This window comes from Mauremys mutica, unplaced genomic scaffold, assembly GCF_020497125.1.
Source record: "Mauremys mutica isolate MM-2020 ecotype Southern unplaced genomic scaffold, ASM2049712v1 Super-Scaffold_2380, whole genome shotgun sequence".
NCBI lineage: Eukaryota > Metazoa > Chordata > Testudines > Geoemydidae > Mauremys > Mauremys mutica.
This window is the reverse complement of record NW_025423354.1, coordinates 1292053-1363335: the sequence shown is the minus strand read 5'-3', so window position 1 is coordinate 1363335 and position 71283 is coordinate 1292053. Positions and strand designations below refer to the sequence as shown.

The 71283-nt window shown below is 47.2% G+C and overlaps 2 protein-coding genes across 2 annotated transcripts; both read left to right on the top strand.

The window, feature by feature from the left end:
• Window positions 1-11640: 11640 nt before the first annotated feature.
• Window positions 11641-49249, top strand: LOC123361493 (fibroblast growth factor receptor 3-like). Its single transcript, XM_045001447.1, has 14 exons — window positions 11641-11808; window positions 16743-16866; window positions 17305-17492; window positions 18086-18230; window positions 19883-20034; window positions 20988-21172; window positions 21260-21381; window positions 35735-35845; window positions 43247-43434; window positions 45210-45332; window positions 46032-46102; window positions 46780-46917; window positions 48740-48845; window positions 49142-49249. Exons 1-14 carry the CDS (start codon window positions 11668-11670, stop codon window positions 49247-49249), a joined length of 1902 nt encoding a protein of 633 aa, XP_044857382.1. The 5' UTR covers window positions 11641-11667.
• A 6276-nt stretch (window positions 49250-55525) lies between these two features.
• On the top strand, window positions 55526-58672 carry LOC123361492 (SKI family transcriptional corepressor 1-like). The gene is made up of 2 exons (XM_045001446.1): window positions 55526-55566; window positions 56659-58672. Exon 2 carries the CDS (start codon window positions 56675-56677, stop codon window positions 58670-58672), a length of 1998 nt encoding a protein of 665 aa, XP_044857381.1. The 5' UTR covers window positions 55526-55566; window positions 56659-56674.
• Window positions 58673-71283: the final 12611 nt, after the last annotated feature.

Genomic DNA, 71283 nt, shown 5'->3' with positions numbered 1-71283 from the left:
AATTACAGTTTAGAAATGTAGCACTGGGTAAGAAAGCCGGTAGCAGCGTTAGCTGTAGTAGTAAATATGTATATTATAGTGGCAACCAAAGACCTCAGTCAGCATTAGTGCCCCATTGCGCTGGGTACTGCACAAACCCAGGAAAAAGACAATCTCTGCCCTGAAGGGTTCGCATCCTTCTCTAATATGCATCCACATAAAAAATATAGACACGTGGTCAGTGCTGGCCTAACTCTGCTCCCTCTGAAATCATTTAAGCAGCCAGACCAGTGCTGAGTGCTTTTGAGCCTAGTGCATGGTGACCCTGATCCAAAACCCATCGTAGTCAATGGGCGTGTTTCCATTGACTGCAATGAGCTTTGGGCCTTGGCTCAGCCCCACTAAGAAAATATGTGTAAAGATTATTATATTTATAAGGCCATGTCTACACTACCCTTTGTATTGGCAAAACTTAAGTCGCTCAGGGGTGTGAAAAAAACACACCCCTGAGTGACATAAGTTTTGCTGGCATAAGTAATAGTGTGCACAGCGCTATGTTGGTGGGACCGCTTCTCCCGCCGACATACCTACGGCTGCTCGTGGAGGTGGTTTTATTGTGTCGATAGGAGAGCTCTCTCCCATCGTCATTGAGCGGCTACAAGAGCGATCTTACAGCGGCGCAGCTGCATCGCTACAGCTGTGCTGCTATAAACCCGCTAGTGTAGACATGGCTTAGTCTGGGCTAGATTTTTCCATTAGCCCCCTCTGCTGCCTGTAAGCATTAAGCTCTTTCCTTTCCTTGTCAGCTTAAAAAAGACATAAGAATCATCTGAACAAAACTGTATCTCAGTTACCTGTCTGAAGACCACACAGGGGAAAAGTCCACAGTGAAAATTAGATATGAAAAAAACCACATGGCAGAATTCATGCCATTGTTTAATTTTTGAAGCAGCTTCAGAATGTAAGGCTAACTAAAATAACTGTTAAAATGTTTTAAATCGCCTCAAACCATCTGTGCATTTGATCAATGGCACTTCAGTTTAATTATGTCTGTTGTGTGGATGGACTATACCCTTGTTTTCTCATTAAAAGCAATAATAAGAAAATCAAAAGTGTTATAAAGGTCTTGTAAACTTTACTCATTTTCTCTCTTTTGAATCTGTGGTTTGGGGCCCAGTCTTTGGAAGCAAGAGAATTTTATTAATTTAGTACAAATTGTAAATTTCCAGTTCTGAAATAGTATTAAAACATGTTACATTTAAGACAGAAAATGTTAATTTGTAGTTTTGTAATATGATTTTTCTACAAAAAAATAAAGTGCACCTCAACTCAGCTCTATAATACTAAGATTAGAATAGACACTAAAGTGTAGGCTGCCACAAAGTTATAACCAGAATATTAAAATCAAGCAAAATCATTCAAAGACCCTCTTATTTGCTTCTTTTAATCCACAATATACTATGTGTTGCATTAATAATCCCTTATTATGTGTTACATTTAGTCAGTGTTTTGCATATATACTTGCCACTCCTACCAGATTATAAATTAAATTTGATTTACCTCTTGTGATATAACCACATATTTTTAAAAAAAAATCTTGGAAGATTCAGGAGTATGATCCTGTGGTAAACCAGGCAATATTGAATTGACGGACTATTACAGAAAACAGATACTAGAACTAATCATTATTTTCATACCTGATGTTATTTCTGTCCTTGGTAGCTTTAATGTGGTAAAAGTTAATGGCTGTAATGGAGTTCACTACTATTGTGGTTTCTTTTCAAGAGATACTGTGGCTTTAAAACCAGGTACTTAGTGCCTGCAGTTTATTTCCAAGCACAACTTGAAAGGATGCTGAGCAGATGACTTTACAACAATGACAGATGGTTGGCACTCTTCTTGTGGGGCTGCTGATTACGATTATGTTCCCTCTAGAGCCCAGTGGAGTAGTCACTGACTCACCCTTCCCAACCTCAGTTTTGAATTGGCATAAACTGTATTGTACCTTTCTTGATCTTTGTTGTGTTTCTAAATATGGGACAGTCTGTTTAAGTGAAAGCAAAGGTCTCTGAAGACGCTTCCCTGGCAGCAGATCTTGTGGACAGATTAACTATTTTCTCATACTGATACCCATGATACTAATCACGTCAGCCATACCGTCAGAGGCTCATTCACCTGGACATCTCCCAATCTGATATATGCTATCATGTGCCAACAATGCCCTCTGCCATGTACATTGGCCAAACTGGACAGTCTCTACACAAAAGAATAAATGGACATAAATCAGACGTCAAGAATTATAACACTCAAAAACCAATTGGAGAACATGTCAACCTCCATGGACACTCAATTACAGACCAAAAAGTCGCAATTCTTCAACAAAAAAACTTCAAAACCAGACTCCAATGAGAAACTGCAGAACTGGAATTAATTTGCAAACTGGTCACCATTAAATTAGGCTTGAAAAAGACTGGGAGGGGATGGGTCATTACACAAACTAAAAACTATTTCCCCATGCTAATTTCCACCACTACTGTTACTCACACCTTCTTGTCAACTGTTTGAAATGGACCATCCTGATTATTACTACAAAAGATTTTTTTTTCCTCCTGCAAATAGCTCACCTTAATTAATTTGTCTGGTTAGAGTTGGTATGGCAACCCTCATCTTTTCATGTTCTCTGTAAGTATATATCTTCCTACTATATTTTCTACACCATGCATCTGATGAAGTGGGTTTTAGCCCATGAAAGCTTATGCCCAAATAAATTTGTTAGTCTCTAAGGTGCCACAAGTACTCCTCATGCTTTTATCAGTGACCCTAAAAAACTAGAATGCCTTAATCTTAATAGCAGAGTGCCTATTGTCCTTTATCATCAGAGTAAACAGTAAAGAATCTTAAAAAGAAATAGATAAAGATAAAACAAATAATCTAGTGAAGTCTGTCATTCCCCACCCTTTCATTAAAGACCTACAGAAGTACTCAACACCTTGCAGGTTTGAGCCCTGTGATTCTGTGTTGCAGCCCAAAACATCTCCATATGGAAAACCTACTCCTAGAGCATGGAAACACAGCGCTTACATGGAAAGAACAAAAAGTCACGTTTAGGACAGGAGGCATATATGAATGTAACAAACTATAGAACCAAGGTTCTGTGGTGCTCATCTTCAATACCTTCTGCACAAAGAGTGGCCCAGGAGAGATGGGGATGGCTGTTTTGTTCGGACCCTAAGTGGCATCCAATAATGCAGGAAGGATTTGGATTCAGATGTGTGAAGAAAGGAATATGACAGGCTGGCACCTCCATGGGGCAAAATGTAAACTAGAACCAGACATCCCAACTACAAGTACAACTGTAACACAACATTTCCTGCATTTCTAACCTTTTAATTGTACTGTTATCAATAGGCAATAAATATACTTTCAAACCACTGATGTGCCTGCTACCTCAATTTCAGTGTTAAAGTTTTTCTTATGGGCATGCTTTTATAGGCTTGCATTCAACATGGAAAGAAGAGCTGCACATTGTTCTTTATCTGCAGTATTTTCTTTTATTTTTGATTGTTACTTGAAAACAACTTGTTTTCTGCAATACTGGCAACAACTGAGATGTTTTACCAATAAGCTTTGCCAGAATGTAGAGACTTGACATGGAATTGGGTGTAACTCCCCCAGTGGTTTGTTTATTAATCCTGATTACTCATGCTGTCACTGAGAAAACATGAGTGAAACTAACTTAGACTTGGGGAAACTGAAACTTGACACTATATTAACAAATATTCTTTTCCTTAATAAAAAAGAGTCCAGGTCCTCAGTTGGTGTAAATAAGCCTAGCTCCCCTGGTTGCAGTAAGTCTATGCTGACCTACACCAGCTGAGAATCGGACCCAAGACTTGTAAACTTTTTTGATTAATGAGAAGCTGCCATGTCATTCCCTGATCAACTTTCAGAGCAATATTTTGGTTCTGGCAACACCAAAGATCATGGATTATCACAGGTTAGAAAGAAGTCAATAGATTTCTCTTACCTATTGTCTTAATTCTATAATTCTATGAATTACAGATCTGTGAACATTGTCAAGCACATTAATACCCAACGTTCACTGAACTAACATGGCTCATTTCTATTTAAATTCACACAGTATGTGTAATAACATGGTTGGGACTGTTAAAGCAAGACTAGTACTTTGGGCATGCAACTAAGAGTCAGAGCTTTTGGGTTTTTTTCCCATCTCTGTAATGGATGGCTTACCAAAGAGCCCTATATGAGTCAAGGTCTGAAAGTTTTGGCCTTAACCTCTCTGGGTTTGTTTACCTATCTCAAAGGTTGTAAGAGACTCTCTGGGAACTGATCCTGTCTCTCGGTGGCATGGCATGCTAATCATAGAATGTCAGGGTTGGAAGGGACCTCAGGAGGTCATCTAGTCCAACCCCCTGCTCAAAGCAGGACCAATCCCCAACTAACTTCAAAGCCACCTCATGGTGGCAAACTTAACACGTAACTACCAAAATATTTGCTTGAATAAGAAATATTGACCCTAATGTGAACTGTAACTTTCTGCACAGCCAGTATAAACCATATCTTTTCAACTGAATGAGTGCGGTTGTATGTCTGTGAGGCTAGTAGGCGCAGTCCTGCACTCTCTTTCAGAGCCCTAATGAAGTCTACACTCCCATTGTTTTCTGAGGGAGTTTTTTTCCTGGTGAGTACTACAAAACTTGGCGCCAGTTCAGGGAACAGTTATCAGGAAACTAGATGCTACCTGAGACTGTGGAATTCCCCATCCCAGTAGCTGAAGGAACAACAGTCAGAGTTCGTCAATACAAAAGTGAACACCACCTCTGCTGGTGTATAGGGTAGCTCTAGATCCTAGAGACAGCATGGCCTAGTCGGTAGGATTACTGGACTGGAACTGTGGAGATGTGGATTCTATTTGTGGCTCTGGTCTGCTAGGTGATCCTGGGCAGGCCACTTCACTGCTCTGTGCCTCAGTTTCCCCATCTGTAAAATGGGGAAAATATTACTGCCCTCCTCTGTAAAGCTCTTTAATATTTACTGATGAAAAGTTCTATAAAAGAGTTAGGTATTATTTATTATTAAAGTTAGTGGATCTATGCTGGTTTATATCAGCTAAGAACCTGGTCCAAAGATTTTGCATTACAGTAACTATTGCATTTACAAGCTCTTTTCCCTCCATAAGATGCTTATCTTACTGCACAGCAAATGTCTCAAGGTTATTGAAACTTGATACAGACACTTCGGAGGGGGGTGATTAGCTATTAATAGGAAGAATACCATTTATTTTAGCTTTAAATGTTTCTAGTCTGAAAAGTGACTGTACAAATATATTTGCAGATCCCTTTAGCTAAAAGCTCTCAACGATTTCTGTATCAAATGTGCTTCATTTACACACAAAAAGTTCTTTCCAACTTCCAGCTCTGCAAACTCATGCTTGGGTGTTTGAATCAAGCTGGATTCCTTCCATCTCATTCATCATCACCAATGATAAAGCAACACCTGTGTAATCCCATTGTCTTCAGCTGACTGGCATTTAGCAACAATTGCGTTGGTGATGCATAAGAAGGAAGCAAATCCAATAATGTTGGCTCTCTGGTTAACAGATTTACAAAAATCAGTAAACATTTATTTCACTAAAGTCAGCAGATACACCAGGGGGCAAGTCTGACTAGCATCCAGAATACCTATTCTGGAGTAAAGTCACTTTTATTCCAGAATAAAATATCTACATGGAGGAGTTCTACTAGCTGTGCTGTAGTTTTCCTGTATAGGCAAACCCTAAGTCAGAGCAACAAGAAACAAACCATTAATGCTTTACAGAGACAAGGTGGGTGCGGCAATATCTTTTACTTGGCCAAGTTCTGCTTGCAAGAGAGACACGCTTTTGAGCTTATACAGAGCTCTTCCTCAGGTCTGGACAGATATTAAAAGATATTACCTCATCCACCTTGTCTCTCTAGTATCCTGGGGCCAACACGGCTACAACACCGCATACAATTAACACTTTACAGCAGCTCAGTCTTAAATAGCAATAAGATAACAGTGTTTGCTTCAAGCGAATCCTCTCAAGGTCTATGGCAGCCAAGAACTTCTCTCCCTCATAGGCAGAAAGAGGTCTAACCATGCTAAAAACCATCTTATTACACATGGGAAGATCCTCTAAGGACAAAACTTACCTCAGTGCCCAGGGGTAAGCTTCACCCTTACAGATGTGAAAGTAGAATTAATTATATTGTAAAAATAAGAATGGATTAAAGAAATGTTGTATGTACCTTTAAGCAGAAATAAAAAATGTTGAAATACAGGTGCCAGGAAAAGAAACATTAGGCATCAACAAGGGTGCTAATGGCAAAACGTTAACAGAAGATCAGTAATAGTAAGGAAATAAGATATGCATACCTAGCCCAGGTAAACTTATCTGATTCAAATTTATATTATTTGCATCATTCTGTCAAATCAGAATTTTTTCTATAGTGCTACTTCTTTAGTGCTAGTGCATCAGCATTACAGTGTGCTTAATTAAGTTAAACTGGTTTTAATAACGTGAATGTGGCAAGTTTTCCAATACTGTATGCTTATATTTGTGTTGCTAAGAGCAGATCAGGCACAGGGGCACCAGTTTAATAATCTTGCCTAGGGCACCAGAAATCCTAAGGATGGCCCTGTTTGAAGTGCTAAGTGTAGCCACAGCCGGGCGCACCATGAGGCTGCCAACGGCCGGCCCCAGCACTGGCCAGACCTGTGGGCTTGTGCTGATCTCCGCTGTGCTGCTGCAATCCATTTGCGTGGCGGTGACTTTCCTTTCCTTCACTAATGAGCTGAAACAGGTAAGTACCACGGCGGCGATCTAGGTTGCTGGATCCAGCACTGCTCAATCTGCAGGCTGATTTGGCCAGCCTACAGGCAGTTCCTCGTTCTCTCTCTCACTCTCCCTGCAAATCTAGCCACGAAAAACCAACGCATCGTGTGTGCCCTTGTCCTGCTCAAAGGAAGGTTGTATGGGTTCCTGCACGAGTGATCCGGTTCCCACTGACGGCAGTGGCAAAACTCCCAGTGTTTGCAGGGAGCAGGATTGGGCCCAAGCTGAACTGTAGTGTGGCAGTGTTTATTGTAGCAGAAAAGCCTTAGAGATCCAGCGCTTTTGCTTTCATTGTAGGAGAAGTGGGTTAGGCTGGGTTTGTTTGTTTTGCTGGTTGGCTGGGTTTGTTTGCTCTTTATGCAGAACACGAAGGTCACGAAAAGAGAGGTTTTAAAAACTCACCTTAGACTTTTATTCCCCCCCCCCCCCCCAGAAACAGAAATGCGCTTTTCATTAATGGTCCAAAGTCGCTCTTTCTTCTCTCCAATTTGTGCCTTGTCAGCACTGCTGGAACATTAGTAGCGCTCGGGGCTAGGAGGAGAGTCAGCCTTCTCACCCGAATAGTCACACGCTTAAAGAGAAACCCAACGACACTACTTTGCTTTCAGACAGTGACTAATCCTGATAGAATTTCAGGCAGACACAAGCTGATCATTGCCCCAACGCAGAGAGTTGGGGAATGTCTGTGGAGGGGGCTGCGCCTTCCACACTCTGCAACCACAGGTTCATATATCAGCTCAGCCATTTATCTTTTCTTAAGTACGTAATTGAAGGTCCATGCAACATTTGGCTGGTTGACTTTTGCACAAGACTTTAAAAACCATGGTCCTAGATGGACATTCATGACCCCATGGCAGTTCTGTAGGGATAGTGGGTTTGTCTAGGTGTCCATCCACGTTTCCTATCCTGCCATCCCTACTATAGTGTGCTGTCCATCTGGGTGCTCTCCCTAGCTCCAGAGGTGGCTGAACACAAGCAGCATTCTAGGTATATCATTTCTGTAGGGTTTTGAGATCCTTGCATTTGAAAGGTGCTGTATAAGTATAAAATACTATTGCAACCCTTGAATTTACCACCTGCAAAATTTAGTAGTACTCTACTCACCGCTTCTTTTGAGATGGCTAAATCAGATGGTTTGGGAAATTCTTATCAGATGATTTGCACCACTCTACAATCAATACCAGACTTCTTAAGTGTATACACTTAATCTGGGGACCTGTCTGCTGAATTTGTTGCTCTGATAGCTTCATATCTGGTGAAATTAGGAATCTACAGAAACATTACATTTGTCTTAAGAAAATAGGTTACACTGTACTGGCGATAAGAGAGAAATGTAGGCAAAGTTGTTCCAACCCTCGTCTACTTGGTTCAAAGTTCTTTGTTATCAAACTTTTGAACATCAGCAATTAGTAACCACAGCACCTTCTCCTAGTTGCTTTTCCTCCAACTATGTATGGTTTGAACTTTTGAAAGAGTACTCTACTATCCTGAATAAACCACGTCCAACAATTCTTACCTCAGATATAGCTCTTATTATTGCAGGAGAATAACTAACCCTTTTGTGGTGTGAAGGCTGACTCCAGTCCTTCGGGTGCCTGCTCATGTCCATTGCACATTGTGTGAGTGCTCTCCACAAGCACCGGTGTGGGACGTTTTTCCACCAGCAGTATCCATAGGGGAGCTGCTCCGGCCCCCTCTGGAGTGGCGCCCGCATGGCATGGTATAGGGGGTGCTGCCGGCTCCCCCCACCCTCAGTTCCTTCTTGCAGCTAGTGGCAGTGCCGCTAGTTTGCCGCTCTTACTAGCGTTGCTTAGGCTTTATTCGTGTGAACTAGAGTTCTTGTAAACGGAGTGTTTTATGACGACAAGGTCCAGCTACGGCCCCACCCAGCCTTCCTACCAAAGGTGGTATCTTCCTTCCACATGAGCCGGGACGTATTCCTGCCTGTGCTCTGTCCCGGGCCACACAAGACTGGACGTCCAGGGGGCCTTGGCTTGGCAGAGCTGTATTACAGTCTGTGTATCTGTGCACTCCTACCTGCCTCCACAGGAACTGCTGGGTCACCTAATGTGGAATGGACATGAGCAAGCGCTGGCCGAAGAAAAGACGGTTACCTGTTCCGTAACTGGTGTTCCTGGAGATGTGTTGCTCATGTCCATTCCACGACCCACCCTCCTTCCCCTCTGTCAGCGTTTCCAGCAAGAAGGAACTGAGGGTGGGGGCAGCTTCCAAGTTTACACAGATCCCTGTGTGGGCAGTCAGGCCATGCTCCTGTCTCAGGGATCCACTCCGGCTTGGGATCCTTGCTGCCCTGCTGTTGTCCTCCCCATGAGGTGATCAACTGAGGTCTGTGTGGTGACAGAATCAGTTTGTAACAGGCCTGTCTTTCACATTCTCCTCTCAGGCTTGCTGGCAGACTTGTCTGAGGATCTGACAGAGGCGAAGCACAGGGACTACCCAGAAGAACACAGGCAAATCAGAATCAGTCCTCTCCTGCAGCAATGGGTTGGCTGGAAGCATCAAACTGGCAGCTTCACGTTTCCTTGATCTTGCTACTCTCCATGCACACAAAGGGTAAGGAGAAAAAAGTGTTCCGCAATGTAATTCTGACAGGGTGGTGAGCTGAAAGATAACCGCTAACTGTTCAATTTTATTAGGAAAGGAAAAGTTCAGTGTGGAGAATCGCAGCTTAAGAATCTCCAAACCACAGTGCAGTCTGGGAAAGTACAGCATTTTAGCTGTCAGTACGGCGCTCCTGCAGCGCACCCCGAAGGATCCTCTTGCGCACCCCACTGTGGAGACCGCTGTATTAAACAGTTCAACGTTCTGTGACTCACCTACAATCCTTCAGTACTGGACATGTGGTTTGTTTTGCAGGATTTTTTTTTTTTTGGTGCTTTAGGGAATCTTACTCTGGCTCCCTAATAAGACATGATACAGTTAAACCAAATGGCCAGAAGAAACAGCAGTAGTACCTTTGTGTAGTCAGTTTGCTCTCAATGATTTAATGTGTGGTAGGAAGGTAGTAATCAGTAGGAGAAAATTAACTTCATGAGTCTGCTCTGTGCACTGAGCCCCAATAAAACTTTGGATCCCAACACCCTGAACAGCTCAAGGTCCCACCTTCCCTATTGACAACTATCTTGGAATATGGTTCTTAACTTAGTGATTCGGACCCATCTCTCAACTAACATAACATTTCTTTGGTTTTAGGTGCCTTGGCTGGACCAGTTGTTGATTCACATGTAACAGCAGTTTGGGGGAAGAATGTCACCCTGAAATGCCTAATTGAAATAACACAAATCTCATGGGAGAAGATGCATGGTAAAAGTAAACAGCCCATTGCTGTTTGGGGGAGGGATAGCTCAGTGGTTTGAGCATTGGCCTGCTAAACCCAGAGTTGAGTTCAATCCTTGAGGAGGCCACTTAGGGATCCGGGGCAAAAATTGGTCCTGCTAGAGAAGGCAGGGGGCTGGACTCAATGACCTTTCAAGGTCCCTTCCAGTTCTAGGAGATTGGTATATCTCCAATTATTACCTATGCTCCGGGTGGCCCATATGCAGGGGCGGCAGGGATCCAGCATGGGAGCTGAGAATGAACAGGGGGCCCTGGGAGCTGTAGTTCCTTCGTTAGCTCCCTACCTATAGAGCCAGCCCTGGAGCAGGGAAAGAACTACATTTCCCAGCATTCCCTTGGCTGCTATCAACAGGAAAGGGAGGGGGGAGTGAGGTACTGAGACCTCATGCTGCAGCTTGGTGTGAATGGAGAGCTACACTGGGAAGGGCAGGGAGACCCCAATTCCCACCCCCTGACTGCCCCCCCAAACCATCCAACCCCCCTGATCACCCCCTGAAACCCTGCCCCTGACTGCCCCCCCGGGACCCCACCCCTTATCTAAGCCTCCCTTCTCCCTGTCCCTGACTGTCCCCTCCTGAGACCCCCCCCCACCTTAACTGTCCCCTGACTGCCCTGGCCCCCATCCACACCCCTGCCCCCTAACAGACCACTGGGACTCCCACACCTATCCAACCACTGCCTGTCCCCTGAGCCATCCAACCCCCCAGCTACCTGTCCCTTGACTGCCCCCGGGACCCCCTACCCCTTCTCCAACCCCCCGGTCCCCTTACTGTGCCGCTCAGACCAGTGTGTCTGGCTCTGTGCAGAGCCCAACACTCTTCCGCAGACACGCTGCTGCGCTCCCCTGTGGAGCGCACAGCCCCGCCCTCCCCAGAGCGCTGCTGGCGTGGCGTGCTGAGGCTTCAGGAGTGGGGGAGCAGAGGAGGGGCACTGGATGCTGCAGACCCCGATGCAAGCGGCTCAATCTGGCTGAGCCACTATGTCAGCCGTGCTGCGCTCTGCATTGGGAGGAAAATCCCGGACCTTCTGAGAGTTTGATCGCTATTTAAAACCCCCAAAGCCGGACATGTCCATGAAAATACGGACGTATGATAACCCTAGTCGTATGCTCAAGGAGTAGGCTTTGGCCCAGATATCCCCTTCAGAAGACGTCACCAGACTGGATTAGGGATACTGGTGTGACCTCGCCTTGCAGCCCCCAAAGAAGGAATTGGGGGGACTAAATGGACAGTGCCCCTCTCTATCTGAAGCCTGGCAAGGGAGGTACATGGATCCCACTAGAATTTAAAATGAAAAGTAGGGGACGGGAGGCTCTGGACCTGGGCAGCTTTAGATACAGTACCAAGCACTTAGAAAGCAGCTGCTCTACCCCATGTTATGCTCTGCAGAAATAAGCCCATTTGTTTTGTGTCTTTCACTTCTCAGGTGCTCCTTATTGGACCCATTTAAAAAGGATGGAGAAGAAGCTGCTAGCTGTGCAGGCAGCAAGTACTGTTCGCTTCCGTTGCCCTGCAGCAGGCAACCCCACCCCATCCATATACTGGCTGAAAAATGGCAAAGAATTCAAGGGAGAACATCGAATTGGGGGCATCAAAGTAAGGCATTGTGGGTCTAATCTTGGCTATGCTGTGTTCATTCATCTCTGGAGCTATTATTGATGGCTCGATCGGAGCCAGCGTTCACTGAGCAATCCTGATAGGGGCAAGCAAGCATGAGATCCCTGGCTTTACATAGTAAATATTTCCATGACCATTAGGGCTTGTGACATTTTTCTGCTCAAGATGTTTTTTCTATGATATGTACAAATTGCATTTCCCGTAGTACTGCCCATAATCCTGGCAACTTTATCATAAGTGAGAGAGAAGGATATCAGTGTGTATCTTCATAAACCACAGTCACTGTGGTTCAGAATGGGGGTATTTTTGATAACCATACTAATTGTTCAAATAACTCTTAAAATTAGCTGCTGCCCGTTCTGGTGGAATTCCAACTCTGAGCATTTGCTCATGTTGCTAGTCTCTTTTAAAAGTAACCTTGAAAAAAATAGATCAGGTGTATTGCTGTGCTCGCTGCAATAACTAGATGCAACAAGGTACAAAGAGACTGGGTTTACATTTTTGTAACTTGCATAAAAACCTGAGTGATACCACTGAAATCAGTGAAGTGATTCCTGACTTACACCCATGTAACAGAGATCAGCATCTGATCTAAGCTCTTAAGCAGACCTCTCTCTGTCATCATTCAGACGTGTAACACTAGCCCGGCAGAAATACTGAGACTCGGTTCAGTAACATTCTTGTGGTGAAATGCTGGAAGCCCCTTTGCCCTGGGTAATACCAAAGAGGGACCGGTTGGCAGTGTGATTTTGATGTCTACAAACAGAGCCCACAGACACCGAAAACCAGTAAATGAATGCCTAACCAGGCGACTTATCTGACCACAATTTCTGTGCCACCTTGTAATTGTACATCAAAATAAGGCAGTAACTTAGCAGGAAAATCAGTTGCTCTTGATTTTTTTCCCCCTCTTGTACTATACAAATGCCTTCCTGTTTACCATTTTGGGGAACAGAATAGTTGGTGGGATGGTTATAAACACAGCAGAGTCACAAGAAAGAAAGAAAAATCTCTCTCTTTCCAGACTGTTTCCTCCTCCTTCACTCAGGCTCCTCCTGAAAGAGCTGAATATGTTTGTTTCACTTAAACCTTTGAAGCTTCCTAATCAGCACATTGTGGTTTGTTGACAAGGTTGAGGGCACACAGGCAGTTCTAGATCTTTGGAGAAGTTAAGGCGAGAGGAGAATCAGGGAGGTAACTCCTCTCTGCAACTGATCTGATAATAGATAACATTTCCAAGTCACCCAGTGCAGCACAAACATTTTGTACTAATTACATGCTCTTTCAGGCTTGCATGTGCATTTATACAAAAATGTGTGACGACAGCTGCACTAAATTATGCTCGCAGAATTAAACCTAAAGGTAAAAGTAATTCCACTTCCCACTTTCCTGTGGTGTGAATCTACCCTTGAGTTCAGATAGAAAAGTTTCATCCTCTGCATCACAGTCACATCTCTTGCACCATAGCACTTTATTTTCTCTAGAGGCACCTTCCAGCAATAAGTAAATGTTTAAAAAGCTATCGGAGGCAGTGTGTGGTCTGTTAAACCAATAGGAGTGTAATCCCTCTGTCTGCCTAGAAAAAGATCTCTCTCTCTCTAGATACAGAAACATCGCTTTGTTTCTCTCTTTCTTGCCTCCTACCCTCGTAGAGCTTAGATAGATAGATATGCCCATTTATATCAGGTGAGGATTCCGCCAGAAAGAAAGTAAAAAATAAATCAGTTCAGTGTATCATTTATTGAAGATTAAACTCTTTAGGTACGATGGAGTTTCTATCCCAGGATTTAGGCCCGATAAATGTGAATGGCCAGATCAACAGCTGGTGGAGCTTGGACAGTTTACACCAGCTGAGGATCAAGCCCAGTGGATTAACCTGCAAAGACCAGAATCACAAATTAACATTTCCTCTTTCTCTTTTTCTCCAGAGTTCAGAGTAGTTTAGACTTTGCTCTTTGGAAATCCGTGGCCAGCAGAAGAAAGCTGGAACTTGCAACATGCAAGTTTGGATTTTTTTTTTTTAATATCCCATCCTAACCTCTAATTTTTACCTCTGGTAAAAGGCATTTAGATACCCCCTAATGTGCATCAAAACTCAAAACGGGGGAAGAGAAGACTTCCAAACATGGCTGAAATAAATTATATACAGTTCAATTCTTAAATGGCAGAGGAGTGAAATTCATATGACTTATCACATGAAATTTCCCAAAGAGAATTAATATTATAGAATCCTTGCTGGAATCTATAATATTGTAAGCCTGTGTGTGTTAAATGACCCTAGAAGGGAATGGGGGGCTAGAAGGGGGAGATTGAGGATTATCCCTTCCCCAGACCATTGCACCGGCTTGCGTATCAGTCTAGCAAACACAGTCTTAGTTTCTAAGTGTGTCTGCAAATGTTTGTCTCTCAAGGAGCCAAGAGTGACAACCAGGGCCACCGAGAGCGGGTTCGGGCCCCAGTCAAAAAAAAATTCAGGCCCCCCAGCAAGAGTGGACTGGCTAAATAGGGCCGATGAAGCTGGGGAAGCCAGGGTCCCATTCTAGACTGCCGGGCCACGGTAATTTGTACTGGCTTCCCCCTACCCTCTCGTCAGCCCTGGTGACACCACCAAATAAACCAGAGGGATTTCCAGTGTCTCACTGATTTGATTAAAGTCTGCAACGAGTTACTTCATGTTTCTAATGGTTTATCGAGTACACTGACTGCCCAAAATTGGGAACATCCTTCTTGTGATCCCCTGGGTCTGGACTCAGCTTTCGACTAAAACTTTTCCTTAGTTGTTTTTAAAAAACCTTTCCAGACACAGGAACAGAGCTCTGACCCACAGTTTGAATCTGTATTCAGAGCCCACTTCCCCAGAGCTCAAGTCCCATACAATGAGGTGATGGACACTTTATATCTAGAATAGGCAAGACACGTGGTTGGATGTTTGGAGTGTTTGGATCTAGGTTTATGACACATGCTTCGTATCTGGAGCCAAGCTTTACCAGAGTTCAGATCCTAGATACTACCATGATGGGTGCTTTACAAATGCCTAGGAGAGAAGGATAAAGAGGGGTGTGAAGATGCAAGGCTATGATATAAGCCACTATAGAGACAGATCAGTAACAGGTTTAGATCGAGACACCCCTCTCCCCACCCCAAGTTCTGGCATCAAATCTGGTCCAGTTTCACCTGTAAATTACATGACAGAATGCCCAGTGAAATCTCCAGGAAGAGCATCAGAATTGAACCCATCATCGTCATCAGCCAAAACCTTTCTTCAGTCAAAACTTTTCTGTCTTTCTATTATGTATACATTTAAATGCAGTGACATGCTTTGTTGTCAACACTTAGAAACAAGTTAGGAATGTAGGCCAGTCAACACTGTTACTTGAGCAGATGCCGAGATACAAAAGGTGGGGGGAAAGTATAGTTTTATGGCAAGAGCGTGACACCCTCCATTAAAACCAAGCCATATTTGCTTCATAGCCCTTACACCCAATGTCCAGTGCAGTAATGCTGCTTTTGACAGGTTAATTGTGCTCTGATCCCTTTCAAACAAGGCATGGGGATCCAGATAACCACTAGTGAAAGATGGTTACAGTGGCTCCGTTTGAATTCACCTGCTGTAGCTAAAAGTGCTGACAGCTGATTAACCACTCATTTTCTGCATCAGCCCTTGGTTTTCTGTAGTGTGCAGAACTGGCATCACTGATGCCAGTTGATTCTGTGTACCAAGAATCCGCTCCAAAACGCGTTGTTAAAATACTGTTGACAGCTGTATGGGGGCAGTTGGCTTCTAACTGATGTCCAGAGGCTTGGGAAGGTTAACTAACTCTGCTCACGGGGATTATGCACACCGAGCACGTGTGCGTGTGCGCGTGCATGAATCACTTTGAGGCAAGGACGCCAACATTCATTTTCCGCCCTGCAACTGATGGGCCCCCTGTCACCTTGGCCAAGTCACTTAAAGTGGACACCATTGGTCTGAAATCCAATCAGTTAAAGAAAAGTACTATGTACTATACTCGAGCCAGTGTCGGACACCCTGGCAGTTTTGTGCTTTACACTCATGGTTTTCCTATGGTTTTTAATGTTTGTCTCTCACCTGTTACCCACTGGAAGACATACCCATTGAGAAAGGGAAACAGATAACTATATAATGGAACTAGTGAGGCTGACTGTACATAAAGTGCTGCCTAATACCCAGAGTAAACAAACTGTAAAAAATAGAATTTTTTTTCTCACTGGTCTCTTTCAGTTCTAGTGATCGGCAGGTAGGTGTTACTGGTAACACAAGTAGGTTAAAGATTTGCCAAAAAAACCAACCCCAAAGGTGTGGTTCTTTAAGCTGATGGAGTCCATTTAACTTCTCTGGCCCTCAGTTGACTGGAGTATGTGATGCTATCTTATTTAATGTCTTTGAAGCACTTTCAGTTCCTCAGATGAAAGGCACAAGATAGAAGTGCAGCTAGCAATTATTTGTTTTATCTTAGCTCCTGTGAGCTCTAGCTGTAGACCCGGCCCTCATTGTGCTAGGTGCTGTACAAACGTAGAACAAAAAGATGGTCCATGTCCCAACGGGCTTACAGCCCATTATTTATATTGTGGGAGCGTCTACAGCCCGCGGCAGGATCCGCGCCTGTAATACAGCCCACTGTACAGTTGATTCATTGGGCTTGATTCTCACATAAAGACCACTTTCCACCAGGCAGGCAGCGTAAATTGTCCTTAAAGTGGTCATAACTTACATTTACAGACGTGCTGCAGCCGTAGCACGCTGGCAGAGTGGGGAGGGGGGGAAGAGGCCTGGGAATAAACAAGAATGAGGCCCATTGTGTTTTGCCATTTGTTCATTGATTATAATGGTCCAATGAAATATTAGCTGGTGATGTCTTATGATTGGCTGATCTGTTTTTTCCTCCCTCTAGTTACGGCATCAGCAGTGGAGCCTAGTGATGGAGAGTGTGGTTCCGTCAGACCGAGGGAACTACACGTGCATTGTAGAGAACAAATATGGCAGCATTAGGCACACTTACCAGCTAGATGTAGTAGGTAAGATTTCTCTACTTCCTCTTCACTTCTGATACACAGTCGTCATCAAGATGGCTTATGTGCAATGATGATTTTGGGCTTAATCATATAGTCCGTCCCCTGAAGTGAATGATGCGGGTCCATAACCACAAACCCAGCTGGTCCTCCTTCTCAGCAAGCGTTCAAGGAGTGAATGCACTATCCTGGACATAATGCTTCCTGTTCAGGACTGAGGCACGTTGACTGGGGCAGTGTCTGGGAAGCCTACGCTGCAGCTCCCCAGGCGTACCCTTTCTGTGGGTAAGCAAAGAGCTGTGTTCTCAGGGGTTGCTCATCCAGCACCTTTCATGAGCCCTAGCCCAAGCTCCTGTGCAGACATTGGTAGTGGCACTGAAAGCCACAGACAGGCATGTTCAGTGGGGAGAGGTGTTAAAAACGGGTTCCCCATTTTCACTTCAGAAAGGTTCTGCCACCGGCCTATTCTCCAGGCTGGACTGCCTGCCAACCAGACTGTGGTGGTAGGGAGTGATGTCGAGTTCCACTGCAAGGTGTACAGTGATGCCCAGCCTCACATCCAGTGGCTGAAACACGTGGAAGTCAACGGCAGTAAATATGGATCCAACGGGGCATATGTCACGGTGCTAAAGGTTGGTAGACTAATTATAAAGTGAGAGGCAAGTCAGCCAGTCTAGCTCCCTGATAATGTAGGAATGTTCCCTAAAGGACGCTTTGTAATGGTGATCCAGAATTACATGATAGCATCAAGAGCTGTATTAATAGATAGGCTTTTGGTGTTGAAATTGACATTAAAAACAATGTGTCCCTCCGTAAATATTTTTCTGTAGTAAGTCACCGTTTATCTGGTCAGCACTTTACCCTTTTCTCCCCCACACTCACCCTACTAACCAACAGTCAGTCCTGTTGTGGGGGCAATTTTTCCTTTTGAATTTTTCAAAACAGTCAGTCCTGTTGTGGGGGCAATTTTTCCTTGCTTGCATGCTTCATTAGTGGGACAGCGTAAGAGCCTGGAGAAGGGAACCTTTTGCTTTTACGCCAGGTTGCAAACGGGAATGAATAAATAAATGTGGAAGATGGGCCACTGAGAACAAAGAAACAAAAAAATCTTCATCTGCTTTTGAAATTTGCCTGTAAATCTGTGTGGTGTCCTCAAACGTGCTGGGAATGTGGCTTATCCTGTGTTTTTCCTCTTTCTATATATGTGTATTTTTCCCCCTTGTAGACATCAGGTGTTAACACAGCGGATGAGGAGCTAGAAATTCTGTACTTGCGAAATGTTACTTTTGAGGATGCAGGGGAATATATTTGTCTCGCTGGCAATTCTATGGGGTTTTCACATCATTCTGCTTGGCTGACGGTTCTACCAGGTATTTCCTTCTGCGCTGTGCCCTTTCTTTCCTCTTGGTGATGCTTCAGTGTTCAATTTAGAAATGCCACAGCTCATCTGCTAAGCTGGCTCACAGCCATGTAGCTTGCTGCACAGTCTGTACGTGTATGTATAGACAATAGTGTGAAAGTAGAATGAATTATATTGTAAAAATAAGAATGGATTAAAGAAAATGTTGTATGTACCTTTAAGCAGAAATAAGAAATGTTGAAATACAGGTGCCAGGAAAAGAAACATTAGGCATAAACAATGGTGCTAATGGCGAAACATTAACAGAAGATGGGTAATAGTTAGTAAGGAAATAAGATATGCATGCCTAGCCCAGGTAAACTTATCTGATTCTGCCTCCTTTGTTATCTTGTTAAGTTCTCACCCTTTTATCTGTATAAATAAGATAGTTTGTGTCTTGCATGGTGCTCACATTATCTGGGTGTTATTAGCAGAGCGCTGTGCTAATAAAACAGAGTGGTCTGACAAACTGTGAGTCCTGAGTCTAACTTTGACAATAGCCATGCCCTGATTATGGGTGGAACCCCCATTTTTCACATTGCTATGTTCCTTCATGGGCGCAGTCACTGAGAGCCTGATCCAAAGTGCAATAAAGTCAGTGGAAAGACTCATTGAAATCAATAGGCTTTGGGGTGGAGCTTGAGTGGTTCCATATCCCCTTTGCCCACAAAGGATTAGTGTTCCCCCGTGAGTTTTCTTCATTACTGTGCCCATGAGTGCAGCTGTACAACTGCTTTCAAGTCACGTGCACCCAGCTTACCCAGCTCAGCATTTAGCCCAGAGTGAAGTGACTGTGTGAAAGGAAGCAGAGTAATTTCACTATAAGAAGTTCCACTGCTGATTAAAGAATCATGGGGCATCCTCTTTCTGTTAGTATGTTTTTGGTTTTGCCTTGACCCCTTGTAAATTCAGAAGTGCCTGGACTGAAGGGAGCAGGTGGGGAATCATTCTTGATTTGCGCTTTGCTTGAGGGGGGTTGCAGGATTGAGCTCTGAGTGCATGATGCTAATTATGTTCTAGCCATCAAAATGATTGTGCTCATGCCTGTTCAAGGGGCCTACAGGAAGTTCCGACTTTCTGGAATCCTGGGGTGGGATTTTTGCTAAAATTATTGGGATCATCTGTCCTTCCTTTACTTGTCCGAACAAAATATTTACATTATGAATTATAATATAATTAAGCCAAGTTTCCCATTTATCCTCCCCCAAGTATCGTGTTTTTAACCTCACCATACTTTGGAGACAGGCGTGATTCAGGTGGGATAAACTGAAATCTTAGCTTGAGTTGCCATGTTAATCCCTTGTCTGGGGCACATCTGTTGCCAGCATTGGAGTCAAAACTGATGAGTGAAATAGAGGAAGGGCCCGATCCTGCATAGTTTGCAATGTTGTAGGCATTCAGAGTTGTGGATTTGGGAGGGCTCCTGGGTCAAGTCCAACGGGGTTACGCATAGACAAAGAGGTGTCCAACCTAGGTCTGATCCAATTCGCACTGAAGTCAATGGGAAGATTCCCATTGGTGACAGTGAGCTTTCGCTCAGGCCCTACCTGAATTTCTCGCACTACATGTGTACATGTTGGCTGCTGTCGCCTGTCCTCACTTCCGTCTCTTGTTACTCTACAGAGCTAGTGGAGGCGGATGATTCTGGCTCCGTTTTTGCTGTGATCCTCCGCTGTGGGGTTGGCTTCGTTTTCTTCTTCTTGGTGGTTGTCATCATGATTGTCTGTAGGGTGAAAATGACCAACAAAAAAGCCATGAACACCCCTACTGTACAGGTAACAGAAAGTAGATACAAGATTCCTATAGCCCCAACCTACCTTTACATTTCCTTTCTACGTTAGGAACGTGACCCTATGTTTTTACTCAGGCAACAATCCCATTAACATCAGCAGGCCCTTTGCCTGCATGAGGGTCAGGCCCCGTGTCTCAGTTTGTTTCACTTATTCATTTATTTTTTTCAGTGAAAACGTAGTGAGTGGCAGTTAACTCTCTTTTTAGTTTGCAATTATTGTTTGTCAGAGGCCAGCAATTCCCCAGAGCCCTGGGCTTACCTAGGACTAGTAAAACAGACCCTTAAACCAGCCCTGCTGGCCACTCGTAACAACACCCCAGGGAAAATGGACCTTCCAGAGAATAGCCTACAGTCCTGTGCCCGTAGCCAGCATGAAGGGGAGGAGTGGGAAAAGAAGTGCAGTCCTGGTCCTGGTCCCACTGAAGTCACTCGCAAAACTTCCACTGATTTCTGTGGGTCCAGGATTGGGCCTTCTTTCCGCAAGGGACAATGATGGCACTCTGTACAATAAAAATCCCATCCAGTCGTGCATCAGGGACTGGCACTGCAGAGCAGTAAGCGTAGGAATTGAAAAGGACTGCAAACCCTGCTGGTTCAGCCTCTCTGGCTGTAAACCACCTATTGGGACTGGAAAGCTGGGACTGACTCCATGGACACAAACACATTCCATGCATATAGGCCAGAACTTTAGCTGCTCTAAACTGATGTAGCTGGTGTAAATCAATAGAGTACTGTCTTCAGTGAGGCTGCTCTGGTTTACACTGGCTGAGGATCTGGCTCTGCCTGCCTAGATAGATACACTCCCATAATATGAGACTGATATTTTTAATTTCCAGGTTACAATTGATTGTAAGTCTTCAATAATCAAAGATTAGTTCAAAGTGATTTTCTTGGCTGGTTCCTTTTCAAGCACCGCTGTGTGTATCTGACACAGAGGCAGTTGGCAATAACATTTTATTTGCTCTATTGAAGCCGGTGTCATTGGACTCAAACCCTTCCATGAATTCTGGTACCCCGCTGGTCAATCTCACCCACCTCTCATCCAGCGATGGGCTGAAGCTAGCAAATGTCTCAGAGCTCGAGCTGCCTGCTGATCCCAAGTGGGAATTAACAAGATCTCGGTCAGTTAAACGTGTTGTTCTTCTGTCTTCATTCCAGTCCTCAGCCTGGTCACACATTAATTCATTTGTTTGTGTCTGTCACTTCAGCCTGACTCTGGGGAAACCTCTGGGTGAAGGTTGTTTTGGTCAAGTGGTGATGGCAGAAGCGACTGGGATCGATAAGGACAAACCAGACAAGGCCATCACTGTAGCTGTCAAGATGTTAAAAGGTACAGAGAACGGCACCATGAAGGAATGGCAGGAGTTGGGGCTGTTAGGCATTTCCCCTTGGCATTTATCTTGGTTTGGGGTTCATTTTTTATTTAAAAATATGACTACATAAGAAGAGCAAACCTAAGGCCAAATTCTCCCTTTGGCTTCCATAACTGATGCTTGTTTCCATAGATTTCTGTTAGGGTGGGTCACAGGAATTGGTGAGTGTTATCTTAAGGGTACCTAAGCGGATACAGCATTGGACTTGGCTACAGGAGACCTGGGTTCAGTTCAACCACAGGTTTCCTCTATGATGTTGGACAAGTCACTTTCTTTACCCTTTGTCGGAGCACCTGGCCTTTAAAATAGGGATACTGCTTCCCGATCTCATGGGGGTATTGAGTATAAAATCCATTCAGGGTTGTAAAGTGCTTGTCTACTTGGGTGATGAGAGTCATATAAGCACTTCAATAGATCTTCCTATCAAATTGAACCCTGCCTAAAGCACTGAAGCTGCAGTGACTTGACTAGCTGTGGAAAACACCTGGAGGGGAGTGGCATGGCTAAGCCAAAGCAAGAAGTGCTGAGGTTCTGCACAGTATTAATACTAACACCAGCTGCAACTTTTTTCAAATGAAAATTTTTTTCCATGAGAAAGTGGGGTTTGACAAAACCTCATTGATCAATTTTGATTAAACTTTTTTTGATGGGGAAGAATTCAACATTGCCAAACTGAAACATTTTGATGTTTTGTGTTTTGGTTTGATTTTGAAAACTAACAAAAAAAATTGGTTTTCCAATTTATTCTGGGGGCTTTTACCCCACGATTCCAGACATATTTTACCTGCCCCTGATTCTTTTCCAGTACGAAAAAAATTGGAGAAAGTTTGTTTGTATGTATGGGAAAAGGTGGGGTAGAGTGGCGGTGAAGCCCCAAAAATCCTAAAACTGAAGTTGACAATCCAATTTTTTTTTCAGTTTCTAAACATCAAAACAATACTCACAATGTTTTATTTCTGTGTCAAAAATTTTCAGAACTTTTTGTTTGGCAACAAGTTTTGATGTTTCAAGTTTTCACCCTGATTTGGGGCAAAAATAAATAGGGATTTTTAAGAGCAGGCTGGACAAACACCTGTCAGGGATGGTCTAGATAATACTTAGTCCTGCATGAGTGCAGGGAACTGGACTAGATGACCTCTCGAGGTCCCTTCCAGTTCTGTGATTCCTGATTAACATTTCCTGCAGGATGACCAGCTCTCAGAAATGCTCAGATGGCCACATGGCCAGCCTCCGTTCACTGAGTGTATAACATACTGTATAGTACTAATGCAATCTAGTTATGCTTTTACTCTCTTGACTCTAAGAAACGCCTATTCCCTTCTGTCAAAGTTAGACTCAGGACTCTCAGTTTGTCAGACCACTCTGTTTTATTAGCACAGCGCTCTGCTAATAACACCCAGATAATGTGAGCCCCATGCAAGACACAAACTATCTTATTTATACAGATAAAAGGATGAGAACTTAACAAGATAACAAAGGGAGCAGAATCAGATAAGTTTACCTGGGCTAGGCATGCATATCTTATTTCCTTACTAACTACTACCCATCTTCTGTTAATGTTTTGCCATTAGCACCATTGTTTATGCCTAATGTTTCTTTTCCTGGCACCTGTATTTCAACATTTCTTATTTCTGCTTAAAGGTACATACAACATTTCTTTAATCCATTCTTATTTTTACAATATAATTCATTCTACTTTCACAATCCCTCCTTTTGGTCAAGCTTACGCCATGACCAAAATTTTACTGGGTTCCACATATTAACCGTTCTTTATCTCTTTGTTCATCAGCAATATTCAAAATCATCATATTAGCACTCTGTTCTGGGGCAGTCACCTGGGTGGCATGCCTTACACAATTTTGGGTACAACAGGAGACTAACTGAAAACATACAAAAATTATTAGGATTCCAAACAGGATAGTCAGGGCTCCCTGAAACAACCAGTTTCCTATACCACAGAATACTTAGCCACTTCCATAAAGAACTTGGCTCTTCATGGGGAATATATGTGATTTGGTCTAAGTGGCTAGCATGATCTATTACCTCATTGGTATCGTCAGGTATAAACACACAACATTGTTTTCCAATGAGAGCACAGGTCCCTCCTTTGGCCGCCAGCACTATGTACAATGCCTGACGGTTTTGGAGGGCCACCTGTCGGACCGCCCCTGTTTCTTTGGCCAGGGCTCTTAAAACTTTCTCCAGTTTTATTTGCCATTATTTTAACTACTTCTTTTAACCTCAGGAGCCTTTTTGCCCGGTGTATTACTCCCCCAAGTGGGTTAAAGGAACTGCCAATAGTCTCTTCCCAGGTGTCATTACTGTTCCATATTGTATTAAACGGACAAGGTCCTCCAGTGGGTCTGGGGAATTGAGTGGGATAGCCAGGACAGGAACATCAGTTTGAGAGTGGGCTGGGATGTGGCTGCAGACCCAGCATTTAGAAATATTAAGGGTCTGAGCTATCCACACTTGCTGCTGGATAAAAGAATTGTCATTGTGGACTCCCCAGACCTTCAGACACCAACAGCCGAGGAACAGGCACCACATGTTGGAGGCAGGGCCCTTCTGGTTCTGACAACCTCAACTGAGGGAACTGTAGTCACAGTTTTATGTCCACCAGGCAGCAGGCGCTAGGCTCACTACTGCTTTTTCTTGGGCCTTGCTTTAGGTAGTCGTCTGCTTCTGGCAACCCTTTCGAGAACGTAGATTGTAAGGTATTGCAGGCTGTTCCTCTACGTCATCTTCTGGAGTCAAAATTGACTCTGCGTGGTCCTGAGGTGATGATTGGTTCACTGGGGTGGTGCATTCTTACACGGCAAAGCATGTATTCATGCTGCGGATGCCAGACAGTTTAGCAGCCGTCTGGGTAGTAAGCAGTGCCTGATGATTCTTTGATACTCTTTAAGTCTTTTTGCTTCTTTCCTTGACTCTGGCTATAACAATGGCCTTCACACCTTATCTTTTCCTGATGCATTCATTCCTCATTCACACAAACAGATTGAGAATACAAACAGTAGTATTTTATATCGAGCAAAAAGGCATTGCAAATTAAACCTTGCTAAGTTTTACAATGAATAACCAAGACAATTTACATTGAGACACAGGCCTTCAATGTTTCTCTAATTTACTTAACATAGACACAATAGAGAATCCTGTAAATTTGTAAGTGTAGCCCAGCCCTTAGAGAGGGCCCAATTTGTAATGCATATGGGAAAACAGAATCTTATAGTCCCAGAGGGTCATTTCTTTCTGCTATTCAAAAAGGGTGGCTAGCAGGATGAAATCAAATTATACATTATAAAGTCCAGCTCCTACATATCCCCCTTTTGACACTAAGATTATCAATCGCCAGTGTCACTTCTTATGTAGTAAAATACTGGGAGGTGATTTGGGCCTGTGGCTCTAGCTTTGCATACATTTGTTTTATCCACCAGCATATTTTAAACATTTCAATTAAACACATACAATTTAAAACCAAAAACAATTAGGGGTAGTAACATTAGTATGCCAGTAGTTGTGGGAGACCATCCAGATAATATGAATGGTTCTGTTTCCCACATTGTTTTGTTTGTTTGTTTTTAGGAACTATGTTACCTTTTTAAACAGATAATGTGTAACTGTTTGCCATTCAATGCCAAGACTGATAGAGAACTCAGCTAAATCAGTGCTTACAGTAAGCTGAGACTTTTTGGTTGTGGCAAATAGTAAATGTGATTATTGGTAAACACAGTACTTACATTACATGTACATTTGTCTACTGGTGGGTTGCTAACACTTTTATCCTTTTAAAACACTTCTTTCCAAGAATTAACACACACATTGCCCGTTATACAATACTTTGGTCTAATTATTAATTTTATCCCACATACAGGATCCTAGTGAGATGTCTTTACTACAGGGCTTTGGAGCAATAGGCATGGATAAGCATACCCACTTTTGAGGAGTCCACTTGGTACAACCTCTAGTGTCCAATAGTTTCCCTTCCTCCCAGCCCACTGGCTTGAGGTCTGAGGTAGCCAGAAGGATCCCAGGTGCAATCTGTGGAGTGGGCTAACTTTCCATATCTTTGCTTCCAGAGCCTGTTGGTGTGCAATTTTAACAACAATTTCTTCACTTAACAAATTTTGTCTTACCGTACTGGAGACATACTGCATCCAGTTATATTGATAGGTATTAAACAATAATCTTTTCCTTTGATTTAACAGATGCATTAAAACCTTAATATTTTCTGATATTACCCAAAGCATCTTATGTTCTAAATATCTGCATTTCAGTACATTCCATAGCTATCACAGGATGTTTTTTTTTTTTCTTTCCCTTGTTCTGTAGCTGGTATTAGCTTTTTATGATTTTCTGAAAGACAAAAATAACATTTTTCTACCCCTTTTGGGGTGGCATTGATTATTGCTTAAAGATCCCGTTCTTTTACAAATACCCTTGCTGATTGCCGGCAAAACAGAGGAATTACCCCCATAATTTCCTGTGTTTTTTTGTTCTATAGGCAGGCCAGGTTTTAATGGGTTCTACTTTTTAAGAGTTATGGGAAAAGTATTCCACTGTTTAGTTATTAAATCCATGAGGTGGTGGACCTCAAGTTTTTCCTCTTATATAGCAGACCAAGTTTGTAATGTTTTTCCTGCTGTGTTAAGTTTTAAGTTTATTCACAGGTAATAGCTGAGAAGCATCATTACCATATTACCTTCAAGGATTTTTCCAAAAATCATACACACTATACGTTGTTACAGGGGTACTTACTAACATTAAATTTATTTCAATGTTTAATATTAACAATAACATTTAGCATCAAATCTCTTAAAGGGATCTTGTTATACCATGTCTTTTATTTAGGCAATTTCTTTTGTGCTGGCAGTTTTCACCTTCCTTTATCAGTTAGGTAATTTGCATCAACACAGGCTTGGCTTTTGGATTCAAAGCCATCAGCAGAGCTCAGAGACTCTGTCTTAAAAGGGACACAATCAACTTCCACCAGAGTTTTGATTTCTTTCCACTTTCAACTCCTGCTTACAAAACACACAGAGATCTGAAAAAGAAAACAGTCTATTGCGGCTCTTTTTGGAGCCCTAATAGGATTTTAATTCAGTAGCATATTTCATTTGTATTTCTTTTACCCCTTTTTACAATATACACTGCACATGTCCTAGGGGAAAAGCACATTCCTTCTATATTACAACTTTTTTTTTTAGACATTAGCCATATCAATTTTTACATACGATGTAACTGTTTTTTTTTCTTACAGAGTTTTCATGTACCCTTATCAAAAGTGACAGTCTGATTACACAGAGCCATTTTAAGGCTCAGTGTTTTTAACATTGCTTCTTTTTGTTTTGTGCACCTCACCTCTGCTGTTGCTTCAGAGGGGCACTGTTAAAATATATTTTTTTTAATTCTTTCACTACAGCTCTTATCTGCTATTGTTACCAAAAAAAAACAACAACCAACCAAACAAAAAGACTCCAGAATCTCTCCCTATTCTCCTGATTTTGACTGCCCTATTGCAGCCATGACTTGGTTTTTATTTAAAAAAAACATTTTAAATTTTATAAAGAATCAAGTTACCCCTTAAGGGTTAAATGCTAAATCCCAAAGCCAAACAACACTAATTACCTGTGTCTTGCAAAAAGGTCTGTCAGTTTTGCAACTTTGAATTAAGAGTCAAATGAATTTTTAGTGGTATTAAAAATAAAAACAAAACTAATTTATCTTACACCTACAAAACAGGAGTTTTACAAACCAGATGTGCTGGTTTAGATTCTTAGAACTTTACATATTTTCACAGACAAATAGATACATACACATTTTCACAAAATTTAACTGCTTAATTCTCTCCAGCCTTTGTAGAGTTAACTTTTCACTCTCTTTCCTTAAATCACTTGTTTATCTCCCAGAATGACACCTTTATCACCTCAGATTTCACCATTTAAGTATTGTTCCAGGGGTTCATGCCTGCACTTACTGCTTTTCTTACTCCTTACACTATGCCCTTAGGGCTTCCAACCTGTTTTTCAGTTTCTTTATCTGTTGCTTGCCTGCTTTTCTGGGCCCGATCCTGCTTTTTGTCCTTTTTACAATGAGATGGGAGTATTAAGGGGGTTGGATCGATCCGGGGTGGGTTTTTGAGAACGGGGTAAAGGGGAGCGCTCGGTCTGGTGGTGGGAGAGGAGGCTTTTAATAAAGCTTTTAACTTATTATTTGAATATTTGAGAGAGGCGAGTTTTTTTATTTTGTCCAGCTACGATTTGCCTCTTCCCACCACTGAATGAAACAATTAACCTCTTCTTTAGCCAATTTAGTTTTAGGTTGGCCGAGTTTGTCCTTTAAGATGTCCACTCGGTCTTTGTTCCAAGATTTTAACAGTGGCCACTGAGTTTTGGAATCCCCCTGAGTTAGCCTAGACCATTTTTCCAGAAATTTACAGGAGTCCGGACCCATCCTAAATACATAAAATGAGCCAGCGTTCGTTTAGGGAACTGTTCCGACTTAGACGTCTGGTTACCAGTACAGGAGGACTTCACACACCAATCGCACAAGAAGGAAATTCGGGTTCGTCAGAGCAACACACAAAAGGAGGCCACAGGCTACTGCCTCAATTGCCCTTGCTTTCACACCAGGGGTTTTACCCAAAGTGTGGTGCGGCTGTGTCATAAGTAGTTAGTTAAGGGTTAAGGTCTACCTGTAAAGGGTTAACACAGACCTGGTGAAACACCTGACCAAAGGACCAATCAGGGAAGAGAATTTGAAAATCCCAGAGAGCGGGAACTTGGGTCTCTGTGTTCTTTGTTCTGAGTTCTTAGCCGTCTGGACCTACACCAGACCAGACGCTTAACCAAGTCTGCTCATCTTTCTGAACTAATTTCTTCTATTCAAGCTAGTGAGTATTAGAAGTACTGGGTAATTGCATATAAGAATCCTGTGTCTGCAATTCTGTGTGTTTGCATTGATTATTCGTAATTTTGCCTGTACTGTTTGTACTGAGGAAAAGGGAGAAATTTCTCCAGGGATTAATAAGATTAGACCCTATGAATGTCTATCTTGGATTCATAGAGATTGTGTATTTTTTCTCTTCTTTCTTTTATTCTTTTAATAAACTCTTTTAAGTTCAGGACTTGGTTAAGTTCCTTACCTGTGGATTCAGGGGAAGGAAGCTAGGCACCACTCGGTGGAGACAAGGGTTTTCTCCAAGCAGAGAGAGAGCAGGAGAGGGAGGGGGGAAGTGGGCTGCTTCCCTGTGTGTAGAGATTCAAGGGGTTTGAATCTGGGTTCCCCAGGGGAAGCTTGGGGGACAGGCAGTGCGTCAGACACGTTAACCTGACTGGTGGCAGCGAGAAGGAATCCTACCCTAAGGGTTAGGGTGGGGGGAGAATACCTGCGGGTCCCCATCTTTGAACCCACAAGCTCAAAGTGGGGGTGAGATCCCAGGACATGGTGGCAGCGGAGTTTCGAATCCATTGTTAGAAGGAGTTTTTTCAGCTGGGCTACGCTGAAGGAAGCTATTCTCTTCTTCTAGAGCAGGAAAGCAACCTGAGAGAAGAGGTAGTTTACTAGTCTTCTGTTTCTAAGTGGTATTGTTAGAAGCAGTTCCAGCAGTTTGGCTGGAGGGAATTAAGTTTCCAGCAGGCTTTGGTGAAAGCAGTTTCTTTCGGGTGGCATAGAAAAGCACCTTGGAGGAAAAGAAAGTGTGTGCATTCCTTAGGTGGGGGGAAGTGCCCTCACAGGTTGCAAGGAGGTGTGTCCCTCCTTTGTGTGATCAGGATTCCTTGGGTGGGGGGAGTGCTCCTCTGAGCTCATCCCGTCCAACAGGGAAAACAGGTTTGGTGAGGAGAGAGAGCTCCTGAAGCCAGTTTTTTTGTCCTGTGACTTTTGAAATGCAGAAGCCAGGAAGCCGAGATTTTCACTAGTCTTTTCTCACAGAGAGACAGAGAGTTTTTTAGATTTTCCCTGTTGCTCAGTACAGAACAATAGAGAGTTGCAACACACAATTTGCTATACACAGAATTAATTACCCTTTCTCTACTCAAGTTATCATAAACAGGGAGGGGGTGTCCAGCACCCCAAGGCACAGATATGACAGAAACAAGTGACCAACTAGAGCTTGCTCGATTGCAAATAAAAATCCTGGAAGCCAAAGAGAGAGAACACCAGATGGCCATGGCGGCCATGGAGGCAGACCAGAAAGCCAGAGAGGCAGACCACATCAGACAAATGGAATTAAGAGAGAAAGATCTGGAAATCCAGAGGCAGGCTCTGGAAGTAGAACAGGCTAAGCAGCATAATCCACCACCCCATCCACCTACTGATCACACTTTTCGGAAAAAATTTCCCGCCTACAAGGCAGGGGATGATGTTGAGGCCTTTTTAGAAAACTTTGAGAGGGCCTGTATTGGATACCATCTTCCTAAAGACCAATACATGATGGAGCTGAGGTCACAGCTCAGCGGACAATTATCCCTTGTGGCAGCTGAAATGCCTAAAGACCAGATGGACGACTTTCCACTGTTCCTAACCAAGGCCAGACTCAGAATGGGCATCACCCCTGATCACGCCCGTCAGCGTTTCAGAGCCCAGAAATGGAAACCAGAGATGTCATTTCCAGAGCACGCTGCTTACCTGGAAAGACACTATTTCTCCTGGATATCAGGATCCAAGGTTGAGGAGCTAGACGACCTACACCTCCTGATATTGATGGAGCAGTTCCTAGATGGTGTTCCTGAGAACATTAGACGCTACATCCAAGATGGTAAACCTAAAACTCTCACTGAGGCAGGAGAGATTGGAGCCAGATGGATGGCATCGGTAGACAACACGAAAGCTACTGCCAAAGGGAGCGATTCACACAAGGTACCCACCGAGACTAAACCTTACCATCGAGGGCCAATCAAGCCCACACCTACAACCCAAGCACAGTCACACCCTACCTCTTCTTCTACCTCACCAGTTTCCAGTAAACCAACACCACCCCGTGACCCATCAAGTGGGCGATGTTTTGGATGCAATGAACTGGGGCATATCAGAGCCAAATGCCCAAAGAACCTGAACCGGGTCCAACTCCTTGCACCTGCACACCAAGGAAACCCGGAAGTAGATATCTCTCAAATACCCATATGCTTTAGGGAAACTTTGAGAGTGGACGGAAAGGCAGTTGTCGCATGGAGAGACACTGCAGCACATGTGTCAGCTATCCACCGAACCTTCGTGGACCCCAAATTCATCAACCCGAAAACCAAAGTGACAGTTCGCCCCTTCATGTCAAAACCTGTAACATTACCTACAGTGCGTTTACCTGTCCAGTACAAGGGCTGGTCAGGGACGTGGACTTTTGCTGTCTATGACAATTATTCTGTCCCCATGATACTGGGCAACCACTTGGCCCATCACGTTGAGCCGCCAGAAACAGAGGGAGTGGTTACACGCAGCCAAGCCAGACGAGCTGCTGCACCCATACCTGTTCCTGAGCCATCCACCAAGACCCCGTCTGTGTTACCAGAGACCCAGACAGCGGTGGTGGAACCGGATCCCATGCCAACACCTACAGCAGCCATACTACATCCAGTCCCAGAACCGGAACTGGAAGAGCAACCAGCGCCAGCACCGGCGCCAGCGATTACAACTCCACCGCCAGAGGGCGACAACGGGCCTGAACTGGAAAAACCAGCACACAAGCCTACCCTAGAGGCTCAGCCGGAGCCTGAAATAACACCTCGTGGACCAGCGGAGAGCGGTTCACAGTCAACAGAAACAATCTCATCACCTACATCACTTCCAGAGGAACTGGTGTCTCCCGCCTCAAGGGAACAGTTCCAGACGGAGCAGGAAGCTGATGACAGCCTCAAGAAAGCATGGGCGGCGGCACGCAGCAACCCACCGCCTCTCAGCTCCACTAACCGATCCCGGTTCGTTGTGGACCAAGGACTTTTATACAAGGAAAGTCTTTCTGGTGGACACCAGGAGGGCTGGCATCCTCAAAAACGGTTGCTAGTTCCGACAAAGTACCGGGAAAAGCTCTTAAGCTTAGCCCATGATCATCCCAGTGGCCATGCTGGGGTGAACCGAAGCAAAGACAGGTTGGGAAGGTCCTTCGACTGGGAGGGGATGGGCAAGGACGTTGCCAAGTATGTCCGGTCTTGTGAGGTATGCCAAAAGGTAGGAAAACCTCAAGACCAGGTCAAGGCCCCTCTCCAGCCACTTCCCATAATTGAGGTCCCATTTCAGCGAGTAGCTGTGGATATTATGGGTCCTTTCCCAAAAAAGACCCCCAGAGGAAAGCAGTACATACTGACTTTTGTGGACTTTGCTACCAGATGGCCGGAAGCAGTAGCTCTAGGCAACACCAGGGCTCAAACGGTGTGCCAGGCCTTAACTGACATTTTTACCAGGGTGGGTTGGCCCTCTGAAATTCTTACAGATTCGGGAACAAATTTCCTATCAGGGACCATGAAAGACCTGTGGGAAACTCATTGGGTGCATCATTTGGTTGCCACCCCGTACCACCACCAAACTAATGGCCTAGTGGAAAGGTTTAATGGAACATTGGGGGCCATGATCCGCAAATTCGTCAATGAACACTCCAATAATTGGGATCTAGTGTTACAACAGTTGCTGTTTGCCTACAGGGCTGTTCCACATCCCAGTTTAGGATTCTCACCATTCGAGCTGGTATATGGCCATGAGGGTAAGGGGCCATTACAGCTGGTAAAGCAGCAATGGGAGGGGTTTACACCTCCTCCAGGGATTAACATTCTGGACTTTGTAAGCAACCTTCAAAACACCCTCCGGGACTCTTGGGCCCTTGCTCGAGAGAACTTAAGAGATGCTCAAGCAGAGCAAAAGGTCTGGTATGATCGACATGCCAAGGAGCGGGCCTTCAAGGTTGGAGACCAGGTCATGGTCTTGAAGGCGCAACAGGCCCATAAGATGGAAGCGTCCTGGGAAGGACCATACATGGTCCAGGAGCGCCTGGGAGCTGTTAACTACCTCATAACATTCCCTGATTCCTCTTTAAAGCCTAAAGTGTTTCATGTTAACTCTCTAAAGCCCTTTTATCCCAGAGAATTACAGGTCTGTCACTTTACAGTTCAGGAAGGAGATGACACCGAGTGGCCTGAAGGTGTCTACTACGAAGGTAAAAGAAATGGTGGTGTGGAAGAGGTGACCCTCACCACAACCCTGCAACGTCTGCAGCGTCAACAGATCAAGGAGCTGTGCACTCACTTCGCGCCCTTGTTCTCAGCCAACCCAGGACGGACTGAGCAAACCTGCCACTCCATTGACACAGGTAATGCTCACCCGATTAGGACCCCACCCTACAGGGTGTCACCTCATGCCAAAGTTGCTATTAAACAGGAGATTGACAACATGTTGGAGATGGGTATCATCCGCCCTTCTACCAGTGCATGGGCATCTCCAGTGGTTCTGGTTCCCAAACCAGATGGGGAAATACGCTTTTGTGTGGACTACCGTAAGCTCAATGCTGTTACTCGTCCAGACAACTATCCAATGCCACGCACTGATGAGCTATTGGAAAAGTTGGGACGTGCCCAGTTCATCTCTACCATTGATTTAACCAAGGGATACTGGCAGGTACCACTAGATGAACCCGCCAGGGAAAAATCTGCCTTCATCACCCATGCAGGGGTGTATGAGTTTACTGTGCTTCCATTCGGACTGCGGAATGCACCTGCCACCTTCCAAAGGCTGGTGGATGGTCTACTAGCAGGATTGGAAGACTGTGCAGTTGCATACCTCGATGATGTGGCCATTTTCTCTGATTCATGGCCTGAACACCTAGAACATTTGAAAATGGTTTTTGAGCGCATCAGGCAGGCAGGACTAACTGTTAAGGCCAAAAAGTGTCAAATAGGCCAAAACAGAGTGACTTACCTAGGACACCAGGTGGGTCAAGGAACCATCAACCCCCTACAGGCCAAGGTGCAGGCTATCCAACAGTGGCCTGTCCCAAGGTCAAAGAAACAGGTCCAATCCTTCTTAGGTTTGGCCGGATATTACAGGCGATTTGTACCACACTACAGCCAAATCGCTGCTCCACTAACTGATCTGACCAGGAAAACCCAGCCAAATGCAGTTAAGTGGACTGATGAGTGTCAGGAAGCCTTTATCCAGCTTAAGGCGATGCTCATGTCTGACCCTGTATTAAGGGCCCCGGACTTTGACAAACCCTTCCTAGTTACCACCGATGCATCTGAACGTGGGGTAGGAGCGGTACTAATGCAGGAAGGACCGGATCACAACTTCCATCCTGTCGTGTTTCTCAGCAAGAAGCTGTCTGAGAGGGAAAGCCACTGGTCTGTCAGTGAAAAAGAGTGTTACGCCATTGTGTATGCCTTGGAAAAGCTACGCCCATACCTTTGGGGACGGCAGTTCCAGCTACAAACCGATCATGCTGCACTAAAGTGGCTTCATACTAACAAGGGAAACAACAAAAAACTTATCAGATGGAGTTTAGCTCTCCAAGACTTTGATTTTGAAATTCAACACATTTCAGGAGCTTCCAACAAAGTTGCTGATGCACTCTCTCGTGACAGTTTCCCAGAATCTAGTGGCTAAAAAGTGTTCTTTACATGTTATATGCTTAGTAGTATATGTAATAGTGCATGTGTTTATTACTCTGTTGGTTTTGCAGTTTAGGAGGAAATCGCCGCCAGTGGATCCCACTGTGACGATTTGGGGGGCGTGTCATAAGTAGTTAGTTAAGGGTTAAGGTCTACCTGTAAAGGGTTAACACAGACCTGGTGAAACACCTGACCAAAGGACCAATCAGGGAAGAGAATTTGAAAATCCCAGAGAGCGGGAACTTGGGTCTCTGTGTTCTTTGTTCTGAGTTCTTAGCCGTCTGGACCTACACCAGACCAGACGCTTAACCAAGTCTGCTCATCTTTCTGAACTAATTTCTTCTATTCAAGCTAGTGAGTATTAGAAGTACTGGGTAATTGCATATAAGAATCCTGTGTCTGCAATTCTGTGTGTTTGCATTGATTATTCGTAATTTTGCCTGTACTGTTTGTACTGAGGAAAAGGGAGAAATTTCTCCAGGGATTAATAAGATTAGACCCTATGAATGTCTATCTTGGATTCATAGAGATTGTGTATTTTTTCTCTTCTTTCTTTTATTCTTTTAATAAACTCTTTTAAGTTCAGGACTTGGTTAAGTTCCTTACCTGTGGATTCAGGGGAAGGAAGCTAGGCACCACTCGGTGGAGACAAGGGTTTTCTCCAAGCAGAGAGAGAGCAGGAGAGGGAGGGGGGAAGTGGGCTGCTTCCCTGTGTGTAGAGATTCAAGGGGTTTGAATCTGGGTTCCCCAGGGGAAGCTTGGGGGACAGGCAGTGCGTCAGACACGTTAACCTGACTGGTGGCAGCGAGAAGGAATCCTACCCTAAGGGTTAGGGTGGGGGGAGAATACCTGCGGGTCCCCATCTTTGAACCCACAAGCTCAAAGTGGGGGTGAGATCCCAGGACAGGCTGCAATTGTGCAGATTCCACTCACTCAGACCGCAGGGACAGGAACCCCTTGGTCGGCCGATCCCCGGACAGAGATGGCACCCAGACTCAAACACTCCACAGGAAGACGGATAGACACAGAGACAGGACAGTCCTCAGTCCGGACAAAACACAGAAATAATTACCTGACCAGATTCCTGATGTCAGATCCCGGGATCCCTACCAGAACAGAGTGGGAACCAACAGGTTCAATGGCGTAGACTTCACTGTGGTCGTGCACCTTTCCGTTCTGGTGGAGGACCGCTCGGGCCAAATGCCCAGGTGCCAGCTTCCACGGTCGTCCTACAAAAACAGTCAGGAATCACACAGCTCCAGTGAAGACGGTTGCCATCTCGGTGGGACCTCCAAATTGTCAAAGTTAGACTCAGGACTCACAGTTTGTCAGACCACTCTGTTTTATTAGCACAGCGCTCTGCTAATAACACCCAGATAATGTGAGCCCCATGCAAGACACAAACTATCTTATTTATACAGATAAAAGGATGAGAACTTAACAAGATAACAAAGGGAGCAGAATCAGATAAGTTTACCTGGGCTAGGCATGCATATCTTATTTCCTTACTAACTACTACCCATCTTCTGTTAATGTTTTGCCATTAGCACCATTGTTTATGCCTAATGTTTCTTTTCCTGGCACCTGTATTTCAACATTTCTTATTTCTGCTTAAAGGTACATACAACATTTCTTTAATCCATTCTTATTTTTACAATATAATTCATTCTACTTTCACACTTCCTAACAGTTTCTTTCTCTTTTTTCCCCTCGTCTTCTCCAGATGATGCTACTGAAGAGGATCTTTCTGACCTGGTGTCCGAAATGGAAATGTTGAAAATGATTGGGAATCACAAAAATATCATTAACCTCCTAGGCGCCTGCACGCAGGATGGTATGTTTCAGAGAAGGCCATATGCTACCATCGTACTTCATGATTTCAGTGGGAAGCAGTCCCATTCTGCTCTGTGGTGCACACCGTACTAGCTCAGCCTTATGTGTACACAGTTGCTTTTCCATACCTGTACTGCAGGTTTCTGGCCCAGCAAGCAGAGCGGTTTCCCCCTGTAATGTAATATTGTGCTCCTGGAGCCTCTTATTCAGGCTGTGTAGAGGCCAGGAGGATTTCACCCTTTCTTCATGCATCTGAATTGGCCCACAAGATTAATTGTGTGCACAGACATAACTAACTGCTTTGCTCAGTGAGAAGTTGGGTGGCTTTTAGATGTTGGAGCAAATATATATATGGCTCTACCTGTTATCGATACTGGTTTTTCAAAAGCTTTTCCTTATTGTCCTCCTTTTTTGGGAAAAAAATGGAGCTGGAAGCAGAGAGAGTGGTGGTTTGACTGTCATTTATTATTATTTACTCCCTGAATGCCCAAAATATGCTGGCTTTGAGTCCCAGCCCTGTGGGTTTAGGCAATTCACATAATACTCTCTATGTCTAAGCCTTCCCAGCCATCAAACGGAAAGGATAATGCTCGCCCACAGGGCAGTGAGGCAGTTGAGTTAATGTTTGTGTGTCGGTTCTGGAGATGTTTGTCAGTGGCCGCTTGGCTAGGGAACCTGACCTGAGTCCTGTCCCTATCTAACCTTCTTAGGTACTTCGGTGGCCCTCAATACTATAGTATCTGAGCACCTCATAGTCTTTAATTCATTTACCCCCAGAACACCCCTGTGCGGTAGGGAAGTTCACAGATGGGGGAACTGAGGCACAGAGACAAAGTGACACACCCAGGGTCACACAGGAACTTTGTGGCAGAGCTGGGACTTGAATTTGCATTTCCTAAGCTAGTGTTCTAACCATTGGCCCTTCCTCTTCAGTGCTACATTTGTGGCTGACCTGCCTCATAGACTCTGCATCAGAAGGGACCATCATGATCATCTAGTCTAGGGGTGGGCAAACTTTTTGGGGCGAGGGCCACATCTGGGTGAGGAAATTGTATGCAGGGCTGGGGCAGGGCGGGTGGAGTGCGGGATGTGGAGGAAGGGGCTCAGGACAAGGGATTGGGGCAGAGAAGGGGTGCAGAGTGTCAGAGGGGGCTTAGGGAAGGGGGTTGGGGTATAGGAGGGGTACGGAGTGCAGGATGGGGCTCAGGGCAGGGAGTTGGGGTGCACGGGGTGCAGGGTGCAGCAGGGAGCTCAGGGCAGGTGGTTGGAATGCACAGGAGTGCAGAAAGGGGCTCAGGGCAGGGAGTTGGGTGCAGGAGGGGTGCGAGGTACAGGCAGAGGGCTTAGGGCAGGAAGTTGGGGGGCGGGGGCAGGAGGGGTTTGAGCTCCAGCCCGGTGCCGCTTACCTAAAGTGGCTCCGGGGTGGCAGTGGCGCACACCAGGGCCAGGGCAGGCTCCCTGCACGCCTGCCCTGTCCCCACGCCACTCCAGGAAGTGCTGCGGCCCCTGGGGGGGGGGGCAGAGGGCTCTGCGTGCGCACATGGAGCCCTTTGCCTCCCGGCCCAGGGGCTGCTTCTGAGAGCAGCACCAGGCCCGCAGCACCACCAGGGGTAATCCCGCGGGCCGGATCCAAAGCCCTGAAGGGCCGGATCCGGCCCGCGGGCCATAGTTTGCCCATCCCTGATCTAGTCTGACCTCCTGCACAACGCAGGCCACAGAATCTCACACACCCACTCCTGTAACAAACCCCTAACCTATGTCTGAGTTATTGAAGTCCTCAAATTGTGGTTTGAGGACCTCAGGGTGCAGAGAATCCTCCAGCAAGTGACCTGTGCCCCATGCTGCAGAGGAAGGCGAAAAACCTCCAGGGCCTCTGCCAATCTGCCCTGGAGGAAAATTGGTTCCCGACCCCAAATATGGCGATCAGCTAAACCCTGAGCATGTGGGCAAGACTCACCAGCCAGCACCCAGGAAAGAATTCTCTGTAGTAACTCAGATCCCAACCCATCTAACTTCCCATCACAGACCACTGGGCATACTTACCTGCTGATAATCAAAGATCAATTAATTGCCAAAATTAGGCTATCCCATCATACCATCCCCTCCATAAATGTATCAAGCTTAGTCTTGAAGCCAGATATGTCTTTTGTCTCCACTACTCCCCTTGGAAGGCTGTTCCAGAACTTCACTCCTCTAATGGTTAGAAACCTTCATCTAATTTCAAGTCTAAACTTCCTAGTGTCCAGTTTATATCCATTTGTTCTTGTGTCCACATTGGTACTAAGCTTAAATAATTCCTCTCCCTCCCTGATATTGGTCAGGCTAAACAAGCCAAGCTCTTTGAGTCTCCTTTTATAAGACAGGTTTTCCATTCCTCGGATCATCCTAGTAGCCCGTCTCTAAACCTGTTCCAGTTTGAATTCATCCTTCTTAAACATGGGAGACCAGATGAGGTTTCACCAGTGCCTTATATAACGGTACTAACACCTCCTTATCTTTACTGGAAATACCTCACCTGATGCATCCCAAGACCGCATTAGCGTTTTTAACGGCCATATCACATTGGCGGCTCATAGTCATCCTGTGATCAACCAATACTCCGAAGTCCTTCTCCTCCTCTGTTACTTTCAACTGATGTGTCCCCAATTTATAACCAAAATTAATCCCTAAATGCATGACCTTGCACTTTTCACTATTACATTTCATCCTATTACTATTACTCCAGTTTACAAGGTCATCCAGATCTTCCTGTATGATATCCCAGTCCTTCTCTGTGTTAGCAATACCTCCCAGCTTTGTGTCATCCGCAGACTTTATTAGCACATTCCCACTTTTTGTGCCAAGGTCAGTAATAAAAAGATTGGTTCCAAAACCGATCCCTGAGGAACTCCACTAGAAACCTCCCTCCAGCCTGACAGTTCACCTTTCAGTACGACCAATTGTAGTCTCCCCTTTAACCAGTTCCTTATCCACCTTTCAGTTTTCATATTGATCCCCATCTTTTCCAATTTAACTAATAACTCCCCATGTGGAAGCATATCAAATGCCTTACTGAAATCGAGGTAGATTAGATCCACTGCGTTTCCTTTGTCTAACAAATCTGTTACCTTCTCCAAGAAGGAGATCAGGTTGGTTTGGCACAATCTACCTTTTGTAAAACCATGTTGTGTTTTGTCCCAGTTACCATTTACCTCAGTGTCCTTAACTACTTTTTCCTTCATTTTTTTCCCAGGACCTTGCATACTACAGATGTCAAACTAACAGGCCTATAGTTACTCGGATCACTTTTTTCCCCTTTCTTAAAAATAGGAACTATGATAATGAGCTTGCAATTTCATGTGCCAGTTCCTTTAATATTCTTGGATGAACATTATCTGGGCCCCCCAGTTTCATCCCATTAAGCTGTTCGAGTTTGGCTTCTACCTCGGATGTGATAATATCTACCTCCATATCCTCATTCCCATTTGTCATCCTACCATTATCCCTAAGCTGCTCATTAGCCTCATTGAAGACTGAGGCAAAGTATTTGCTTAGATATTGGGCCATGCCTAGATTATCCTTAACCTCCACTCCATCCTCAGTGTTTAGCGGCCCCACTTCTTCTTTCTTTGTTTTCTTCTTATTTAGATGGCTATAGAACCTTTTACTATTGGGTTTAATTCCCTTTGCAAGGTCCAACTCTACATGGCTTTTGGCCTTTCTCACTTTATCCCTACATGTTCTGACCTCAATAAGGTAGCTTTCCTTGCTGATCACTCCCATCTTCCATTCCTTGTAGGCTTTCTGATTTTTCTTAATCACCTCTCTGAGATGCTTGCTCGTCCAGCTTGGTCTACAACTCCTGCCTATGAATTTTTTCCCCTTTCTTGGGATGCAGTCTTCTGATAGTTTCTGCAACTTTGACCTGAAGTAGTTCCAGGCCTCCTCTGCCTTTAGATCCACAAGTTCTTCAGTCCAATCCACTTCCCTAACTAATTTCCTTAATTCTTTAAAGTTAGCCCTTTTGAAATCAAAAACCCTAGTCCCAGATCTATTTTTGTTTATCCTTCCATCTAGTTTGAACTGAATTAGCTCATGATCACGCGAACCAAGGTTGTCCCCTACAACCATTTCTTCTATGAGGTACTCACTACTCACCAAAACCAACTCTAAAATGGCATCCCCTCTTGTTGGTTCTTCAACTACTTGGTGAAGGAATCCATCAGCTATTGCATCCAGAAAAATCTGAGCCCTATTATGATAACTAGCACTTGTCCTCCAGTCCATATCTGGGAAGTAAAAGTCTCCCATGATCACACAATTCCCATTAGTGTTTACTTCATTAAAACCTTAAAGAGGTCTCTATCCATATCCAGATCAGATCCTGGCGGTCTGTAGCACACCCCAAGCACTATCTCAGGGGTGGCTCTAGTAGCTTTCTTCCCCAATGTTATTTTTACCCAGACAGACTCTATCTTATCCATTCCTTATTTCTTTAGTCTACCTCATCATTGATATACAGTGCTACTCCACCACCTTTGCCTTTATTTCTGTCTTTCCTAAACAGCACATACCCTTCAATACCTGTACTCCAGTCATGACTACTATTCCACCATGTTTCTGTTATCCCTATAATATCCGGTTTCACTTTCTGCACCAGTAGCTCTAGTTCCTTCATTTTTTTACCTAGGCTCCTTGCATTAGTGTACAAACATCTTATTTTTTGCCGTTTGGCTTCACTGACATTCTTTACCCGATTAGGCACAGACATTCTACCACCAGTATCCAGGGACGGCTCTAGGCACCAGCAAAACAAGCTGGTGCCTAGGGCGGCAAAATATAGGGGGCGGCAAAAGGCTGGGGCCCCAGCTCATCCTGCTGCTGCGAGCGGAGGAGCAGCCCGTCCCCTGCAGCCGGGGCAGGGCCGCGCTACCGGCTCCGCTTCGGGGAGAGGGATGGCCCCTTACCGGTAGCGCGGCCCTGCCTGGCTGCAGAAGACGGGCCGCTCCTCCTCCACTTGTTTCCCAGGTCCTAAACAGCGCTGCAGCCGCTTGGCTGGGGGAGGGGGGCGGGGCTGGGGGGGGCGGGGCTGAGCTCCGCCCCACTCAGAGCCGTGTGGGGAGGGGGCGGGGCTGCGAGCTCCGGGCCGAGCGGAGGCAGCTGAGCTCAGCCTGGAGCTCGCGGCCCCGCCCCCTCCCCACGCGGCTCTGAGCGGGGAAGAGCTCAGCCCCGTCCAGAGCCATGCGGCTGCCGCGCCGTGAGCCGGGGGTAAGCAGCCGGGGCGGGGGGAGTGGCTAAGGGGCAGGGAGCCCCGGGGACACTCAGGGGTCAGGGAGGGGGCACAGGTTCTGTGGGGGGGGGCGGTCAGGGGCCAGGGAAGGGGGGGTTGGATTGGGGGGGTCTCAGGGAGGTGTTTGTCAGGCACCCCCGACCCCATTACCCCCCCAGGCCCAGCCCTGACCCCCAGCTCCAAGCCCAGCCCCTCTGAGGTGGGCACCCCCCCAAACCCATCCTCCCCACCCAGCCCTGATCCCCAGCTCCAACCCCAGCCCCTAGGACCTGGGCACCCCCCCGGCCCCATCCGCCTCACAGCCCTGACCCCCAGCTCCGAGCCCAGCCCCTCTGATCCGGACACCCCCCTGACCCCATTCCCCCCACAGCCCTGACCCCCAGCTCTGAGCCCAGCCCCTCTGAGCTGGGCACCCCCCGACCCCATTCCCCCCAGCCCTGACCCCCAGCTCCGAGCCCAGCCCCTCTGATCCGGACACCCCCCTGACCCCATTCCCCCCACAGCCCTGACCCCCAGCTCTGAGCCCAGCCCCTCTGATCCGGACACCCCTGACCCCATCCCCCACTGCCCTGACCCCCAGCTCTGAGCCCAGCTGCTCTGAGGTGGGCACCCCCTGACACTATCTCCCTCACCCCAGACCCCCAGCTCCGAGCCCAGCCCCGTTGAGCCGGGCACCCCCCGACCCCATCCCCCACAGCCCTGACCCTCATCTCCAAGCCCAGCCCCTTTGAGCTGGGCACCCTCCGACCCCATCCCCCCACCCCAGACCCCCAGCTCTGAGGCGAGCCCCTCTGAGCCAGACAACCTCCGACCCCATCTCCCCACAGTCCTGAGCCCAGCCCCTGTGAGCCGGGCACCCCCCAGCACCCAGCTCCCCACCCAGCCCTGGGCAACAGCAGCACCACCTCCAGGCAGTGACAGCCCATTGGCACCAACCATCACCATCACCCAGCAACAGCCCATTTTGTAATTGCAAATGTATACTGACCAGTAAAGCATTTAATGTTTTTAAATAATGTATTTGGTGTATTTTCAAATTATTACAAATTAATTTTCACTAGTTATTTTTTACATTTCCAAATACATGTTACTATAGTATTGCAACTTTTTTTATGGAAGGGGCCCCCAAAATTGCTTTGCCCTGAATCCTCTGGGCGGCCAGGGAGGGAGGGAAACGGGGTCCCCTGGAGCCGAGCCCGGGCTGCGATGGCGGCGATGGGCTCCTGGAGTGTGTGAGGAGGTGAGCGGCCGGCTGGGTTCGTCGGTGCTGAGCAGGTAGCCCCACAGCCGGAGATCCTCGCCTTCCCTCCTGCCAGGGCTGGGCCAGGGCACCGTGAGGCTGAAGAGCAGCAGGTCCGGGGGGCTCTCCAGGTCTTTGGCTGCCAGCATGTCGAGGGTGAGGGTGGTGAGCGCGAACTGATCCACCTTGGCCACCAGCAGTGCTGCGAAGCCCAGGGAGGGGGCCGTGTTCTTTGCGCCACCCCGTAGCCGCGCCGCCACCTGGAAGTACTCCCGCTCCGTGCTGCCCAGCAGCTCCACCCACATGGGGACAGAGTCGCAGCTGGGCCAGGGCTCGGCTGCAGTGTGCTGGTAGCGGATCCCACATTTGGGGGGAGGCCAGTGCTGGGGCAACAGGGGGTGTGAGTGGGGGTTACTGGTGGGCGGGGGGGGCTCATGTCTGCCAGTATCACCTATTAGACTGGTATCTACACTATCCTTCCTCCTTATGTCCATTCTCCTACCCACGGCTGTATCCTTTCTTGCTTTGTTTTCTTCCCTCTCAATGTTAAATTCCGGCATGGAGATTACCTGGACATCTCCCCCAGATTCCTAGTTTAAAGCTCTCTTAATCAGTTGTGTACCAGCCGCCATCCTAGAAATCTATTTCCCTCCCTACTTAGGTGAAGTCCAGCCCAAGAGAACAGTCTTCCGCCCATGAATGCTTCCCAGTGGCCATACATCCCAAAGCCCTCCTTATAGCACCACTGCCTGAGCCATCTGTTGATCGCCATAATGTCACCTCACCCCCTCTTTCCCTTTCAGTAAAATGAGGCTAGTGACTCTCACTCTGCTTTGCAAGGCGCTTTGTAATTATGATGTAAGAGCCAGATTGTGACTGTTTTTTGTTGGCAGGCCCACTTTACATTCTGGTAGAATATGCGTCAAAAGGGAACTTGAAGGAATATCTCCGGGATCATCGGCCGCCTGACACATTTTCACTCAACACCTGCAAGCTGCCAGAAGAGCAGTTAACATTTAAAGATTTAGTCTCGTGCGCCTACCAGGTGTCCTGTGGCATGGAGTATTTGGCATCTCAGAAAGTGAGTTGAGTGACTTGGAGTCTGTTATTTATCACGTACATAAACATATGTGTCATGTGATAGGTGTGCACAGTGCATTGTGGGCAAATATATGACTGGGTTCTGCCCTTAAGAGCCTAGTACAGGAATTATTTTTTTCAGTAAGAAATGCATTGCTGCTTGCAAAGAAGCATTGTTAAGGGACCTAGAAGTCCATTTGTGTATGATCACATCCATTTATGAGCGATTTTAGCTGGGTGCCCCTTTGCTGTAATCAACAATCCAACAGTAAGACTAAGCTTGATAAATTTATGGAGGGGATGGTATGATGGGATAGCCTAATTTTGGCAATTAATTTGGCAATTGATCTTTGATTATCAGCAGGTAAGTATGCCCAGTGGTCTGTGATGGGAAGTTAGATGGGTTGGGATCTGAGTTACTACAGAGAATTCTTTCCTGGGTGCTGGCTGGTGAGTCTTGCCCACATGCTCAGGGTTTAACTGATCGCCATATTTGGGGTCGGGAAGGAATTTTCCTCCAGGGCAGATTGGCAAAGGCCCTGGAGGTTTTTCGCCTTCCTCTGCAGCATGGGGCACGGGTCACGGGTCACTTGCTGGAGGATTCTCTGCAGCTTGAGGTCTTCAAACCGCAATTTGGGGACTTCAATAACTCAGACATAGGCTAAGGGTTTGTTATAGAAGTGGATGGGTGAGCTTCTGTGGCCTGCATTGTGCAGGAGGTCAGACTAGATGATCATAATGGTCCCTTCTGACCTTAAAGTCTATGAGTAAGTGTGTGAACAGTTTGGCAATACATGGACAATTGCAGAGTCCGTATGAAAGGCAGACCTCAGTTGCGTGTTTTCAGTGAGCAAATACAAATGTCACACAACAGAAACGTCTAAAGGCAGAAGTAATTGACTTTCAGATGTCTGACCTTCAGTCAGTCTCAGCCACTAGCCAGAGGTGGCCACGGTCAGATTTAGAGCCATGCTGCGCTGTACGCTGCATCTTGGTGGCGTCAGCATGACAGCAAAATTGAAAGTCACTTTGAGAGAGAATCTCATCTCAGACAATAGAATCAGGAGCCTCTGTGGCCCCTTTTCAGTACTGCTGAAAGTGCAGAGCATCAAGGCTGAGACAGAGACACAGCCTGTGACAAACATTCGTTTGCTAGAAGAGCAGTATATCTGGTTAGTTACCAGGTGAACGTAGACTCCCTTGGAGTTAGCCCAGCGAAGGATTTGACCCATTCATAACAAGACCTGACACTTACATAGAGCCATCCGTGGGCTCCGAAAGCACTTTGCAAACATTGGACCTGACACTAGTCTCGCAATTGACAATCAGGCCCATCTTACAGATGGGGAAACTGGGACATTAGTTTATACACAGTGAGTCAGTCGTAGAGCAGGGAATCAAATCCTAGTGTCTCGATTCCCATTGCCCTCCTGTAAGTAAACCATTAGCCCAGACTCTCCTCCCTGGTGGTGGCAGCTTGGTGTTCAGCCCCGGGATCTAGCCGATCTCCAGTCCGAGTGTCCTGTCCCGAGAGAGCAGATGAAGAAGCACTGCTGTCTTGCCTGTGTGTGTGTGTGTGTGTGTGTGTGTGTGTGTGTGTGTGTTAGATGTTGCTTAGAAGCCGTTTGTCTGAGACTGCATGTGGCAGCGATGATCTAAAGGGCGAAGAATTAAATGGTGCAGCTTTATTGGCTTTCAGGTAAATGAATCGGCATAAACCACGAATCATAAGCAGTTTAACGAGCCCATATTTATCTTCATGCTCACCTTTCACAGTGCATTCACCGAGACTTGGCAGCCAGGAACGTGTTAGTCACTGAAGACAATGTGATGAAAATAGCCGATTTCGGCCTAGCCAGAGATGTTGGCAACATCAGCTGTTACAAGAAAACAGCCAGTGTGAGTACACAGCTGCCAAGTGCATGGCAGGTCCCAGCGGTGGAGGAGTCAGCAGCACACGCCCTTGGTCCACACCTTCTTTTTAAACAAATTACTGCATTGAGAAAAACATTGGGCCCTGATCCAGCAATTGGTAGCAGGCAGGCAGGCCCCTGTACCCACAAGGAGCCCTGTTGAGATCATCGATAGTCCTGCTGAAATGACAAAAACACCCCATTTGATTTCAGCGGGATCACAGTGAAGCCATTGGGTGAATTCACTCTGTGGATTTCCCCCTACAGTTCAGACTAAGCAGCATTTTTGCACTGAGTGAAATGATCTCTTCAAGCCAGCGAGGCCTGTGTGTGTTGGTCCCACTCTATTTTGAAACTGTCCAGCCCCACAGCTGCGTTCGTACATGATGGATGCTGTTTTTCATGCAGAGATTTAAATGTCTTGATTCATTAAACCTGTCTTGGCAGTGAAATGCAGCATGCAAGAGGGTGAGGGTGTTTATAATGCAGATAGTCAGTGAAGACCGGGGATCAAATGTTATATTCTGTTTACATGTGGCCACTACTGCCTGCACAGTGATCAGGGAAGCAGATGTGGTGACTAATGAAAATGTTTCAAACTGGATTAGAATAGAAGATTCAGATAGTGCCCTTGTGGCTGAGTGAATATGCTGATGGAACATTCCCTTTGTCTTCCTAATTACAGGGTCGGCTGCCTGTGAAATGGATGGCTCTAGAAGCATTGTTTGACGGGGTCTACACTCACCAGAGCGATGTGTAAGCATTATTTGTATTCTCTCTTCTGTAAATTTCACATGCTGTAGCTTCAGTGATCCAAAATCGTAGTTTCAGCACGTAGGTAATGCAGCAATGGACACATCAGTTTACCTAAATTAGAGAGATAGAAAGAGACACACAATCTCTATTTTAAAAAAGAAAATGAAGGAGGCAAAATATATTTTGAAAAAGTGGACTTTTAAATGTAGCACAGCAGCAGTGCCAAGGCATTTAACATTAGACCTGTGCTGATTTTTGTAGGGGGTTTCTGTTCCAGTCCGGCCAGTGAAATAAGGGTTGTAACAAGCAAGCTTTGATATCAGCTTGCACAGTGGCCTGTGGTTCCTAGCCTGTGATTCAGTGAAGCTGGGCATGAATCATTGGATTTGTTCCATTCAGTGGAGCTGGTGGAAGACCTAACGAAGAGCCAGGGGTAATAAATGGGCTGTCACCTATCTGATTAAATGCTGATTTCAGTTTCAGACGTGGTGCCTGGGAGTTCTTTGCTAGTGAGTTGGATCAGCAGAGATCTCCAAGTAACTAGTGAAAATGGCCTAGGCAATTAGTCATGCTATTGACGTCTGTGTTAGCTGTGCATGGCTGCACTGAAATAAAGCAAAAAACCAAACAAACTGAAAAACCTCATTGAATTTTAAACATCTTTCTTTGGTTCCCAGCTGGTCTTTTGGAGTGCTGCTGTGGGAGATCTTTACTTTGGGGGGGTCTCCATATCCGGGAATTCCAAGCAAGGAACTCTTCAAATTCTTAAAAGAAGGCAATCGGCTGGACAAGCCAGCAAACTGCACTCATGACCTGTAAGTGAGGGAGGGAGTAGCTTTATGGCTTCATTTCTAGAAACCTTGGCTGACGCACGAGTTTATTTTCCTTCTTAATTCACTTTCTCCAGGGTGTGTGTGTATAAATATTGCTGCCCATTCCTTTGTCTGACCCCCACTTACTACTGTTTAGCTGGTCCTGCTGTGCGATTGTCCGGCTGGCTCCAGATAGACTTACCGAGCCTGATGCATTTAGACTCATTACATCACCGACAGTCAAAATATGCAGCTACGCTTGCTATGCTTGGTCGATTCATGTCAACCCATGCCCAGCTCAGGTCTGTGGATTTGCCTAGGGAGGCTCAGGCATAAGCAGACTAAGCAATCGCTTAGGTCCCCAAGCAGTATTTGTTGGGGTGGAGCAGGGGAAGAGGATAGTCCTTCTTTGAGCCCCCAGTGGGCTAGCAGTGCCTCTGGTGACTTACCCTTCGAATGCAGCATTTCCTGCCTGATGTATTTGTCTGATTGCAGCAGTACTCCGCTCCCGGCACGTTGGCCACTGTGCGGGCAAGAAACACTTTCTCTGGCCCTGAGACCATTGCTAGGAGGCCGGTTCTGAGCCTCTGAAAATGGCATCATTACGTTTAGTTTCCTTCCTTGTTGTTTCAACTTCAGTAACTCCCTAAACAAATGTGAATTAAGTAACATTTAATTGCCTGTGTCTAACTCCAGTCAGTACGCTGGGACTGAGGCAGGACAAATCACTATTCAGTGAGTGTCGTGCTAGCAGTACTCCATTTTAAGCCTGTTGTCTCGCCGTTCCCGGCTGTTGTCTCTTAACTCTTCCCTGGTCCAGTTGGCTTTGCCTACTCCACACTGTGGACAAACCTGCTGTAGGCAAAGCTTTCCCTGCTGTATGTTGGATTTCAAAGCAGACCAATCTGTATGAAATTGGTATTTGCTCTTGTTTCATAAGTGCTGCATCTCTGTGGGAGGACGCCCTCTCCTGTAAACATCATTGGTTCCTGCTTAAGGGAGAGGGCACTCAAGACCAATAGGGCCTGATGAGTGTCCTCTTGCTCCTAGCAAAGTGACAGGGCGAGAGCCAGGCCTTAGCATTGTTTACCATACAAACCAGATTTCCGACTAGGACATTAGGGGCTTCTGTTTGGATAATCCAATGGCTTCCTAGTCAAATGTGACAGTTTATGGCTAGCTTTGTGATTTGCAGGTCGCCCACCTTATTGTAAAGGGGTGTGCGTGCATGTCAAAGAAGTTGAAGTGTGAATTTCCTCCTCCTTGATTTCCCTTTGGGGCCTCTGGTCCTGCTGCCAAGGCCATGAATGCTGGGGCTACATAGAGCACCAAGCCATTGGCAACCTTAGGCCTATGCTGCCAAGGACTGTGTGATAGACAGCTACAGTAATAAAACTCCTGATAGACCCAGCTGCCTTTCTCAGTACTCTGTAGCCTGGGCTTTCCCTCCCTCTTCACACCCAGTTTCCATACCTGCCCCTCTTGGGCTCCGGCACTGTGGGTTCCTAAGGCCCCGTGCTGGAGAGGTTTACCTAGGGGATCCCCTTTCTTTACTTCTGCTGCAGGCATACCAGCTGGGTTGTGTTACGCCCTGTAGCAATGCACAGACTGGTGGCTGTATCTGGGCTGGGCAGTGGGTTCAGGCACAGAAGGAGCTGCATGTCTCACTTTGTTTAGAGCAATGCAAAGCAGTGGGGGCTGGTTCTGCCCCAGCAGGTGCATGGGCCAAAGCCTGGCTGTGCTGGGACATGTAGATCTGCACACGTGCTCTTCTCTCTCCCCCACCCCATCACAGGGAAGGCCTCTTGCTCTTTGTTCTCCTCAGGTACATGATCATGAAGGAGTGCTGGCATGTAGTCCCATCGGAACGGCCAACCTTTAAGCAGCTAGTGGAAGACCTGGATAGGGTCCTGACTGTAACACCAACGGAGGTAAGTGTTTCTCTCTGGCTAAAGATCAGTCCTGAGCAGAGATGGGCCTGAACCAGAGCCCTGCAGTTGAGCTCTGGAGGTGGCTTGAAATTCAGACCTGGCCCCTATCTTTATAATTGGCTAAGCCAAAATCCCAGATCCCCAAACCCTCATGCTTTGGGGGTGTTCAAAACCCAGCTCTGGCATCCCCAGCTCTAACCCTAATGCTTGTGGTAACTGAAAAGTGTTGCAGCATCATTAGCTATCTCTCCTCCCTCACCCCTGACCATGTAACCATGTGTCTTCTCTCCTTGCAGGAGTACCTTGACCTCTCCGTGCCATTTGAGCAGTATTCCCCCGCCCGCCAGGACACACACAGCACCCACTCTTCGGGAGACTATTGCGCAATGAAGGCTGTTCCGTGAAACTGCTTGGTAATTCAAGAAGCTTTTTGTTGTTGAGCCATAGAAGTTTGGGGTTATTTTTTTCCCCATTTTGCTGTATAAGAAGTCTAAAAGCACTGTTTCTCCTGAAGGAACTAATCTCTAGCCAAGATGATTTGAGATATATATATATATATATAAAAACAAACAAACACCCCCTGTTAAATGTAGGGGTGCTGACTTCTGGACCTCCGGGAATGGATTATCGAGTGCCAGAGTTGCCATTCTGTGCCTGCAATATAAAGAAGAGGAAAAAAACCCTTTCTTTTTCTGGGGAGGAGAAGTGTAAAGAATGTAGAAATTCTTTGCTTATGCAATCTGTTCATGAACCTTTTTGGTGAAGCTGAAGAGACACATTGCCTGCAGGGATTAATATATTTATATAAATAGCTGTATTTTTGTTGGTTGTTTTTTTTTTTATAGTCACTTGATCATTACCCAGCTACTTATATAAAAAAAAAACTCCCCCCCCCCCCCCACAAAAATCCCTTTTTTTGACATAGTCACAATCTCAAAGGAGTTAATGGTTTGGTGGCAAACAGCGGTTTGACTGTAATAGATCATAACCCTCTCTTGCACTTGGGCTGCGGGTGACTGGTGTATACAGAAGAGTCAGAACATTCCAAACGGAAGGGCAAATGCATGAAAGTCATTGTAATGTGTTCATTTTGGGGGTCATAGAGAGGAAAGCGTCAAAGTGGTGGGTATAAAGGTACCACATGTCTCCAGGGAATTGCTAAATAATTAAATCAGAAGCAGAATTATGGTATGTCTATACTACCCACCGGATCGGCGGGCAGCGATTGATCCAGCGGGGGTCGATTTATCACGTCTAGTCTAGACACGATAAATCAACCCCCAAGCGCTCTCCCATTGACTCCTGTACTCCAGCGCCGCGAGAGGCACAGGCAGAGTCGACGGGGGAGCGGCAGCAGTTGACTCACTGAAGTGAAGTGAAGACACTGCGGTGAGTAGATCTAAGTCCGTCGACTTCAGTACATTATTCATGTAACTGAAGTTGCGTAACTTAGGCTGCTGCAGCGGCCCAAGCCCGGCAAAGCCAGTGAGTGGACTCGGGGCGGAAGCCACCAGGATGGGATGGGGTGGAGTGGGGAGGGGAGGGGAGGGGAGGGGAGGGCTCGCGGGGGGGCTGTGGACCCTCCAGGGGAGTTCAGGAGGCAGGGAGAGAGGAACCTGTTCTGGGGAGCAGCCCCTGGGCACGGCTGGCCCCTGGGATCTATAAAGGCTTATTGGGATTTGCCCCTCAATGAAGTGAAGTGCAAGGGGCGGGAGCGCAAGGTGGAAGTTTTGCCCAGGGTGCAAAATATCCTTGCACCGGCCCTGCCTCAGGGGGTGCGTGCACCCCAGGTGAAGAACCACTGCACTAAACTCAGGGGCGGCTCTAGAAATCAGGCTGCCCGAAGCAGCGCGGTGCGCTGCGCCGCCCTTCCCCGGTCCCGCGGCGGGTCCCCTCTTCCCGCGGCTCCGGTTGAGCTCCCGCAGGCATGACTGCGGCAGGTCAACCGGAGCCCGGGACGAGCGGACCTGCCGCAAGCATGACTGCGGCGGGTGCCGTGGTCCCGCGGCTCCGGTTGAGCTCCCGCAGTCATGCCTGCGGCAGGTCCACCGGAGCCAAATGCCACCCCCCCCCGGGAAAGGGCCGCCCCACGCGCCTGCTTGGCGCGCTGGGGTCTAGAGCCGCCCCTGACTAAACTGATATCTGCATTTTAATTTAATTTTAAATGAAGCTTCTTAAACATTTTAATAAACTTGTTTACCATTGTCAAAATGTTGTTTCAACATTATCTAAACAAAAAGTTTCATTTTTGGTTTGAAACAACTTTTTGTTTTGAAAATTGTTGTTTCTTTTTGGAGATTAAGGTTACAAAAGCTTGAAAAAAAAATAAAAAGTTTTGGAAGTATCCAAAAGAAACATTTAATTTTACCTAATTAAAAAAAAACCCAATTCAGGTTCAGTTCATAAAAATATGAGATTTATAATTTGTCACAATTTGTGATAGGATAAATTTCAGAATCTTTAAAACTTTCATGGGATGGGAAAACCATTTCCCACCTAGCTCCAGTAATAAGAGAGCCTACTTCACGTGTCCACCTCTGTACAGTCTGTTAACTTCTAACCCAGGTTTTCACTGCAGTTAACACCTCAAATTAGCCTAACTCCGATGAGAGCAGCTACACAGTGAAATAACATTCAGATCGTAGTGATTGAATTGCCCGCTGAGTTGTGTTCACTTGAGCTCCATTGACCAGGCAGCCAAATCAAGTTAAAGAACTCCCATGCTTGAGTTCAGAGCTATTGTGTGTGGATGGGATTTGATCTGGGGGCAACGCTCAAGTTAGAACCCTGTTAACTCTGCAGTGAAGCCAACTCCCTAGACTAGCCTTAGTACAAGTGATGGATTCTTCTGGTGCTGGGTTTGATCACATCTAGCAGTGTTGACATCTGTGGATATGTGGCCAAGAGTTTAACAAAACTTGTTTAGCCCTGGTTAAAATGATTTTAAAATAGTTTATTTTAAATTAAACCTTTTTTTTTTAAACAAGGTCCTGTTTTCCCTCCATAAACATTAAAGACCTAATTACACTTCTTGAAGTAGCAATGAATTTTCCTGCTGTGCTTGGACTAAACTTTCCATCCTCAGCTGTTGTGCACTGTGCAGTAGACTTTGCGCCGCAGCCGGGCTGGGTGGCACTGCCTGCTTTGCTCGTGCCGTAATAATGCCTAATAAATATTTAACTACGTATTTGTTTAGAGGGCTCCTCGCCTGGGCTGCTGAGCCGCCGCCGCGCAAGGAAGCAAAGGGACCGCGCTAAATTGACTCCTGAAATGTCTAATCACAGGCAGCAGCCAGGGTGGGCCCCTTGCAAGGGGCCTGGTGCCCATGATCCCTTCCGCAGCTCGGCGAGCTCCTCGGACCCGCCAGCGCGGCGCAATCACTGGGCACAACGCAGCCTTCCGTGGTTGCTTTAAATAATTAAAAGGCATCCAGCCCCCCTCCCAGCCGGGCTCGGTAACCCGAGCTAGGAGAATACCGGCTCCTGGAGCCCGGGGAAATTTCAGTCTGACGGCGGGAAGTGCTACTCGAGCTGGAGCCTGCACCCCAAACCCCAAGGTGGGCCCCCCCGTCCTAGCTGTGATTAATTCTGGGGTGTCGGTCCGGCCGCAGCCCTGAAAGGCGAGACGTGATCATATTCCTAGGAAGAGATTTATGGCCCTAAATCTGCTTTCAAGGACAAATACGTTTAATGACACATTAACTCCCAAGTAGGCAATAGACTTTTCAGAACAATACGCGCTTTAATATGGAACACATATGTTGGCGGAGGGCAAACGCTGTTCTAGCTGAATGGGAAGCTGCTTAACAAAAGTAATAGCCGGGGGCGATTCGCTGGCCGTTATTAACTTCTGTTTGATTAGTGTCATTGCTCAAATTTGGTCCGGACAGTATGATTAATTACCGTTTAATTAACGTGTCCATTAAGAGCACTTAATGCCACAATGCTTTAGAAACAGCCCGAGGAGCAGAGCTGCAGGAAAACGCCGGGTTGGTTGGGTTGCAGAAATGCCTTTTTAGGAGGGATATTTTTGGTAAACGATAATTCACGCTTTTAAAAATCGCTCCCCTCCCGCGTCAAAGCGAGAGGCCCCAGCAACGGCCCAGCGATCCGCCGCCAGTCCGGGAGACTCGGGTCCTCTCGTTACGGTGATTTTATCTGAAGCAGCTCCAGTGTCGGCAGGGGCTGCAGAGACCTGAGATTCACGGGGGAGGTTTGCACACGCCGGCGGGGGCTTTTCCTTTGAACGCTACTGGCCTCGTCCCCCAAACATCCCTCCGCCCAATTCATCACAAGCTCCGAACGGCCAAATACCCCGCCCGGAGCCCCCTTGGAGGGAGTTTAACTAACGAATAAAACGGGTCAGGGAGCTGAAGGATGGTTATTGATCAGTTTATAAATAGTTAATCTCCCCAGGATTTCGTTACCGGCGAGTATTGCACCAATAGATCCGCGGGCTCGCAGGGAGGGGGCTGCAGCCGAGGCAGGCGGCTCGCCTGGGGGCTCGCAGGAGACGCAGCCAGCGGCTGCCTCTGAATGCAAAGTTTACAGAACAATCAGCGCCTTCCCCGTTTACTGCGCCCGCTAAAGACCCCGCCGAAGAGCGCGCTAGCCAGAGGCCCGGCTGACTTTCTGTCGCATTTCATGGCGTCTTTTACTTTCAAACGAGAATTGATTGGGCTCTCGCGGCGGCCTGTTTGGATGGCCCCTTAACGTGATAAATAATAAATTCCTTAATTTCTCCAGCCATCGATTCCCCCCTCCCCCCTGCTTTTGCTCCAATTCGTTACCGCGCTGGGCCCGCCAGGCCCGCAGCGAGCCCCGGCTCGGGCTTTTCGGGGCAATTGGAAGGCTGAGAAAACACCTGGCTCCCCCCCGCTCCAGGTTTTCGCCGCTCCTCTCCCTCTCCCGGCGGCTCCTCTGCCGGGTAGCCGAGTGCCACATGCAGGCCTGCCCGTCTCGCTCCGGCTGACCGAGGTAAGGCTAACGCCGGAGGGCGGCGTGGGGGAGCCGGAGTGTGCCCCCGAATTAACCCTCTGCTGCAAACTTTCCCGAACCGGGTTTGGGCTCAGTGTTTGCCGCTCTCCCAGCGCGCCAGGACTGGCTCCAAGCGCACCAACTTTTGACCCAGCTTGGCTTAAAAAACCCCAAAAATCTCCAGCCACAGCGGGTTGGTTCCTGTCTTCCCCATAGGGAAGGCGCGCACCGGGGGGAAGTGGATCCCAGGGAGGAGCCGCTCGGTGATTCACCTGGACTGACGCCTCTCCCGTCTACCAACCCCCCTCGCTCCAAGGCAGGAGAAATAAATAGCAGCGTGAGAGGACGGGCTGCTCTGCCAGCTCCTTTCCCTTGGCCCCTTCCTCCCCCAGCGCGACTTTCCCCCCGCTTGCAGGGCGGGGAGATGGCCCAGGTGACAGGGGCACAAATCCCAGCGCTTACCTTTGCCAGATCGCGTGGATTTTTCTAATCGCTGTTCCTTTCCTCTCCCCCTCCCCCCACTTCCCCTCCCCCCTTAAAGCAGCCCCGGCTGCGTTTTGATTGACTGGAGCGCAACCATGATTGACGCTGGCCCGGGTCCCGAGGCAGTTAATGTACAGGCGCGGGTGCTAAGTGGGTGTGCCTTCCTATTATTTTAGCGGTCACTGGATCAATGTGCAACGTCTTCAGCTAAGGATCAGGATCCTCCCTTGGACTTGCCATGTGGTCACTTTTCTTGTTGCATCTCCGCGCGGGAGGACACTGGCAGAGGGCAGGCGCCCGGGCGCTCCCATGAAACTCCGCACCGTGCTGGGGTTCTGGATGCGGCTGCAGCCCGGCAGGAACGGACCCTAGCAAGCGGGGGTGGATTGGTTTTGGGGTGCAGCTGGACTATTTTGACAAGTGCTTCCGACCTTGCCCGCCGCTCCGGGGATTGCACCGCACAAGGTAAGCCCTTCCCCGCCTTGCAAGCCTGCACCCACGAGCCATGGCTTCCTGGGATTTATTTTGCAAGCCTGGTTCGAAACCAGCACACGCACGTCCAAGCAGAGCCTGGGAGTCGTTGACACCAATCTGTGGCTCGGTGTCTGCAGCCACATTTCGGGCTTTCCCTTCTGCCGCTGCCTCTCTGCTCCCTCTCCGGGCCGGTGTATATCGAAGTCATTCGTTTTAATCCCCTAACATTCGTTCCCATTCTGCCGGTTTCACGTCCAATTAGGCGTTGGGACGGGACTGCTGGTGTGTGTGGGGGGTGGGTGATCACTTGCTGCCTTGAATGAATCACTTAAAAATAAACAAAATCCCCCTCCCCCTAAATCTAAGTCAATACGTTTTCCCAGCATTGGATCCCAATATTTTGGCTGCAGACGAGACAATGAAGCCCGTTTGTCTGGACCAGGGCAGCCTTTAGCCAGCGCTGGGGTGAAGTTTGATTCACATTTGCGAGGAGGACACTCCAGCTATTTTGTGTAATTACCATGGAAGCTGCTTAATGCGCTGACCCCTTTTAGATAAACTCATTTGCTTGGCTCACGCTTCCTTCTGCTCCCTGGCGAGCTGGGAGCCTGAGGGGCAGGTCAGTAATCTCCCTCGCTCCTAATCCCCTGCAATGGCATTAGACAGGGGAGAAGGTTCAAGTGTATTGGTCGATCCAGCGCATTTAAAAATAACCCGGGGCCCAAAGTCTGGGAGCAAACCCGACAACTTTCGGCTGCTGGTGCATTTCCTAAACCGTCTCTCGTTTGGTAGGGCTCGTTCGGGCTGGCGAACGGGAACCCTGTCAATTAAATACAGGTGGCCCCGTGTCACCGCAGGATTACTGCCAGCCTCAGACAGACAGTGAGTTTATTTAACCTGCCGGTCGGGTAAGTCCCTTCACGGTTATCTAAAGTGGAGCAGTCAGGTTAGCCGGTTATTTACTGAGTCGCTCCTCTAAGGTGTAAATGCAACTCCAGGCAGCGCTAATTAAAGCCTATTTTCCTTTCCTCCAAAGCTGGACAAATGCAGCAGGTACCTAGCCGAGGTGCTATTTAACACAGAGCCGGGGCTAGTTGAGAGTGAGAAACCGAGCGGCTGAAACGTGGGAGATTAAAAATAGAGGAAAAAATCCCACTAACAACTGAAAAAAAAATCCCCAACACGTTATGAAGGGCTGTCGGGTTTAATGCCCTCCACTGCTGCTCAGAAATGCCAGGTGACCAGGCAGGGTTGAGATCCAAAAGGAGAAATCTGAGCCCAAACAGGGGCGGTTTGTTTTCATTTCTGACTCTGCTATTTCCAGCTGTAACTAAATGCACCGAGAGATTCCTTGGTGACCTACAGAAGCGCCTTGTGTCGCTCGTTAATATTTTATATTCGCGATTCTCTTCCTCTCTCTGTGCCCACCAAGTGCAGTAATTGTGGTAGATGTAAAATGACATTTTGGCCCGTATTCTCAGGTCTGCATTGGTCTGGAGCCGCAGACAGATCCTGGAATAATAGAGGGAGGGGAAGAGAGATCTTAACTCGCAGCAAAACCTTTCAAGCCACAAAGAATAGCGGCAGCCTCTCAACCCATCTCCTTGTACCATCCGGCGCCCAGGGAATGTTCTGCCTGTGCAATGCCCCTGCCGCGGTACAGAGAGGGATGCAGGGCTGCTGCTAAGACTGAATTTGACCAGGTAGGGGAGATCTGCTGCGGCACAAAAGGCCAAACGATGCCCAGGCCGCCTTCGCTGGTGGAGTTCGCCCGGCCTCCTGGCTGGCCGCTTTCCCCCACGAGCACCGGGCTCGCTTTGCACGCCAGGGCCGCGGCGGCGTGGCTAACCTCTGCCTTTTGTTGTGTTCTTGTTTTGCAGGATTGTTTTGGGGGGGATGGAGGCGATTGCCAGTCAGATGGGCACGGGGAGAGACTCAAGCTCCTCCCCGAATTCAAAGCAAGAGCTGCAGCCCTACTCGGGCGCCAATCCCCTCAAGCCCAACCAAGTGGGTGAGACCTCCCTGTACGGCGTGCCCATAGTGCCCCTGGTCATCGACGGCCAGGAGCGCCTGTGCGTGGCGCAGATCTCCAACACCCTGCTCAAGAACTACAGCTACAATGAGATCCACAACCGGCGGGTGGCGCTGGGCATCACCTGCGTGCAGTGCACCCCGGTGCAGCTGGAGATCCTGCGGCGGGCCGGGGCCATGCCCATCTCGTCCCGGCGCTGCGGCATGACCACCAAGCGGGAGGCGGAGCGGCTCTGCAAGTGCTTCCTGGGCGAGCACAAGCTGCCGGAGAACTTCGCCTTCGACGTGGTGCACGAGTGCGCCTGGGGCTCGCGGGGCAGCTTCATCCCGGCCCGCTACAACAGCTCCCGGGCCAAGTGCATCAAGTGCGGCTACTGCAGCATGTACTTCTCGCCCAACAAGTTCATCTTCCACTCCCACCGCACGCCGGACTCCAAGTACACCCAGCCCGACGCCGCCAACTTCAACTCCTGGCGCCGCCACCTCAAGCTGAGCGACAAGACGGCCACGGACGAGCTGAGCCAGGCCTGGGAGGATGTCAAGGCCATGTTCAACTGCGGCACCCGCAAGCGGACCTTCTCCCTGCACGGGGTGGCCGCCGCCGGTGCCTCCGCGGCCGCCAAGGCAGCCCTGCACCCGCCGCCGCCCGGCGGAGCCGAGCTGGCCCCGGTGCACAAGAGCTGCAGCGGCGAGGAGGCGCCCGGGGAGCGCGGCGCGCTGAGCTTGGCCGGGGCGCACGGCGGGGCGGCCGGGGCTCACGGCGGGCCCGGCGCGGTGCGCAGCTACCCGGTCATCCCGGTGCCCAGCAAAGGCTTCGGGATGCTGCAGAAGCTGCCGCCGCCGCTCTTCCCGCACCCCTACGGCTTCCCGGCCTCTGCCTTCGGGCTCTGCCCCAAGAAGCAGGGGGACTCGCTGGGCGGAGCCGGCGGGGGCGAGCCGGGCAAAGGGGGCGCCCTGCCGCCGGACATGTTCTGGGGCCACCCGCACCAACCCCAGCAGCCGCCACACCAGGCCGGCGCCGGCAAGGACAGCGGCGTCTACCCGCCCTTCCCCATGTTCTGGCCGGCCGCCGGCAGCCTGCCCGTGCCGCCCTACCCGGCCCAGAGCCAGGCCAAAGCGGCCGCCACCGCCGACCCGCCGGGCCTGGGCGGCCGCCACAGCGAGCTGGAGGGCTCGGAGCCGTCGGGGAGCGGGCGCAGCAGCGCCACCCCGCAGGAGGGCTCCGGGGCGGACGGCGAGCGCTGCTCCAGCGCCCTCTCCAGGGCGGCCGCCGAGGAGGAGCGGTCCGGAGACGAGGCGCTGCTGCCGCCGCTGCCCCTGCCCAGGAAGGGCAGCTACCTGTCCGCCTTCCGCCCCGTGGTGAAGGACGCAGAGAGCATCGCCAAGCTGTACGGCACCCGGGAGGCCGGGGCCGGCTACCTGTCCCCGGACTTCCTCAGCGAGGGCAGCTCCAGCTACTGCTCCCTCTCGCCGGGCGCCGACACGGCCGACGAGCCCGAGGTCGAGGTGGAGTCCAACCGCTTCCCCGAGGACAAGGAGGAGGAGGCGGCGGCGGCCGTCGAGGAGGCGGAGCAGCCGCCGCTGCTGCCCAGGGCGAAGGAGCTGCCGCCGTCTCGGGCCGAGGAGAAAGGCGGCGAGCAGGGGCCGGAGAAGGTGAACCGGCCAGCGCCCAAGGGGAGCCCGCAGAGGAGCAGCAGCAGAGGCGGCTACGAGGTGGGGGGCTCCGCCGGGGACCCCGCTCCCGGCTGGGCGCTGAGCCCACGGGCGCGCGGAGACGGCAGCGCTGCAGACCCCGGTCCCAGCCCCCGGGGGAGGCCTGGCCCGCCCGCGGCGCAGGCAGTGTCCTGGCCGGGCAGGTGCTAGAGACCAGGCCCTGGGGGGGTGGCGGACACGGCTCTGATCGCCGGGGCCTGCGTGGCTTTACCAGAGACCCAGCAGCCGGGCGAAGCCGGCAGGGGAGAGTCACTGTCCCTAGCCCGCTGGACGTTCAACCCCGCAGGTGTGAACTCCCAACGGTATCCGGGGGGGGGGGCGGCTTTGGTTCACCCCTCCCCCCACCTTTCTATTATTTTAAAAGGAGCTATTCGGGGCACCTATAAATTTACATGCAGCCGCATAAAAGCACCGATAATTAACCTGATTAGAAGGATTGCTTTCATGCTTAGGGGAAAATTGCCTAAAATTAAGCGGCTGCTGGGTCTGTGGGGGCTGCAGGCTTTGAAAAGCACTTGTACGCCGCGGTTGAATTTGAATGGGGGTAAATTTCTCCGGAGCGCTAATAATGACGCTTAATAAAACGATAGTCGCCTTCTGCCGCACGGATGCAACTCTCTGGCTAAGCCCAGCAGCAGGAACCGGCCCCGACTCCGGGGCCTCTTCCTCCCCGACTGCACGAAACCAGTCGGGGGCTCCTCGCTGGTGTGACACCCCCGCGGCTAATTCCAGTTAATGTTTCCGTTTATTTTGAAGGTCTACACCCAGGAAAGAGAAGATCATCTGCAGGCTCTGAAGAACGCTGCTTCGCTGGGGCCTGCAACCACTTATCTTTGCAACCCCGAGGCAAATGGTAAAATTGACCTCTTTGCTAGCAATTGTCTCCTATGGCTTGAAATGTTAAACGGGGGAGGGGGAGAGAAAAGAGAGGCAACCCCCCCCCCACCTCCTTTGGAATAATACTTATTCCGAGCCTGCTAATAGACTCCATGAATCTTTCCATGTCACTTCCATTTTTGGCAGGACCTTCAAACAAACTTAGCTGTGTTAAAGGAAGGGCTTTCATGCAAATAAACCAAACATCGGGTGTCCTTTTGATAGACCGCTTTTTTTTAATTCGGATTTATTTAGGTGCAAAATTTGCTGGGTGTAAACTGTCCGTAAATGGCAAGTATTTTACTCTCCCTGTATCTGGTGGAGTTACCTCTCGCAAAATTCAGTGGCTGCTCAGTAGGCCACCAAGCCTGCTTGCCTTGTTTGTGGGGGAGAGGGGGCACAACAAAAAAATTACAGTATCACTGCAGAAGGGAGCTCGCCCCCTGCCATCAGTGAGGATTGCTTCACAGCCACTGACTCCAGGAGCAGGCAGGAGCTAGCCAAGGAAACATCCCACGGCTCTGTCCTGTTACATTAGCACTTCAGGGAGCACGGCAAAATGGAAGGCAGAACGTGGGTGGGGGGGGTGGCAGGTGACCCCATGTGCCCCCCCCCGCTTCACCCCCGTGTGTGTAATTTCAGGGGACCCTGGTAAAAAGATGCTGAGAACCACTATGAGAGAGGTCTATGAAGCCAGGAATGAATGGGCTAAAGTGAAGCGTGAAGTGTTATTTACCCTTTCCCACCATGCAGTAAAGGTGTGGCGGGGGGAGAGCCGCCTGATGAAATTCACGTGCGGAACTCCTTGCCATGGTACGTTGTGAGGGCGAAAGGTAGAACTGGCTTCCACCGAGAATGAGAGACGTTAATAGAGACTAGGTCCCTCGACAGTTATTAGTGAAGTTGGTCAGTGATGCAATCACTTGAGGGAAGCCCTAAATCTCTGACTACACAGAGACCAGGAGTGGAAGATGAAGGTGGATCACTTCAGCTTGTCCTGTTCTGTGCACTCCACCAAAAGCTCTTGTAGTGCCCAATGTCAGAGGCGGGACACTGGGCTAGATGGACCATTGGTCTGACCCACTCTGGCCTTCTTACAGGAAATCATGGGGTGTGAAAGAATTAATGGGTAATGAGCTCTGCTGCATAAGGTCATCTAGAATAACCGGACAGGCCAGTATGAATAACCTTTTTGTACCATTCAATATTAACACAGAAAATATGGGGACTAGTTAGTCTAATTCCCTCCTTTGGAAATGAAATGATGCATGAAGAAAAAAAAAATGAAACTCAAAACGATATCGGTAAGTTATTTTCTACATTATGCAAGCCTTGCCTCAGCAACTCACTCATACCGACAACACATGAACCCAAACAGCTAGGTGAATATAGCTCACAAACTAGCCCCCTCCTGGAAAAACCTCATGCTAACACATCAAGCTCTAAAGATAATATAAATGTTATTTCTCTCAAAGCTCTGTTGGCCTATGGGGCTTTTTTTTTGTTTTCTAAGCAATTTAAGCTTCAGCCGTCTAAAGAAGTTCAAGAAAAAAAATCCAACCACCAGGGTCTCGTCTAGCTCAGGGTCCAGCTCAACCTCCTTCCCGCGCCACTGGCCCTCCCCTCCCTTTTGCCACCAGGTCAACCAGGGCACTAAGGCAGGAACAGGGTGAGGAAGCAAGTCAAGCTGCGCAAGGCAGGCCAAAGCGAGTCTTGTCTTCATGAGCCGCTCACAATGACGTCCTTTTTGTGTGCAACTGCTGCAAAAACATCCCGGGCAGAGAAGCAACAGGCCAAAGAAATGCCATGCAGCTGTGTTAGCCTGACGATCTAAAGGTTCCTGGTTCAAACCTGGGCTTTGGCAAGCCCTTTCCTCCCTCTTTGTGCCGGGCTGGCTTCTTTCCTGGGAGCAGTAGCAGAGCCTTTAGCTGACATGAGCCCCTGCTCCCAAGCCAGACAACAGACTGTGGGCTTCTGCCCCTAGTTGGCCCACCTGACCTTTAACAATGAGGGATGGGATCTGTCTTTCCCGTATGACTTATTGGTTGACCAAATATGGCAGGAATAAAGTGAGGCAGTGGGAATAGTGCCGGGGGGGGTGATGGGCAGGGACTGGGGATGAAAGCTCCTCTGTGCAGCTGAGTGAGGGCGGTACCAGGGAAGGGACAGCTGTTAAAGTGGCCATGTGGAAGGTGGCAGGGATTTGGGGGCCCAGGAGGAGGCACTCGATGTTCAGTTCCTTGGAGCAGCTGGACATAGACATGGTGGGCATTCAGGAAATGCACATTAATGACTTCAGGGTACATTGATGAGCAGACGGTGATTGGAGAAAGGGGCTGTCTTTCTGGTCCTCCAGGCCAGGGAAGAACAATGGGGTTGGAGTCTTGTTCTTCACATCCATGGTGCGAGTACAGAAGGTGGTGAAGCTCTGACTAGGTACCTAATTACTGGTGGACTTTGTGCTCCGTGGCACTGGTTACTCTATATTAGTGTTCATCATCCCCAGTTAAGGTGTGAAAGAAAAGATCAATGGAAGGAAGTGGCTCCCTGCCTCTGGACTGCATGGTGTTTGGGGGATTTCAATTGTTCCAGCTGGCCTGAGGACTGCTGGTCCCGTTTTCCCAACCATCAGAGGAAACTTTTTTATGATGAGCACTACCTGGCGCAGGTCTGTAGTGAGGTTGGCTTAGAGGACATGTTTCTCCGTAGCGGAACCAGTGGAGGGCGGGCAGTAGCCTCCTATTCCTCTGACCCGAGCTCCCACCAGCTGCAGAGGGACAGGCCAGGAGTCGCATTGACTGGATTTCCGTGAAGGAGAGCACGTCGACAGCCCAGTGCAGGGTGGTGCCAATGGACTGTTCGGATCACACAGCTCTCACCGTGTGCTCAATGTGGGCAATTCCCTGACCCACGGCAGAGGATTTTGGAAGCTGAACATCCAGAGCTTGCAAGATAAAGGAGAAGGACGGCAAAGCCTGGCAGTGTTGGCAGAACAGGAAAGCATCAGAGCGTCCTATGGCAACCAGGGGGATTGGTGGGAGTCAGTGAGGGAGGAGTTGGCTGCTTTGTTTCCGCAGTTGGGCAAACACCGCAACATTAAAGAAACCAACGGTGCCACGTCCTGCAATGTCGCCTGTGGGATTTCCACAAGACCATCCAGCTGGGGAGCCAGTCAGCCTATGACTGGAGCAACTGACAGCTGGCCGAGTTCCAGGAGATGAGGCTGCAGTTGGCCGATTAGAGGGGGAGCACCGAGTGAAGGAAGGGGCGGCCTCCCCTGGCATTTTTGCAGCCTGCAGGGAATGGAGACAAAGCAGGGGGATGTGGGGTCTCAGGGCAGGACCTGCGGATCTGGCAGAGCAGGACCACAGTCGCTGGAGGAGGAGAGAGAGTCCTGCCATGGAGTATCAGTTCCTCAGCTCTGAAAAGTGCCTAGAGGAAGACATGGCTGGCAGCAGGGGCAAAATAAGAACAGGAAATTCCATATCTCTCAGTGGTGCCATTACTTGTGACCAATGTGCTGTTGAACTTTGTGCTTAGGTGTTAGTGTTAATAGCATTGTGTGATCATTTCCTTTTCATGGTGCTGAATTTGTGGGTGTCTCCTAAGGAATGTTGTATCAGCACTTCTCAGGCAGTCTTGCATATATTGAATAGTCTGCTGCAGTGCCTTATGATATCAGGGGGCTAGATCCTGCAAGATCAGGACTTAGATTTGTGATGTAACTGTGCATCCTCTGATGTATGACCAGCTAATCACCTCAGCTTTTACAAAAGGCTGGAAAAGCTGATTTTCTTTATCCTCTGGGTGGCACTGTTTACCTGCATGAAGTTTCTTTCTCCCAGGCCAGACTAACATTGTAATCTGCCTTCAAAAGCATTCCTATCTGCTCCCTTTATTTTAAGGACAAACTCCATCTTCTGCTTTCCTAGGAACCAGGCTTGATCATATCTCGCCACCACAGAGATATGATCTCTTGGGAGAAATAGCCCCTGGGGGGATGGAATTGTGGTTCATTAATAGTGGCTGGACACTAGACTAGAGCACAGTCCTCCACTTGGTGACTGGCATTTCTTTATGTGCACCCTGTGCAATAATCACACTTGAGACCCAAATCAGTATTTTTGTGATCTATAGGCAACTGCTGTCTTAGGTGAGCCAAAAGGGATCCTGTCCTTGGTTGTTCCAACGCATGCAATGCAAAGCTTTACTCATCAGAAGGTCAGTCTTCAAATATTAGTGATGTAACAGATCTGTGGCTGCCTAGTGTCATGTACTGGCTGTGTATGTATGCGACCTATTAGCCTCTAGTGACTGAGCCACAAAGAATAAAGGACCTACTACCGCAAATTTAACTCATTAACTCAAAAGCTAGAACCATGTGTCTTGAGGAGCAGAGGTACTAAGCTGCTAATCCTGGGTCACTGGGAGGTTGTGACATGTCATATAGCACATGTATCTTACATCAGTGGTTCTCAACCAGGGGTACACATACTGCTGGGGGTATGCAGAGGTCTTCCAGGGGATACATCAGCTCAACTAGATATTTTTTCCTTGTTCATAAAAAGCACTAGCAAAGTCAGTACAAACTAAAATTTCATACAGACAAAATGAGAAAGTACGGAATTTTTCAGTAGTATTGTGCTGTGACACTCTCTCTTTTATTTTTATGTCTGATTTTGTAAGCAAGTAGTTTTTAAGTGAGGTGACATTTGGGATATGCAAGTCAAATCAGACTCCTGAAAGGGATACAGTAGTCTGGAAAGGTTGAGAACCACTGTCTTATACTAAGGTGTCATCCTTACCCTATTGCCCCCTCAGTCTAAAGTAGACTTTCTGTTAGTCCTAGGGGTCTGTGAAACAGTTTAACAATTCTAATTGCTTCCAGTAGAGACAGCTTGTTACATTGCTTACCCTTCTGCTTGAAAGCTATGTAGGCTGATTAAGAAATAATGTATACTTTTTATGACACTTTGAGATACAGTAACACTTAACTTCTCAACTGCTTCCTTAACTATTGGACCATCCAAACTGTTGTGCTTGTGTATATTGGCAACAAAACAGATTTCAAATCATCCTGAGGCCCTCAGGGCTCTCTGTGCACTGTATTTTCAAACTGTTGGCAAGTCATGTCATTTTCACCCACCTTCCAACACTAATTTTTCTTTCAGAGCCTACCTGCAGTAAATGTTGGTGTGAATCTTCAAGAGACTAAAGATGGACTTTAACACTGTGAAAGCAATAGTTCATGTAACTAATTAAAGCCTAACACTTGCTGGTCTGAGTGTATATATATTTGATCTCTTCAATAATCAGAGCTTCATCTCTGAAGCAATCTATTCATATTGATTACTTAGAACCCTAGATACCCAGGCTGGACTTCCCTTTCCTTCCCATGCCCCATTCTTTCAAACTATTGATCATACTAGCACTAATACTTATTTCTTTTGGTGTGACAGCCGAAGTTTCATCTGGTCCTCATTGGGTGTGACAGCCATGGCCTTTGTGACTGGAGCCCTGGGATTATGGGTACCACTGTTCCTTGACAGGGCTCAGGTAGTCCATGACCTTGTACCTCCATGCCTTCAGGAGCCATGCAAATCTCCCAACAGGTGAGGCACACTTCACTCTGAAAAGATCAGACCGGATATAGGAAATGCATATATGAACACTCCATGTTTCTAAATGCTAATGGCTGTCATGGGCTTTCTCTTCCTAAAGACAAAGAGTGGGATGTGGCTGTGAACACTTATTGAGAAGGCGTAAGTGTTGATGTATTGCTCCATTTTACAGATGACAAACTGAGTCAGATAACTGACTTGTCCAAGGTCACACAGGTAGTATATAATGGAGCCAGGAACTAATGCCAGCATGCCCTCCTTATGAAGAGGCATAATTCATCTGTACATTGCTTTAAATTGTCTGAGGAAAGAGATGAATTGTGCATATTACAATTAGCAGTGTAATCTCTTGACTAAATTACTCTTGCTGTACACTTCTTGCAAAAGAATCTAATAACTGGGGTGCCCTAAGGGACTGCTCCTCATCCCAAGTGAGTGGATCACCTAATTAGGAGAAGATGCTGGCTTGTTCCTGAAATGCTTCTCAAATACTTTGACTTGGCTCATGTACAATGTGCCATCTCACTAAAGGGTTAAAATCAGCCACTGGTGAAAGGCTCTGATCTCTCCCAATGAAGCTGACTTGTAGTGGAGGAAAATCCAGGGCAACATACTAACTTCTTTAAACAGCACTTAGAAGATGGTACTAAATCAGTTTAGCTTTGCAGAATTGGCTCCCTCCTTACAAAGAAGCTCTTGATCTTGATCTGCAGTGCATCCCTACTTGAATGCCACTGAATCTCTGAGGGATGTCCCAGACAAGCAGCAGCCCTTGCAAGCAGTAAAAGTCTTAGAGCCACGCTTATGCACAAGTATATCAATTCAGGTGTTCCCACAGGACTTTCACTGATTTTGCTACACTGAATTAGTTAAATCTGTGCAATTTCCATGTGAGACAAGCCCTTAATTTGGCTTCTTGAGGAGCATCCCAGTTAAAATTATTCTTTTAAAGGGCTTTCCAGTTGCATCAGATTTATGTCAATATTAGAATACTTGGGTTGGAGGGGAGAAGTAATTTAAACATCTAAGTAATTAAAAATTGCTGACTGAGAAAGGGTTCAAGCATGAGGTTCAGATTGAGAGTTTAAGGGAGTTTAGTCCTACCTTCAGTGCATATGGAGAACAATTGATCATTGTCCTCTTCCCTTAACATATTTAAAGACTGTTATCAGGTTCCCTCCTCAGTCTTCTTTTCTCAGGACTAGATATGCCCAGTTTTTTTAGCCTTCCTTCATATGTCAGGTTTTCAAAACCTTTTATAATTTGTCGCTGTTCTCTGAACTCTCCAGTTTGTCCAGCTCTTTGTAAAAGTGTGGACATCCCTATTCCTTTCCTATTGTTCTGGTATTAGAATCAACTGCCAGCGTGGCAAAGTTACTGTGATTCCAGTGTGAATCAGGCTTGATTCATCTGGCACAGTACCATAACCTTTTATATCAAAATAAGGTAATTTCCACCAATCAATAATTTATCTGCAGGCAGAGCTCTTCTGGAGAGGAATTCTCTGTTACAGATCGTGAAATGCAGATAAAATATCAGGTTCCTTCAGCAAACGATGTGTGGTGTCGGGAGGAAGGGAAGGATTTGTTACTTTGTGTCCCAGCAAGGCAGCAGGACAGAGCATCTGATGCTGTAATTCCGATTTCATTGGCTTTGACGTTCTCAGAACCCTTCCTCCTTCAGGGTGGAGGAAGTCGATCCTCCATGGCTTTCTGCACTTAAGGATAGTGGAGTGTGCTCAATACTGTGCTCCCACCCTTACTGCCTTCCACAACACAAGCATCAAAATATCTCCCCATCCCCTCTTCCTCTATGTACTGAGTGCCAGATTCCATGCAAGTGTGACTCATCGGGCATATGATCTGTCATGGACATCCCAAACCAAGCTATCCGTAGCCTTTCAGGATATTTCAAGGACTGAGTGATTTGCCATACTCTTCATCCCTGTAGGGGGTTTACAATGAAGTAAAGCAAATCAGTAGAACCCTGGTCATGTCCTGGTGTCTGTGAGATGCAAGAAACCTCAAGGAAGCAGGCCTGACAGTTCTGAATTTGGTGCTTGAGGTATCCAGACAAGTACCTGGGGTTTTCAAACACTAAAAGATCCCATGACAATTTTTTATTTTTAAGACTCTCTCTAGAAATGGGTTTCTGCACTTAGCCAAAAGACCTCTTCCACTCCTTCTGTCTTAGCCGCTCCTTTTCTATCTTACGAGTGGCTATGTTTCAGTACTAGCCTACAGATCACAGCTCCTCTGGGATAAAAAGGGATCTCTAAAGACAATTGCAGGGCCCCTCAGAAACACTAATGTAACCTTAGAGCTTCAAACTTGCCTGTACCAGGCAAATGTATATAAAATAAATCTTTTGACCATTGATGCTCTATCCATGTCATTTCTAAGAAGAACTGTTTAACTGTGATGGTTGCCTAGAGTACAGAAGAGTGGTAAGCCTATTGCACACTTGAACTCTGCCTAACAGAGTTGTCTGTCAGTTATTGCTTCACCTTTTTAGTGTATAATTAGTAACTAATTTCCTCCTAATCATCTGGGAGAATGGTAAGAGCCAGTGTGCTGCAGTTTAAAAGAACAGATTCCTTGTTTGGCATCACAGCCTGCTATGTATAAGTGCAGATCTCCCTGCCCTAGAGCCAGGGAGAGCCAAGAAAGGGCACCGTTTCTTAAGGGTATGTCTACTCTGCAATTAGAGACCCATAGCTAGCCCATGCCAGCTGACTTGGGCTAGGCTAAGGGGCTGTTTAATTGCAGTGTAGATGGGGTTGGGCTGCAGCCCAAGCCCTGGGACCCTCCCACCTCTCAGAGTCCTAGAGCCCAGGCCCCAGTCCGAGCCTGAACATCTACACCACAATTCAACAGCCCCATGAGCCCGAGTCAGCTGGCACGGGCCAGCCATGGGTGTCTAATTGCAGAGTAGACATACTCTTAAAGCCACATAGCGTGCTACCAGAATGCTAAAATAGTTAGAGCAGCAAAGAATCCTGTGGCACCTTATAGACTAACAGACGTTTTGCAGCGTGAGCTTTCGTGGGTGAATACCCACTTCTTCAGATGCAAGTTAGATAGTTAGAGCCTCTTGTGTTCAGAACACTACACTTCTGCCTTCACTTCACTTCATTCGAGAAGGCTATGAGAAATTAAACAATCGGGGACACCAAAATCTTATTTATCAGAGGGAAGTTTTATTTTTGTCATCAGAATCTCATCTGAGGTAGAGGAAAGGGTTTACAAAAGTCCCACTGGAAGTCAAGATAAGTCTTGCTTTCAAGAAGACAAACTGGCTGTTCTTCCAAGGAGCACTTCAGCTTTCACAGGCACATGAAACAAAACTGAGTGGCATTTGAAACTCTACATTGTGAAAAAAAAATTGTGTTCAGTCTGCCCTGAGCTGTCATGTAAAGAAGAGTTGTATCCAGCAGTGGGAGAAGTGTCCCATGTGAGCCAGATTAATTTGAGGGTTATGATGGGTTCTACTAGCATGGATGGGGTAGTAGAGTGGTAAGCCTATTGCATCACATGGGATCACTTCCAAGACAGCAGACTGCTACCAAGAAAGCTACCCCATCCGTATTGGGGGAGGGGGACTAGCTCAGTTCATAGGTATGGCCAGGATGGCTGGAAACTCCTCTCAATCTATGGCTCTCTAAGGCAACTCCTACTGACGGAGCACCCAGTGGGTTGTTAATCTCCTTTCCTCTGTGCATGGGCACATCACTGCTTTGGTGGACACGACATTGATAGCAGAATTATAATTTCCAACTAAGCATGTATTTAGCCCTGGAGCACTTGGGTAAAATGGAGCCCATATTTGATTTCTCCATTAAAATCCTTCTCTGCCTTGTGCAATAAACACCAAAAAAAAAAAAAAGGATGGCGAGAAAAGAAGCTTGACACTTCTCTGTGAGACATACAAGAGAAGCTGAGGTCACAAACCAATGACAGACACCTGGACTGATTCTTCTCCCTTAATGTGCTTTTATTGCCCTACTCATCTCATCCTTTTTCTTTCCTGCCAGCCTAATATTTGGAGGAATTACCATCGCAACGGGAATTGTTGGTGTCATCAGTGGGGCAGCAGTTGCAAGAAAATATAAGAAGATAAACACTAAGGCCGACCCTCTTATCTGTGCTATGGGCATGTTCTGCTCCGCTCCATTTCTCTATCTGTCTATCATGCTGGCTGCACGGAGCATCGTTGCCACTTACGTAAGTGTCGATAAACTGGGTAGCCTTGGCAAATGGTTTTGTAAAATTGCATGGGTGGGTTGCAGGGAGTGGTCCTCAGAATGGTCTAGTTGAAGGAATTTTATTAACAGCTTGCAATGGCTCATGCCACAATGTAGCCTGCAGGCCAAGTGCTGCACAGGGGGCTCTAACCTGGTCTGCGGTTGCAGTCTCTACTTCCAAGCTGCAGCCTAGGGACTACACACCCATTGTGCAGCGCTCCCCTTTCAATATGAACACGTATGGAAAAGGGGACTTTGCAAACTGGGACTGTAACCTCCATGCACTTCATCTTTGTACTGAAGAGGGCAGTAAGTTTATTCAACCTAGTATGGCCACTTGCTAAAAGACTACAATGCACCTTTAGCTGGGCATGGTTTGACTTCCCCAGGTTTCCAAAGGTATATTTAGGTGCAAACTCAAAGTCCTAACTTGGTGTTTAATTAAATGAATCTGCCATGTATGATACTATTTCTCTTCTCTCCCAGAACACTTAATGATTACAATGTGCTTGGCACTGTACAATAAACAGAGTTCCTGTTAAGAAGAATTCGGTCAGCAAGTTGGGTGCCCAAAATCACTAGCTGCTTTTCTTAGACCTGTGGAGATGTAACCAGAAGCGTAAATAGCCTAAATCCTGCTCTCGGTAAAGAGGAATGCAGAAACATACCAAGAGAGATCAGTAGTTTCAGGAACTCCCTGTGAGGATGAACTGAATGCAAACCTTATTTTAGCAATAATCTGTTAACAGCTATGAAAGGAATCCCAAGCCCTCTTCAAGGACTCTAGATCCACCATTACCAGAATTAACATAAACAATAGGATACATGTAAAGTTAATTACAGTAATCAGCACTTCACTGCAAAAAAGGGTGCTTTCACAGTGCTTTCTCTTCAAAAGTTATTTTTAGTTCAAAAAGGTTTTCCTTTTGCTTCTTCAGCAATCTAAAATCCCAGTGAAAGACCACTGACACTTAAGGGGGAAAGAGGATGAATTTTTCACACACACAGAGCAAAATGCGGACTTGACTTTAAAAAAAAAAAATTTCAGAGGAGGTAAATGGCAGAGAATATAATTGTCTTGAGAATCTGCGTGCTTTCTCTTATAAGAGCCTCTATCTCAAAACAAGTACTCCTGGTTTTTTTGCGGATACAGACTAACATGGCTGCTACTCTGAGTATTGTCTGAGACAAATCTGAGTATTGTCTGGCCAGCTGAGTTCTTGACCAATTAGTTGGTGACAAATAGTAACAACATACTCATACCTCAGGCAGGAGCTTGATGGTTCCAACTCTACCTGGAGGCTAGGGTGTAGTGGGCTTGGGAATTCTGAGTTGCCCTCCCCTCCTTTCAGGAAGAGAGGGCTTTTTGCAGTTGCATTTATAGGGGAGAGATCTGAGCTATCTAGACACAGCTGAGCCCACCTTTGCTGGATAGAAGATATAATGGGCCAGTTACAGCAGGAAAGAGGTTCAGAGGCGTGCTTCAATAAAACAAGCCTTTGATAAGTGTTTGGAGAACAGTAGAGTATTGTGTACAAAAACCCTTCCCACAACACAGCCAGTAGAAGCATCTTGCTGCTTGTATTTTAACTAGTGTATGATCTCTTACCCATTCTTAATGTGGAATAGAGCATGTGTGTGCAATGAGAGCTCATACCTACCCCACTACTTCAATATGCTTGTGGAATAGCAAGATGCCACTAGCCTAATGAAAGGACTGGACTGGATCATTGGTTCTCTTAATCAATAAATCCTGTTTTCTTTAAAAAATAACATTAGTCTGACAGAATCATTGCTTCCAGCTGAATTATTTGAGCAGAAATAATTAGGCCAGGCTACAAAGAGCTGTTCCCTGTCACTGGTTTTCAGAACTTTTGTTTTTCCAGCCTTATGAAGCCATTTCAGAAGTGACAGGTGAAATTGGCCACAGTCTGCTAAAAGACTCCACTCCTAGTTGCTGTAGCATTATTATAGCCCTAATTGGGTTTTGTTAACGCTGAAATGAGAAGGGGACAGGGAGA

Excerpts from the sequence above, each read along its gene's own strand:
- LOC123361493 (XM_045001447.1), top strand. The coding sequence starts at position 11,668 with ATGGAGAAGAAGCTGCTAGCTGTGCAGGCAGCAAGTACTGTTCGCTTC. Across the intron at positions 35,846-43,246 it reads AGGCGCCTGCACGCAGGATG|GCCCACTTTACATTCTGGTA; the intron begins GTATGTTTCAGA and ends TTTTGTTGGCAG. Across the intron at positions 46,103-46,779 it reads TACACTCACCAGAGCGATGT|CTGGTCTTTTGGAGTGCTGC; the intron begins GTAAGCATTATT and ends TTTGGTTCCCAG.
- LOC123361492 (XM_045001446.1), top strand. The coding sequence starts at position 56,675 with ATGGAGGCGATTGCCAGTCAGATGGGCACGGGGAGAGACTCAAGCTCC.